The following is a 72,089-nucleotide window of genomic DNA, read 5'->3' as shown; positions in this document are numbered from 1 at the left end:
GAGAACATAGCAGGAGAAATGGGCCTCACAAAAGGAAATTTCAAGGGGAAAAGCATTAGAATGGCTTACATGGGCACCCAAGTAGCGATAGTGGAAGGACCACGGGACATTATAAATCATATCAAAGAAAATAAGATCAAAATAGGATGGGTATACTGTAGAGTGAGACAGTTACCAAATGTCACAAGATGTTACAAATGCCACAATATGGGACATGTGGCGGTTAGGTGTGCACTCGCAGAAGGCATAAGGATATGCAGAAGGTGTGGCGAGAAAGGGCACGTAATGACAGAATGCAGAGCTGAAAAAGCGAGGTGCAGACCTTGCGAAGAAAAAGGCCGTAGTGGAATAGAGCTGAACCATATAGCGGGTTCGCTGAAATGTCCACAGTACAAGGAGGCGATAGCAATTGGAAAGAAAAACAAATAAAATTCGAAATTAAAATATTACAAATTAACTTGAATAAATGCAGGCTGGCGCAGGACCTGCTAGAGGGAACAGTCGAGAGAGTATCTCCGGACGTGATCATGATTGCAGAACAAAACAAAAGCAAAAGCAAAAATTATTGGTTTAAGGATTGTAAAGGGGATGCTGCTATATGGATCACGAGCAAGGGTATAGCCAGAGGTAAAGACATTAATATAGTTAAACAGGGGATAGGAATGGTTGCAATCAGTTACAACAGCTACCTCATAATTAGTAGCTATATATCGCCGAATATTGATGATAATACAGTCGATGGTAGATTAGACGAAATCGCTGATATTATTAAAGCTAAAAAATGGACTGGAGTCATCTTGACCGGAGATTTCAAGAGCAAGTCCCTGCTCTGGGGTAGCAGGATGTGGAACCCTAGAGGCAGAAAATTATTAGAATTTATGGTAAATCTAGATCTGATATACATAATGACTGAAGGGGGAAACACCGGCACCAGAGGAGCAGGTACAAAAATAGATCTTTTAATAACAGATACGAGGCTGAGCCATAAAGTAGTAGCAAGTAACGTCCTTACCGAATTTACTGGATCGGATCATCAATACCTGCTGCACACTATAGTAATCGATGAACCTGAAAAAAGTAATAAATTAGTCTTGAACGATAATATTAGAAAGGTAGATAAAGACAAATTTGTGAAAATGTTTTTAAAGAAATTCGGTGATAGTAAGAACAATAGCTACAGTATTGAGGAAAATAGAGAGGATATTGATGCTGTGATGAGGGAGATCCAGAGTATTAGTAATAAGTGTAAGAAAAAGGAAGGTAGAATGTTCAATAAAACCCCGGTGCATTGGTGATCTGTCGAAATCTTAAACCTCAGAAAGAGAGCTAATACTGCGCGTAGGAAGGTGTCCAGAGAAAATAGGAAAAAGAATAGTGAGGTCGTAACGTTACTTCAAGACGAACTTAAGAGGGCAAAGAGGGAGCTTAATAGGGAAATTAGGACGGCCAAAAAAGGGGCGTGGGAGAAATTGATTGACACAATAGATAGGGATGTATGGGGTAGACCGTACAAAACAGTGATTAAGCAAATCAAAGGGAGTACTCCACCAATTAAATTAAACCCAGAACAGATTAAAATAGTGGTAGATGGTCTCTTTTGTATGAAGCCACCGACAAATAACGTAGACATAGCTGGAAATGAGAACGAGTTGGAAATGAACACTAGTGAGGGCATAGAAATCGTAGAGAAAAATGAGGATAAAATAACGTATATGGAAGTAATCCTAGCATGTAAACAAATAGCGGTTAAAAAAGCACCAGGCCCTGACGGAATCCCTGCTGCGGCTGCAAGGGCTGTAGGACTTGGTGCGACCTGTTTCTGGACTAGATTACTAAACAAATGCATGGATCTGGGTCACTGGCCTGTCGAATGGAAAACCACCAGACTAGTGCTTCTACCAAAAGGTAAGTCAACAACTAAGGAAGGCACAGGGATTAACGCAGTGAAGCCGTCAGACTACAGACCACTATGCATTGCCTCCAATATTGCGAAAATATTGGAGCATATTGTTAAAAATAGATTACATGAGGCAATCAGGAGGGATGATCTGTCGCCGCACCAATATGGGTTCAGAAAGGGTTTGGGAACCGTTCACGCCATGGAGCGGGTGATGGGATATTGGGACAAGGCAAAAAAAGAGCGCAGTCATTGCCTCCTAATCCTACTGGACGTCAAAAATGCATTCAACTCCCTCAGGTGGAAAAGCGTCATCCGTGAGATGAAGAGAAAAAGATTTCCCAGAAAAGTAATAAAAATGACTGAGTCTTATTTGAGTGAACGATGGCTGGTCATAAACACAGATGATGGACATGAATAAATAGAGGTATTTGGAGGGGTTCCACAGGGATCGATAATTGGACCATTTATGTAGAACCTCGTATACGATGGCTTGCTGAAAATACGTCTGAGAAGAAATGTCTACTTGGTGGCATTTGCTGACGATATAGGTATTGCAATAATTGATAAGGATTTGGAAAGAATGAAATACACGGCCAATGCCACAATAAGAGATATGGTAGACTGGTACAAAGGGGAAGGCCTTGACCTGGCGCCGCAAAAATCGGAAACCATATTACTGACAGGAAGGAAAAATCCTGAGGGTATCCCGGTGGATATCGAGGGAAATCAAATACCGGTGTGCAAGGCGGCTTGGGGTAACTTTTGAATGCAACCAAGTATTTAAGCAGCATATTGAGAACGCGACTGAAAAAGCGAGTAAATACGCGATGCATCTAAGCCTCCTGATGAAAAACACAAGAGGAGCAGGTCCAAAAGCCAGGATACTGTATTATAATGTTGTGAAATCAGTGGTGATGTATGGGGCGGCAATTTGGGCCAGGGCACTGACACATAAACTGAACACGAAAAAACTAAGGGACGCGCAGAAGCTACCGCTAAACAGAATTTGCAAAGCATACAGAACAGTGTCTACGGAAGTCTTATGTATAACAACCGGGAACGTGCCTTGGGATTATATAGCAAAGGAAATTGCACGTATATACGTTAAAATAAGGGAGGCACAAGAAAAGGGGAAGTTTGAACAAAACAACGGAAAAGATAAAAACAGGATTATCAAAGAGATTGTCGAAGAATAGACTGAAACAACAAAAAGAGAATGGCAAGAGGAATGGACTAACATGGATAAAGGCAGATGGACTAACATGGATAAAGGCAGATGGACTAACAAGATAATTAGTGACATTGGTGAATGGAATAGTGGGGGAATACCTCTCTTAGGTCACCAGCTAGTACAAGCATTGACTGGCCATGGATACTTTGGGGCTTTCCTAGCAAAGATTCGTAAGGAAAGAACACCAGAGTGTTGGTTCTGTGAGGATTTATTCAACGACGCAGAACATACTCTCTTTATGTGTCCAAGATGGAAAATGGAGAGGATGGCGCTGGAAAAAGAAATACATCCAGTAAAATGGGAAATTCAAAACATCGGACACTTACTGAAAAGGGATAAAACCAACGCATCAATCAGGAAATTCTGCGCTGTGTGTATATCGGAAAAAGAGAAATGGGAGAAAACACACTGGGAAAAAATCAGGAAAAGAAGGAATGAAGAAGACAAACACAAAATGCATGTTCAGGAACAGGAGGATAATACTAAAGAAGAAAACAATAAAGATAAGAATAATAGTAACAAAACGAAAGAAAATCACCGTACCATCCAGATAAAGATAAAGAGTTAAGAGCTGCAATATGCTGGTTCGGCCTCGAAATGGGTAACGGTTCGTAAACGGCGGCAGGAGTTCCCATTGGAAACTCCTGATGACTTGGTTAATTAAATACAATAGATGATTCATATCCCAAAGCAGCAATATTGATGGTGACCGCGACACATCAAGTCCTCACCTGAGAAAGGGTGTGGTGTATACGTGGTGCTGAAATAATTAAGGTACTTAGTATACTGAACCTAATGCATATGAATTCTTAAATCCTTAAAAGAAATGGGTAGTTAAATTAAACTACAAGACAGTGGATACAGTATCTGTGGGAACGAATAGAGCCTATTCATTCAACTTTTCTTATTATATATACTGACTAAAATTTTATCTAAATAGTTGCGTAATTACCATTAATTTGTTAAACTGATTTATTTATTATTTATTATTTAGTATTTATTGGTTTTATCTACTTACTTGACGGATTTTATGTTTTTACCTATTGACTCTATTTTATTATAACTTATTTATTTACGTATTTATTTTACTTAATTACATACTGGATTCTAGTCATTTACTTATTGGATTGTCTTATTTTATTTATTTTATGTTATTTTATTTCTTTTATTTATTTATTCACTATTTATAGCTTACTTTAGTTATACAAGCACTGGATATTACTTAATTCCTAGTTTTTAGCTAACGGATACGACAAAGGTATGGTACTTACGTGTACGTTGATTATTTTACGATAACCATAGATACTGGAGGTAACACACATAAGATAGTAAAGCACATTGACATCATTGTGTATACTACATTATCTTCCCATTGAAGAATAAACGGAGGTGATGAGGAGTGGTGGTAGTCTGAAAGAATTTGAATAATGTAGAGGCTGGCAAAGTGTGATGGATAGAAAGAGTTATCTATATAATGTACAAAGGAAGAATAATAAAAATTAAATGGAGCAAACGGTGATATTAAATAATAAACAACGGTAACAGGAGACGTATCTCTTGGTAGTACGCTGGTGTTGCATTCTCCTTTTGCTGGGATGAGCATAAAAGAACAAGTATAAACCTTAACGGTGGGATGTAGAGTGCAGTGATCCGGTCCATCGATACCTGAGGGGTTAAAAGTAAAATAGTATGAGAAATAGGAGCGTAGAGAACTCGAAAATAGCAAGCTATAGTAGAGCACGGATTCCTACATCGATAGGTAGTAGAAAAAGGTGTATAAAGATAAAGTAGATTTATAATTTGTAAACTGGAAATAGATATGTGTACTCACCAGTGGTACATGGAAATAATATCATCCTTTTCATGGATATATCTTCAGGAATTCAAAAGGTATTTAAACTATAAGGGGAGTAATGGTTATTATACTACAATGGAAAGAAATCAACGAGTAAAAAAAAAAAAAAACATTAGTTTATACTTGCTATGACAAGGTGGAAATATATACAGTATTAAATAATGTTACGGTATTACTTACCTTGTGATTCACGAAGCGGGAAGGGTTGCAGTTGAGCACCGGATAGGACGACAACATAAGAGAGTGAGTGAAATTAGTTATTGTAACAAAGACAGATATTGCGTAGAGGTTATAGTGGTGCGTGATACAACGCCATCACGTTACGATCGGCCATACAGAACTACGCACATAGAGTGCCATGTCTATGACACGGCTGGGCCTAGGGTTAGTCCATGTAATAGGTGCACATAGATGTTTCTACTCGGTAAAAATTATGTAACATAGAATAAATAGGGGCAATTGGTGGAAAGGAGGGTCCGTAAAGACATATAAGAGGGGAAAATAAATGGTGAAGGTAATATAGGTACGCTTCAAGGGTGGGACTGAAGTAATGCCGAAAGGCGGTTCCGGTCCTAGCCTGCCTTGGTACAGGAAAACGGTAAGCAGGAGGGGGTGGTTTTTAGTGGGTATCAGGACTCCCACACTACCGAGCGAATACGGCCCGCCCGGTGTGCATAAAGCATTTTCCCCTCTTGCCAAAAAAAAAAATACAAAAAAGATATACTAATAATGATACTGTTTTTAAATGTACATAGATCAGTAGCAACGAACCAGTATATTACATTAAATCTAATGTCGATATAGTAATAATGATACAGTTCTTAAATGTATATTACATATCTAACGCAGATATAGTAGTAATGATATTGTTACTAAATGTCCATAGATCTGTAGGAAGGTATCAGTATATTACATTATATCTAATGTGGATATAGTAATAATGATATTGTTACTAAATGTACACTGATCTGTAGGAAGGTATCAGCATATTACATTATATCTGATGAAGATATAGTAACAATGATGTTGTTATTTAATGTACATTGATCTGTAGGAGGGAATCAGTATATTACATTATATCTAATATAGATATAGTAATAATGATGTTGTTACTAATTGTACACTGGTCTGTAGGAAGGTATCAGTATATAACATTATATCTAATGTAGATATAGTAATAATGATATTGTTAATGAATGTACGTTGGTCTCTGGTAAGGAATCAGTATATTCCATTATATCTAATGTAGATATACTAATAATGATGTTGGTATTAAATGTATATATCAAATCTAATGCAGATATAATAATAATGATATTGTTACTAAATGTACACTGATCTGTAGGAAGGTATCAGTATATTAAAAGTTCCGAAGCCGCACCAACATTATAAAGACAAATATCTCGGAAATGGTGCGAGCTATGGCAAAATCTCCATACACCCTTTTCATAGGAAATTAAATTTCTTACTATTTATGTTCTATGACATTTTTTGATCAGATGCGAAGTTTTCGTGATATATCGAGATATTTAAAAGTTCCGAAGCCGCACCAACATTATAAGGTTGAAGAAACACTGTGGCCCCTTGCTTTGAGGTAACTCTGCACTATTCTAAGCTGTATTCACTATTCCGAGCTGTAAATGCCACTTCCAGCGAAGCTGTGCAGAAGAAGAACAAGAAGAAGAAGAAATAGCTCGGAATATGTGCGTGACGCCCCTTTCCTTGAGGTAAATCTGCAAATATCTCGGAAACGGTACGAGCTATGGTAAAATGTTAAGAGAACTTTTTTGTTGGCTATTAAACTTCCTATTATTCATGCTCTATGACATTTTTTGATCAAACGCGTAGTTTTCGAGATATATCGAGCTATTTAAAAAAACTTGGCGTCTGCTCAAAACATGTCATAGAAGATAGATAGTAGGAAATTTAATTTCCTACAAAAAAGGTCTCTTACCATTTTGCCATAGCTCGCACCGTTTCCGAGATATTTGCCTTTATACTGTTGGTGCGGCTTCGGAACATTTAAATATCTCGATATATCTCGAAAACTGCGCATCTGATCAAACAATCTCATAGATCATCAATAGTAGGAAATTTATTTTCCTACAAAAAAGGTTTGTCAACATTTTACCATAGCTCGCACCGTTTCCAAAATATTTGCATATTTACCTCAAGGAAAGGGGCGTGACGCACATATTCCGAGATATTTCTGCTTCTTCTTGTTCTTCTTCTGCACAGCTGCGCTGGAAGTGGCAGTTACAGCCTAGAAAATTGCAGAGTGACCTCAAACAAAGGGCCGACGGTGTTTCTTGATCTTTATAATATGTTGGTACGGCGTCGGAACTTTGAAATGATATGTAATATACATTTAACAACAATATCAATATTACTATATCTACATTAGATATAATGTAATATCTTGATACCTTCCTACAGATCAATGTACATTTAATAACAATATCATTATTGCAATATCTGCGTTAGATAAGTAATGTACACTTAATATCAATATCATTATAACTATGTCACCATTAGATATGTAACATACGTTCAATAACAACATCATTATTACTATAACTTCATTAGATATAATGTAATATACTGATTCCCTAATACAGAGCAATGTACATTTAATAACAATATCATTATTACCAGATCTGCATTAGGAACAACGTAATATACTGATTCCTTCGTACAGATCAATGTACATTTAGTAACAATATCATTACTACTATATCTGCATTAGATATAATGTAATATACTGATTCCCTAATACAGATCAATGTAGATTTAATAACAATATCATTATTAGTATATCTGCGTTAGATATGTAATACACGTTTAATAGCAATATCATTATTAGTATATCTACATTAGATATGTAATATACATTATATAACAATATCATTATTACTATATCTACATTGGATATAATATAATATCTTGATGCCTTCCTACAGATCAATGTACATTTAATAACAATACCATTATTATTATATCTTGATTAGATATAATGTATTATACTGATTCCCTCCTACAGGTCAATGTACATGTAATAACAATATCATTATTAGTATATTTGCAATAGATATAATGTAATAGACTGATTTACTCCAACAGATCAATGTATATTTAATAACAATATCATTATTACTATATCTGCGTTAGATATGTAATACACGTTTAATAACAACATCATTATTATTATATCTACATTAGATGTAATGAAATATACTACTTCCTTACTACAGATCAATGTACATTTAATAACAATATCATTATTACTATATCTCTTTTTTTTTTTCCTCACTTCCATGTCGCGTGGCCTACTTCTCACCACTCCGGAATCGCTCAGTGGCATTGCTTCGGAGGGTGCTTTGCCGCCGCTCCTATACCCTATCCTCAAAAGAGGAGATCCTAAATGTCAGGCTTTCATCCAGTTTATTTCCTATTACCGTCCTGCTTTCCTGCATTTTTTTTTTTGTTCTTCTTTTTCCTTCTTCCCCCCGATGTTCTTCCAGCCTCAGCCCTCCTTCTTGCGGTCCTGATATTTTCCCGTTCCCACTTTTCTTTGTCCGTGAGTGCGGTTTCCACATATTCCAGTAAATATGACCTTTTCTCGTTGTCCTTCAAAATCTTGATGACATCTTCGATAGTAAAACTGCCCACAGCGTCCTTCATTTTGGTCCTCAGAGATGTCCATCTGGAACATTCCATCAAGAAATGCTCGGGACCATCGGTCACGCCGGGGCAGAACCAACACTCGTCTGTATCTGCTTTACGGATCTTCTTTAAATACGTCCCAAAACATCCGTGACCTGTTAAAAGCTGTGTCACGTGATAGCTTAAAACAGTGGGGCCCCACTCTACCCACTCTTCTATCCTAGGTATGAGCCTGTGCGTCTATCTTCCTTTGGTGGAATTATCCTACTCCTCTTGCCACTTTTTCATGGTATCTTTCCGTTCCGCGGTCTTAATCCTTGTTTTCTCTTGGGCAGAGAGATCTTCTCCGCCGGGTGTACCAGCACGTCTCTCTATATTGCGGAAAATCTTACCCCTTTCAAGTGCCACTAATTCCAGGGGAGGAATTCCAGTAATAACCCTGACTGCATCGGCTGAGACTGTGTGAAAAGCCCTTGATAGTCTACATAAAGCCGTTCTCTGCGTGCTGCTCAGTATATTTACATTAAGTTTATATCCGAGCGCCCTATCCAATATAGGTGCACCATAAAGGACAACAGACTCGATAACCCGATAATAGAGTTTCCTAGCCATGTAGCCGGGTCTATAAGTGTTTGGTAACACACGGCTAAGCAAGCTTGCATAAACAAGTGCTTTATCACACGCCTGCTGAATCTGGACTTTAAACACCTGATTACACTCAAAGGTTACGCCTAAGTATCTAGCGGATCTCTTGGTCACAATATCTGCATCCCCACATCTGAAAATAATACCTCTGGAAATCTTTTCACCCGTCAATACAATAGCCTCGGTCTTATGCGTGGCTAACTGCAGGCCTTCCTGTTTGTACAATGCGGCTAAATCCAGGAGAGTAAGTGTTGCAAGTTCTTGCAGCTTCTCGATGTTCCTTTCAATGATAACAACACCTACATCGTCAGAATAACCTATTAACCTGGCGTTCCTTCTCAGACTTATACGCAGAAGTTGATCATAGACGATATTCCAGAGAATTGGCCCGATGACAGAACCCTGAGGGACACCCGCAAAAATCTGTACTTTCCTGGTACCCTCAAAAGTCTCGAACTCAATCCACCTGTCTGTAAGGTAATTGTCGAGCAATGTGCACAGTTTAGGTGGAAAACCCTTCTTGCGGATCTGGGACTTAATGTTTGCCCATCCTATCGAATTGAAGGCGTTCTTAACATCTAAAAGGATCAGCAAACAATGCATCCTTTTAGATTTCGCCTTATCCCAGAGTTTCATCACCTCATTCATGGCATATATGGTGCTTCTACCCTTCCTGAAACCAAATTGATTATCAGCGAGGTCATTTCTTTTAAGAGCATCCTGAATCCTTTTCTTCACAATATATTCGAAGAGTTTTCCCATGTTGGATAGCACGCTTAGCGGGCAAACATCCAGAAAATTACTGGATAATCCTGGTTTTGGAGGCTTCGGAATCATAACCAATCTACCAGTCTTCCATTCACGTGGCCAATACCCTTCCTTGAAACAGGTGTTAAAAACACCAGCCAGGTACTTAGCGGTCTTATTCACTATATTCTTCATTACCTTAGAAGGAACCTGGTCGGGGCCTGCAGCCTTCTTAGGTTTAATATTATTGGCAGCAGCAATCACTTCTTCAGGCGTAATTTCAGCTTCCACTACTACATGTTCCGGCACCCGGTTGTCACCTTCCTGTTCCGATGGTGTTGGTAAGTATCTCTGCCTCTCTGTTTCTACCTCCGAGGTCACGAATAGTTTCTTAATAGCGTCTTCTGTTTCCGCTTCATTCATCTTCTTAGGCGGACCCTTTGGCTTGATTACACTAAGGACTGCCTTGTACGGTTTGCCCCAGATGTCAGCATCGACCGTGTCTAAGAGGGTTCTCCACGCAACTCTCTTCGATTTCCTAATTTGCCAGTTGAGCCGGCACTTTGCCTCTTTGTATTCGGCTAGGGCACTACGTACGTTATCGTCGTCATCGATGGATTCTCTCTTCTTCAGCCTGGTAAGTACTCTCTTCTTTTTTAGGGCATCTTTTCTGAGCAGGGCAATTTCCTGGTTCCACCACGGCACTGGCGCTTTTTCCCTCCATCCTGAACGATAAGGTTTATAGCTATTTTCAATAATATTACCTATTTCCTGCACAAATCTATCAACTTCCTCCACCGTCCGCGGAGGTGGAGGAGCTTGTTCATCTTGAAACCTACGAATAAACCTATCCTCAAAGGCCTTGCAGTCCAGTTTACCAGGCCTTATATCGTTTGCAAGGGGCCTACGTTGGGCGTTATTTCCACAGGTGAAAGTGTGCGTCAGATAACGGTGATCCGATGCAGTAAACATATCCAGTACACAACTATCCACAAGATCACCAATAGCAAGGTCATTACACAGGACAATGTCGACCTTACTACCTGCGCCTCTTTCGCAGGTGGCCCCTCCCATGGTAAGTATAGGATGTAACCCTAACTCCTCACAGTACCGGTGGAGGGTCCTTCCACGAGCGCTCCATATACTCGAGCCCCAAATCGGGGATTTAGCATTAAAGTCACCTAGGATAATAATCTTTCGATCCTTTTCTGCCGTCAGTGCCAACGCTAGTTGTGCGAGTCTCATCTCGAACTCCCCCGGTTCTATATTAGGTGAGAAATAGCAACTAAAAATCGAATATTCTTCGACCCTTACCGAGGTAAAACCTGGGCCTGTCTCACCACCAGAGTAACTTCTAAATTTATTAAGGCCAGCCCTAGTAAACCAAAGGCAAGCGTCCGATCTTACGTCGGTAAACCAGCCATCGCTCACCCTGTTTGGTTTAGACACAGGCACTATGTCCGCCTCAAGGTCGTTGGCAGATTTTAGCATAAGATCGTGAGCCGCTCTACACCGGTTTAGGTTTATTTGCATGATTTTCATGGTTGTTTGTACCCGTTACTCCGTAGAGCCTCTTTATATTGCGGGCATTTCACAGATGCCGCCACGTGTTGGAGAATATCGCCGGTGAGGCCCTTGCTTGCACAAATCCTACATCTGGGTGTAACCGTACACTCCCGCATCTGGTGATTTGGATCCCCGCATCTCCTACAGACACTAGCGCCATCTCTAATTTCCACGCAATTTACTGCCAGGTGCCCAATACCATGACATTTAAAACATCTAACAACCCTGGGTATCATCCGAACCGACGCAATTGTCCAGCCAAGCTTAATCTTGGCCCGCCTTATCAAGTGGTTAAGCAGTGACGCAGGACCATCCACAACCGCGATTTTGTTCATTCGGGGATCCGACCGCAGGACACGGCATCGAATGTCTGCTATTTTAGCTCCAGTTTCCTTAGCTACCGCGGAAACAACATCCTCGACCTCAACAGTAGGGTCGATATCCCTAATTTCCACGTCGACCCTTTCTTGTAATCGAGAGATTTTTACGCCCTCACCTAATACACCGTCGTTCTTATTTCGAAAACCCTCGACATCTGCCTTGGGGGCAAATTCAACAAGCAAATTGCCTGCCCTCGTCTGCCTTACAGATTTAATCTCCTCTATATCTGGGCCTGCTTTCTCCTTAACGCGTTTCAGCACTTCTGCAAAGGATTTTTTGTCAGAGAACCTGACGGCAATGGCCTCAGGCTTCGCAGGTGTGGTCCTAACCCTGTTTCCCACCCTTGGGGTGGGTATCCCCGCCGGTCTGCCCATCCCACCTGGAGTTCTCTCCTCTTGCATTCTAGGAGTTGCAGTTCGAAGATCCGCCTTCCTTACTCTACGTTGAACCACTTCCCATTCTGATTCGGACCCTTCTCTGGTCGTTTCGACTGCTCTCCTTACCCTAACTTTCGGGGGCGACGAATGCATCATGTCCGTATCCCCCTTCGCGACGTCAGTTACGCGCGACCTTTTCTCCTGGTTAGGGAGGGGAGGTGTGATATCTTTCCTCTTAGTACTGTTACTAGTCCCTGTTCTCTTCCTATTGGGGGGCCCATCGTTTATCTGTGGCACAACGAAAAACGCTTCCTCTGATTGTGTTCCAACCTCTGCGGTCTTGGTCACTCCTCCGGTGGTTCTTTTAGATGAACGTGCTGTTTCCATTATCTCGTGTTCAGTCTGGGTACCAGCATTAGCCTTATTTACCATCGAATCGCCTGCGCTCTTGCTTCCAAATCCAGGGACATTTACCTCAACAAGCGCTTCTACCATATTTGTTGATTTCACGAGATATCTGTTGACTCTCTCGGCAGTCTTGCGGATATTAGGGTTAGCCTTTCTAGCTCGCTGGAGGTACGCTGTTATCGCGCTATTTTCTGTAACTAAGATACGCAAAATTGAGGCTAAGGCCTCGAGACCTGCCTCATTTCGTTCCTCAGACATCAAACCCGTCGATGGACCCCGAATACTTAGAGCTGATGATGTTCCAGAGGCACATGTTTCATCATCCTCCGTATCATCTCCCGTCAGATCTATATCACTCTGTGGTTCCAATTCCTTCTCATGGTTAGGAGCTAAGGAATCCCTTCTAGGAGGTGTACGTTCCACCTTCGGCTTCCTAAAGAAAGCCTCTTCCTCTTTCTTGGTCCGCAAAGGGTCCTTTCCATCCTGTGATGTACCAGTTCCAATGGACCTGCTCTTTTTAATATTCGAACTTTCAATTTCTCCAGAAGCCTTCAACTGCACAAGGGCCTGGGAATCCACCACTTGCGCTGGGCGGTTACAAGATAACGATCCGGGGGAGCCCGCTCGACCACCCCCCAACGGACCGGTACTGGGGCTTCAAAATTCCCCTACACCGTAACTGTTACTCCTTTTATTATCGTACTCCATATTTAATTTAAATGTAGAATAATCCATTAATCAAGCCCAGTTGTTATAATAGTATCCATCCAGTAATACCTGCTCATAGATATTCGAAATTCCAGGTAAGTTTCAACTTACGTTAATATTCTGAGGTTGAAAAATCACGGATTCGCAGGTATGAATGGCTATAAGCCCATCCCAAGCCAGAGCCCCGTTCGCCACCGGAAATAGATCCGGTGCCCGGACCACACCGCGAGGAGGAGGGGTTGGCACATGGCACGACAGAGGCAAGATGCAAGGCCTCCGCGGAACCGTTGGGGTCCCGGAACTTTTGGGGTCCATTATTACTATGTCTACATTAGATATAATGTAATATACTGATACCTTCCTACAGATCCGTGTACATTTAGTAACAATATCATTATTACTATATCTGCGTTAGATATGTAATGTACCTTTAATAACAAAATCATTATTACTATATCTGCATTAGATATGTAATATACATTTAATAATAATGTCATTAATAGTATATCTACATTATATATAATGCAATATACTGATTCGTTACTACCGATCAATGTACATGTATTAACAATATCGTTATTAGTATATCTGCATTAGATATAATGTAATATACAGATTCGTTCGTACAGATCAATGTACATTTCATAACAATATCATTATTACTATATCTGCATTAGATATAATGTAATATACAGATTCGTTCGTACAGATCAATGTACATTTCATAACAATATCATTATTACTATATCTGCATTAGATCTGTAATATACATTTAATAACAATATCATTGCTACTCTATCTGCATTAGATAAGTAGTATACATTTAATAACAATGTTGTTATTACTATATCAGCATTAGATATGTAATATACGTTTAATAGCAATGCAATTATTACTATACCTTCATTAGATATAATGTAATATACAGATTCCCTAATACAGATGAATGTACATTTAATAAAAATATAGTTATTACTATATCTGCATTAGATATGTAATATAGATTTAATAACAATATCATTATTACTATATCTGCATTAGATATGTAATATACATTTAATAACGATACCATTATTAGTATATCTGCATTAGATATGTAATATACATCTAATAACAATATCATTATAAGTATATCTACATTAGCTATAATGTAATATACTGATTCGTTACTACAGATCATTGCTAATTTTATAACAATATCATTATTACTAATTCTACATTAGATATAATGAAACATACTGATACCTTCCTACAGATCAATGTAAATTTAGTAACAACATCATTATTACTATATCTGCATTAGATTTGTAATATACATTTAATAACAATATCATTATTACTATATCTGCAACCGATATGTAATGTACATTTAATAACAATATCATTATTACTATATCTGCATGAGATATGTAATCTACATTTAATAACAATATCGTTATTAGTATATCTATATTAGATATAATGTAGTATACTGATTCGTTACTACAGATCAATGTACATTTAATAACAATATCATTATTACTATATCCACATTAGAAATAATGTGTTCTCGGCGTGAATTAGAGTTTTCGGAAAAGGCGTGAATTCCGTCTTTTCAAAGACGTGGGCGTCGAGGAGAAGATGAACGACACAGCTTAGCGGTCACTAATTGTGCATAACTTATAATTTTTACACAATGAGTTGTGAATTAAGCACTACAAAAATCACACTTGTGTCTGAATTTGGGATTCCACCATTCACAGACTTCGCCGTGCAAGGCACTGAAATGAATTTAAAAATGCTCTAAACTCGAGTAAAGATAAAGAACTTCCTCGTTGGTGTCGCTTGGTAATCGCTCTCTGAATTGCTTTCGCATTAATGCCGTAACGGTTCGAATTTAGGAGTTTTAATATTGGCGAGCGCTCGGATCGGTGGTTAGACAGCGCAGCAGCGATTACTTTTACTTATTTGGTGAAGACGGGATTATCGACCCGTGTTACCAATCGAGATATTCGTACGAGTTTGATTTGCGAAATTAGTACACGTACACACGTTATAAAGGTGCAGAAACACCGTGGGCCCTTTCTTTGGGGTAACTCTGCACTATTCTAACCTGTAAATGCCACTTCCAGCACAGCTGTGCAGAAGAAGAACAAGAAGAATAAGAAATATCTCGGAATATGTGCGTGACGCCCCTTTCCTTGAGGTAAATCTGCAAATATCTCGGAAACTGTGCGAGATGTGGCAAAATAATAAGAGACCTATTTCGTAGAAAATTGAATTTCCTACTACTCATGTTCTATGACATTTTTTGATCAGATGCGTAGTTTTTTGAAATATCTCGATATATCTCGAAAACTACGCATCTGATCAAAAAATGTCATAACACATAAATAGTAGGAACTTTAATTTACTACAAAAAAGGTCTCTTAACATTTTGCCATTGCTTGCACGGTTTCCGAGATATTTACAGATTTACCTCGAGGAAAGGGGCGTCACGCACATATTCCGAGATATTTCATCTTCTTCTTGTTCTCCTTCTGCACAGCTGCGCTGGAAGTGGCATTTACAGATGGGAACAGTGAATACAGCTTAGAATAGTGCAGAGTTACCGCAACGAAAGGGGCCTCTGTGTTTCTTCATCCTTATAATGTTGGCTCGGCTTCGGAACTTTTAAATATCTCGATATATCTCGAAAACTACGCATCTCATCAAAAAATGTCATAAAACATAAATAGTAGGAACATTAATTTGCTACAAAAAAGGTCTCTTAATATTTTGCAATAGCTCGCACCGTTTCCGAGATATTTGCAGATTTACCTCAAGGAAAGGTGCGTCACGCACATATTCCGGGATATTTCTTCTTCTTCTTTACTTTCTTCTGCACAGCTGCGCTGGAAATGGCATTTACAGCTCGGAATAGTGAATACAGCTTAGAATAGTGCAGAGTTACCTCAAAGGAAGGGGCCACGGTGTTTCTGCATCTTTATAACGTGTGTACGTGTACGAATTTCGCAAATCAAACTCGAACGAATATCTCGGTCGGTAACACGGCTCGATAATCCTGTCTTCACCAAATAAGTAAAAGTAATCGCAGCTGCGTTGTCTAACCACCGATCCGAGCGCTCGCCAATATTAAAACTCCTAAATTCTTAAATATAAAACTAAATATAAAATATAAAACGCCAATATAAAACTCCTAAGATTTTTATCGTTACTCGAGTTTAGAGCATTTTTAAATTCATTTCAGTGGCTTGCACGGCGAAGTCTGTGAATCGTGGAATCCCAAATTCAAACACAAGTGTGATTTTCGTAGTGCTGAATTCACAACTCATTGTGTAAAAATTATAAGTTATGCACAATTAGTGACCGCTAAGCTGTGTCGTTCATCTTCTCCTCGACACCCACGTCTTTGAAAAGATAGAATCCACGCCTTTTCCGAAAACTCTCATTCACGCCGAGAACACATTATTTCTAATGTGGATATAGTAACAATGATATTGTTATTAAATGTACACTGATCTGTAGGAAGGTATCAGTATATTACATTATATATAATGTAGATATACTAATAATCACATTGTTATTAAATGTACACTCAGTCCCATCGAAGTTGTCGCAGTGAAGTTGGCGCGCTAACGCAATCACGCCGCGGCGGCGTTAGCGCGCCAACTTCACTGCGACAACTTCGATGGGACTGAGTGTACATTGATCTGTACGCAGGAATCAGTATATTACATTATTTCTAATGTACATATAGTAATACTGATATTGTTATTAAATGTACATTGATCTGTATTAGGGAATCAGTATATTACATTATATCTCATGAAGATATAGTAATAATGATATGGTTACTAATTGTACACTGATCTGTAGGAAGGTATCAGTATATTACATTACAACTAATGTAGATATAGTAGTAATGATATTGTTATTAAATGCACATTGATCTGTAGTGAGGAATCAGTATATTACATTATATCTAATGAACATATAGTAGTTTTTTTTTTTTTTTTTTTATTAAGCTTTCAAATCATTACATAGATTTATTCGCTTTCAGGAGAGAAAAAAAAAGGAAAGAAAGAAAAAAAAAGAATTATACAAACAATTCGTACAATTCATACTTTCAAATTACAGCTTTTAAGAAAGGAATGAACACATGTGCACGCAGCAATATAGGGTTCCCTGAGTAACAAACTCATTTTTAGAGGGAACTGGAGCTTTAGATCTAAAAGTTGCTTAATTAATTTAATCCTTTGAGAATCGTATAAAGGACATTGCCAGACGATGTGATCAATGTCTTGAGGGCTATTAGAACATGTGCATTTTGGGTCGGATACAATGGAGACTCGGGCGAGAGACGCAGTCAGGTTATAATGATCAGCTCTGCAGCGATTGATTGTGACAATCAGTTCCCGTGAGAGCTCTCTATTGTGGAACCAGGGTTTCGAACTTGCACTGTGAAAGTTCTGAAAGAATTTTACACCCTTCTTTGTTCCTAGCTCGGATATACAATCCCTAGTGTCCAAAACCATGGCCTTTCTGAATGATTCGCGTGCATCTGTAAATGGAATTTTATACGAGTTAACTGTGTTTGGATTGGAGTTGCTCGCTGTCTTGGCTAGAGAATCGGCAAGTTCGTTCCCAAGTATTCCATGATGGGACGGAATCCAGTAGAATTTAATGCAACCTGCCTCTGATTTTTTATGTATAAATTCGAGATATTTCCGTTTGATCTCGAGTATGTGAGTGTTGGTTTTTATATCAGAGACAGGGTATGACAGACTCTCAAGAGCACTAAGGGAGTCGGAGAAAATATAGTTATAAGAGCTGGTGTTGTTAAGAGCAATGTCAACTGCGTCTTTAATCGCAATACATTCGGCGGTGTATATAGAAGTATTTTTGTCTAAGCTTCTTTTGATAGAAACATCTAACTTTGGACAGACGCAAGCTGTACCAACTGACGGAGATTTTACGCTTTTACTTCCATCTGTGTATATCAAATATGTGTTTTCATTGTCTATATTTTTAATTTCAATGTTCGGATTGCTGACATACTTCATTTCCTGACCTAGAGTTTTGTCTATAGGTATCAAAGTTGTGGACACATCGTAATCATGACAGTAAATCGGGTAATGCTGGAAAATTAAGAGGCTATGAACAAAATTCATCAAATCGTTGATGCATGTTTCAAAAAGTCTTTTACGCTTTCTTTTCTTTTTTTTAGTACATTTGTAATATCTGTGAACTGTTTTACAGATGGGTAAGCTTTCATTTGTTAAAATTTTGACCAAGTATGTGTTGCACAGAAATTTACTTCTGTCCTGAATATAAGGCAGTTTCGATTCTGCAAGGAGAATATTAGTAGGAGTAGTTTTTCGATAACCCAATGAGAGTCTAATGGAGGTGTACTGGATTTGCTCTAATTTGTTTTTGTAGACAGATCGCGTTGGAAAGTATATAAAGCAACCGTAATCTATTATCGAGCGCACATAACTTTTGTGAAGCGTGAGCAAAGTACTGGGATCTGCTCCCCACCATATACCCTGTAGAAATTTAATAATATTAAGCGCTCTTTGACATCTGGTCAGCAGCTGATTCATATGGAAGGTGAAAGTCAATTTGTAGTCAAAGATTACACCTAGGAATCGCGTAGATTCACTCGATGAGATGGAGCAATCATTGATTTTAATAGAAGTTTCACCGGGTAGAATATTATCTTTATTGAAATGGATTAGTATGGTTTTGTGTGGAGCGAGATCTAGCCCTATATTAGACAGATTATTCCCTATGTGAGAAATGGCGTTTTGTAATGAGTTTTTGTTAATCGAGTAAAGAGCTATGTCATCAGCAAACTGAGATATCGAAACTCTGCTGGAAATGCCTTTCACGATGTCAGCTACGTAAATTATATATAGAAGAGGGCTCAGTACACCTCCTTGAGGGACTCCTTTATAGGTGTGTCTGCATGCATTTGTTTCATTGGTGAAAATAAATCTTTCATAGGTAATGAATTTGATAAACTTAATTAGTACGGGAGGGCAACCTATTTTGGCCAGTTTGTCAATCAGAATGTCACCATTAACATTATCGAAGGCGCCGCTAACGTCTAAGAACGCTGCATACATGTGTTTTTTCCTTTGAAATGCTTGCTGGACATTTAGCGTTAAATTTAACAGATTGTCTAAACAACATTGGCCTTTGCGAAAACCGCTTTGACTACCGGGTAGTACATTCTGTTTTTCGATCCACCACTGGAATTTGTTTTTCACAATTGTTTCAAATAATTTACAGAGAGCCGATGTTAAAGCAATTGGGCGAAAAGATTTCCCGTCGGGCTTACTTATAAAGTGCACATAAGCTTGTTTCCAGCTATCGGGGAAGTCACTGGTCTTGTACATCTCATTGAAGATATCGACTAAAAGTAGTTTGTATTTAATTGGGAGTATTTTAAGAACTTGATAATCAATTCCATCTAACCCAGGTGATGACTTAGAATTACGAGAATCGAGAGCTATATTGAATTCAGCAAAGTTAAAATCAGATTCGAGGAACCCATTAGGACGACATTCTGGCATGAAATTAGGATCAGACGGTACCCATGGGGGGCAAATTTTGTTTAATGCTAGAGCTTTATTTTCTAACTGAAGGTTTTCAGAAACGTGCGATGGATTTGTTTTAATCCACTTATTTTTTAAGATTTTGCAAGTGTTCCAGACATATCGACTATCAGTTTGTAGGTTTATTGTTTTAGCGAATTCAATAAAGCTACTTTTCTTTTTTGTTTTAAAGGTTTTTTTCGCCAATGCAATCAGCCTTTTATATTCAATGAGATCTTCAAGAGTTTTTGATCGCTCCCATTTTTTGAATGCCTTGTTCCTGAGTTGCTTTATTTCATGGCACTCCTTATCCCACCATGCAACAGGATTTCTATGCGTTCGCGGACCCACAATTTTTTTCTTGGGTGTATTATTAACTATTGCTTCTTTCAAAACCTTTACAAAGGAGTCATATTTTTGACTAGGTGGGAGAAGTTCATATTCGGCGCAAAAAAATTGTGGGAATGCTGAGTCGAGGTGCAACGCGAAATTTGCTCAGTCCGTCCGTTTTGAGCTGAGTTTATGGGATTTTTTACAATAGCGGATTTTTTGTGCGCTTACGCTAATATATATGGGATAGCGATCGGATCCCCAGGTATCATCATTCACGTTAATATTAATTTTATCGGCTACATTGTTACTTGAAAGAACCAGATCAATGTTAGATTTAGAATATTTATCAATATGAGAATACGAATCGTGATTGTGAATAAACAAGTTGTGTTTTTCAACCATTTCTAACAGGTTTTCTCCATTTCTGTCAGTTCTATTGCAATTCCAGTTAACATGATGGGCGTTAAAGTCGCCCATCATAATATTGCATTGATCTGTTTTGAGATTGGAAAAAATTTTATCCCATTGATCAAGAGTGAGAGTAAGACCAGGAGCTCTATAACAGACTATGAGGTTGAAGGCTGGATTAGTATTGGTGATTCTAATACCACAGATTTCAACAGATTCGTGGGGGGACATAATACCTGGTATTTCTTTGTATGCCAAATTTTTCCGAATCAGCAATAAAATCCCGCCACCGGGTGCGTGGGTTCTATCTAACCTGAAACTAATAAATCCGGGGTATTGCAAGTTCAAAATGGACGGACTGAGCCAGGTTTCAACGCAGGCAAAAATGTCTACAGTGTGCAAAATTTGTTGAATTTGTTCTTTACGCTTCAAGATGCTCCTTGCATTCCAGTAGAGAATTTTTGAAACGTCTTCTTTATTAGGACCCATTTTTGGATAGATTTAGTGTAAATGATTATGCCTCCTGGTCATCTGTTGAGCTTGGATCTTCGGAATCGGGACTTGCCAAACGTTTAATCATTTTGGTGATGCGACTTTTTAGATTTCGCTCCGTAATATGGGAACGAGCGTCCATGAGCATAGCAATAAGAGCTGGAGTGTCGGAAGTGAAGTTTCTGGCTATGCCAGGAATATCGGGGTTTCCATAAGTGTCTTTCAAAAACAGGGAAAATTCCTCAAAGTTAAGCGGATACACCTGAGCATTACTGATAAGGTGATTTTTAGCAGGGAGTAGCTGAGCGTCTATTTCGTTTTGTGTGCACTGTTTTTTGTGTGGGTTTCTTTTGATTTTCTCATGAAAGAGTTGTTTTGGCTGTTTCGGAGCGGGGTCGCCCACGTTTGACGAAGAGTTTTTCCCGTCGACTTTATCGGGGTCAGAGCTGCTACTCGTGGTGGTGCTGAGGGGCCTTTTGATCTTTCCGGTAGTAGTGGTAGGCAAAGGTGGTGGCATCTGGAAGTCTGTAGCGCTAGTCTGTTTGGTTCCATTTGTATTAACAGCCGAAATTACTGTGTATTGAGAATGTTCTGATTGTTCCACTATTGACACTTTTTCCTTGTTGATAATTTCTGGCTGTGTGATAGCCGACTCTTCTTCCCTGTCAGGAGTATTATCGTTTGAAGGCACAACGGTTGGGCACAGACGAGCGATGTGTCCTTCTTGTTTGCATACGAAGCACGTTGTTGTGTCTGTAGTAAGATAAACCCAATACGTTGTGTCTTCATACGTGATTTGCAGTGCGTCCGGAAGGTTTCCTTCACATTCAGGTTTAATGTAAAACTGCCTTCGAAAACTAAGAATGTGGGAGTACCCAGGATCAGTCATTCCAGCTCGTAAAAATGTTATATTCGATGTGATGTCGACTCCTCTTTTCCTTAAGGTCTCTTTTATTATGTCATGAGGTATAATGGGGCACACATTGGATATTATAACCCTTTTGTTGCTTCTTATTAGGGGACGTATTTCGAGGTCATACTCCTTTATTTTAAGCCGTTTATTACATACATATTCAACTGCTGACTTATTTGACAAAAAAATACATATTCTTCCATTGGAGATTCTTGAAATGAACCGGATGGAGTTTGAATCGATTAACTTCCCCAGTGCATTTGCATACTCCTTTATAGAAACGCCTTCCTTGGAATCGACAATAATGGCTTGATCCTTTTTTGGAAATACATCATTAGCAATAACTTTGGCATATGTCTTCTGATTACTCGCATTTGTCTTGGTGGCTTCGTTTTCTTCATTACACTGTTGCTGAACACTTTGTTGGGAGTTGTTAGAGTCAATAACCCCCATTTTGGGGTTGTTGCTGCTCATGCAGCTTTCGATTAGAACTTTAATTTAACTATATAGGGCTTTATACAATATTTCACTGTCGAAAATCAGAAATCACACAGAACACCAACACGCGGCCTATGTTTACACCGGTAGAGACAGAAACACGTCTGCTCGCTTCGGGATCTAGAACCGAACTCAACATATAGTAGTCATAACGATATTGTTATTTAATGTATATTACATATCTAATGTACATGTAGTAATAATGATATTGTTATTAAAGGTATATTACATATCTACTGCAGATATAATAATAATGATATTTATATTAAATGTATATTACATATCTAATGCAGCTATAGTAATAATGGTATTGTTTCTAAATGTACATTGACCTGTAGGAAGGTTTCAGTATATTACATTATATCTAATATAGATATAGTAATAATAATATTGTTATTGAATGTACATTGATCTGTAGGTAGGTTTCAATATATTACATTATATCTAATGTGGGTATACAAATAATGATATTGTTATTAAATGTACATTGATCTGTACGAAGGAATCAGTATATTACATTATTTCTAATGTAGATATAGTAAAAATGATATTGTTAGTCAATGTATATTACATATCTAATGCACATATAGTAATAATGATATTGTTATTAAATATATATTACATATCTTATGCAGATACAGTAATAATGATATTTATATTAAATGTACATTGATCTGTATTAGCGAATCAGTATATTACATTATATCTGATGAAGAAAAAGTAATAATGATATTCTTATTAAATGTATATTACATATCTAATGCAGATATATTAATAATGATATTGTTACTAAATGTACATTGATCAGTAGGAAGGTATCTATATATTACATTATATCTAACGTTGATATAGTAATAATGATATTGTTGCTAAATATATATTACATATCCTTTCAAAGTTCTGACGCCGTACCAACATTATAAAGATGAAGAAACACCGTGGCCCCTTTCTTTGAGGTAACTCTGCACTATTCTAAGCTGTATTCAGTATTCCCTGCTGTAACTGCCACTTCCAGCGCAGCTGTGCAGAAGAAGAACAAGAAGAAGAAGAAATATCTCGGAATATGAGCGTGACGCCACTTTCCTTGAGGTAAATCTGCAAATATCTCGGAACCGTGCGAGCTATGGCACAATGTTAAGAGACCTCTTGTGCAGGAAATTAAATGTCCTACCATTTATATTCTACGGCATTTTTTGATCAGATGCGTAGTTTTCGAGATATATCGAGGTATTTAAAAGTACCGAAGCCGCACCAACATTATAAGGATGAAGAAACACTGTGACCCCTTTCTTTGAGGTAACTCCGCACTATTCTTAGCCGTATTCACTATTCCGAGCTGTAAGTGCCAGTTCCACCGCAGCTGTGCAGAAGGAGAACAAGAAGAAGAAATATCACGGAATATGTGCGTGACGCCCCTTTCCTTGAGGTATCTCTACAGATATCTCGGAACCGTGCAAACTATGGCAAAATGTTAAGAGACCTTTTTTGTAGCAAATTAGATTTCCTACTATTTATGTTCTACGGCATTTTTTGATCAGATGCGTAGTTTTTTTAAATAGCTCGATATATCTCGAAAACTACGCATCTGATCAAAAAATGTCATTGAACATAAATAGTAGGAAATTTAATTTTCTACAAAAAAGTTCTGTTAACATTTCTGTTCTGATAACAACGTTTCCGAGATATTTGCAGATTTACCTCAAGGAAAGGGGCGTCACGCACATATTACGAGATATTTCTACTTCTTCTTGTTCTTCTTCGGCACAGCTGCGCAGGAAGTAGCATTTACAGCTCGGAATAGTAAATACAGCTTAGAAAAGTGCAGAGTTACCTCAAAGAAAGGGGCCACAGTGTTTCTTCTTCCTTATAATTTTGGTACGGCTTCGGAACTTTTAAATATCTCGATATATCTCGAAAACTACGCATCTGATCAAAAAATTTCATAGAACGTAGATAGTAGCAAATTTAATTTACTACAAAAAATGTCTCTAAACATTTTGCCATAGCTCGCAGCGTTTCCCAGATATTTGCAGATTTACCGCAAGGAAAGGGGCGTCACGCACATATTCCGAAATATTCCTTCTTCTTCTTGTTCTTCTTCTGCACAGCTGCGCTGGAAGTGCCATTTATAGCTTGGAATTGTGAATACAGCTTAGAATAGTGCAGAGTTACTTCAAAGAAAGGGTCCACGGTGTTTCTTCATCTTTATAGTGTTGGTACGGCGTCGGAACTTTGAAATATCTCGATATATCTCAAGAACTACGCATGTGATCAAAAAATCACATAGAACATAAATAGTATGAAATTTCATTTCCTACAAAAAAGGTCTCTAAACATTTTGCCACAGCTCGCACCGTTTCCGAGATATTTGCAGATTTACCTCAAGGAAAGGGGCGTCACGCACATATTCCGAGATATTTCTTCTTCTTCTTGTTCTTCTTCTGCACAGCTGCGCTGGAAGTGGCATGTGCAGCTTAGAATAGTCCAGAGTTACCTCAAAGAAAGTGGTCACGGTGTTTCTTCATCTTTATAATGTTGGTACGGCGTCGGAACTTTGAAATATCTCAATATATCTCGAAAACTACGCGTCTGATCAACAAATGTCATAGAACATAAATAGTAGGAAATTTAATTTCCTACAGAGAAGGTCTCTCGACATTTTGCCATAGCTCGCACTGTTTCCGAGATATTTGCAGAGTTACCTCAAAGAAAGGCGCTATTTCTTCGTCTTCTTGTTCTTCTTCTGCACAGCTACGCTGGAAGTGGCATTTACAGCTTATAATAGGGAACAGTTACTTCAAAGAAAGGGGCCACGGTGTTTCTCCATCTTTATAATGTTGGTACGGCGTCGGAACTTTGGAATGATATGTAATATACATTTAGCAACAATATCATTATTACTATATCTACATTAGATGTAATGTAATATCTTGATACCTTCCTACAAATCAATGTACATTTAATAACAATATCATTATTGCAATATCTCAGATTGCAGACTGATTGCAGACTGATTCGATAGACCGGCTGCTGCAGCTTCTCCCTCTTGACTACGTTGAACCGCCGGATCCAGGGATCCAGGCACCGGTAACTAGCCACACACTATTTCTCTCCACGCCTCCATGTCCGGGCGGCCTAGTCTTGCCTCCCAAAGAGAATCCTCGCGCGCACCAATAGCCTCTGGTTTCGCTTTAAATCGATGGATGAGATAGCGATCATCCGACCCCGAATAGCGCGTGGACACCGTGGACCTAGATATCCGACCGTGGAGGCTGCGGCTACACGCAAGGGCATCGGTTCGAGAACCCACGCCACCACGCTCGAATGACGGGCCTCCTTGACTTGCCACGGGCATCAGTCCTGCTTGTTCGATCAAATTCATCTTACGATGACCGCGCGAATCCACGCGATCCGATCCCCAGTGCGGAGAGCGGGCACTGAAATCCCCGGCGATTATAATCGGTTTTCTAACATTCGACAGACATGTCGTAAGACCCCGTAATTGACCTTCAAAGCTCTCTATAGTCAGTGATGGTGAGAAGTAACAACTCAGTATCACAAACTCACGAGTCTCCAATGCCACGCACCCGTCTGTCTCGAACACCTTTCTAGACACCCCCATGTCGCAGCTAGGACGATTCGTATACCACACGCAGGCTGAGCTGCTTCTGTCTTGATGCCAATTCAGATGAGGATTAAACGGCTCACTGATGACGACTATATCCGCGCGAAACTCGTTCACGGCCTGCCACAAGAGATCCTGGGCCGTGCGGCATCTGTTTAAATTGATCTGCAGTACGCTGAACGCAGACATGTTTTCCTCTCCTCTTTCTTCTTCGGCTCGGAAATTTAGCAGCTCCGCAACGCAGCTATCGGAACAAAAGGAAACGGATACTCTTAATACAAGGATCTACATACAAGTCGAACTGAACTGACATGGCAGTGATCAACACTTACTTCGACTTGTAACGGCAATGGCAATCCCAGTTATGGCCTTCACGGTACAAGGATCCTAAAACGCAGCAAACAATGAGTTACATGGGTTCAGAAAACGAAGCAAATAACTTATGATTTATAACCCAATCTGAATCAAAAGGGGGGAAAGAAAGGAACGAAAAGAATAAGAGAAAGGAGGGAAAAGGGAAGGTAGGAAATAAATAAATAAATAAAAATTAAATAAAATAAAAGAAAGGAAAAGGGAGAAGGAGGGGAAGAGAAGGGAACAACTGTAGCACGGAAGGGATTGTTTTAACTGACTCGTATCAGTCTGTGTGCATCGCCCTCCCTCTCCACCCTGCCCTATCAACGTAACTCAACTCACGGATAAAGCGGGACAGCGGGCTGGCTTGACCCGACTCAGGAATAAGTCATGGAGTTACTCGACAACGTGAAGTGAAGTCAAGCCAAGCCAAGATTTAACTAAATTCATTTAATTAACTAAGCTAGTCAAGGTCGAAATAATTCAATTAACTTTATCAAGAGCAAGGATAGATCTAAGCAACTAGCATCGGCGGCACCGACAAATCGAACAGCTATTTACAGTCGGCATCCGGCCAATAATCAGCATGGTTGACAATCTAGGACTAGTCAGTTACGTATCAGTTACGTATTAATAGGAGCAACGGTAGTGGAACTAGCACCAATATTAGCAACAATAGTAGTGTTTAAACGGACAGGCTGAACAAACTAGGACGGCGCGATAAACGTTAATCGGCAAATGATCACTTAATGCTTACTTACTCAGCGATACCTGACGTAGAATGACTGATAATGTTTGGTTGCGTCGCTCTTCCACTCTTTTACTCCTTCTTCCTCTTCTTCTTCACGCGCCTCTGCTATAGTCGCGTTGGCGCGTGGGCGTTGTCGGCGACAGCGGACCCTTTTCGCTGCGGGGATGAGCGTTGTGCTGTGGTGTGCCGTGCTGATTTGATGCACTTAGTTATGCACAATAACCCCTCACTGCACCGCGGCACACGTATCGACACACGCGTACTGATCCAAGCTTCGATTCGGAGCACCACGAGCAGCGCGAACTAGCGACTCCCCTAGTTAGAAATGTACTAAATGAAGGCCCCTACGAGGTGCCCCAATTTATATCCAGAGCGGCCGGCGATCGTTGTGGCTGGGGGAACCTGCGAGGGGTAGTCCGTCACCCCTGAGCTCGCTTTCAAGGAGCGCGCTTCGGCACACTCCCCTCGCTTTCTCGCCTCCTCTCGATCGAAGCAGGGGTCTCGTGGTCGTCTTCAACAAAGCCCGGCAACCCAAGCCTTACCAAGCCTCCGATGAAAGGACCTAATCAAGCCAACATTAATAACATGAATAAATTATAAATTACAATAAAATTGATTGCATTCATTGGTCAATAATGGTCAAGGGTGTTGACTTAATGAAGCATACACCAGACTTTCGATTATATTAAATCCTATTTGCTGTGGTAGTATAGAATCAAGTCTCCTCTGGAGGCGGGGGTTACGGAATAAGCCTCCAGCCTCCCTAGCCTGTCATCAAAGGCGACTCAAAAGGCACCACGCGCTTAGCCTCTCTAGATAGGCAGCAACAAGTCGACATGCACGGACGAGGCTCGTTCGCAACCCTTCGGACACCGGCCGATGGGTGACTCGTTGACCCGGTTCCGGCCGCTACCTGCGAGTGGGCGACGTAATTCGCTCATCACCTGCTTGTACGTGCCTCTCACTCGCCTGACGAGGCGCCTTCTAGATCTTGCGTCGTGTCTAATCTTAAACTCCAATCTTGATAACTCAGTTTTAAGATATGCTTCTTTTCGAACACCTACTGCTCTCTTTGGAAACAAATTTTGAAAGCAATCCGTACCAACTTTCTCCCGCGAAGATTGTATCTAATTGCCTCCGAATTTAATGATAAGTTTAAAATTCAAGGTTTGACCTGTATCAACTCCTAATTATAATATTATTGCGGTCCTCAGCTGCGGATCATCAATTCTAGTTCCCTGCTAACTTCAGTTTTGCTGAACTTTGAACTTTGCTACATTTCCAAATTACATCTCAATCAACCTAATCAAATTTAATTTAAATCGCATTTTCTGCGGCATACGATTTTCAATTAGCACCCTCGAATCTGGGACGCATTAGGTTCGCGTCTCGGCTCTCTCCCGGATACCGACTCGCGGTTTCTTCTCTGAGCTCCCCCCGTCGCTCGTTTTTGTGGCATCCCGTGCTTGATTCTTCCCTCTTGTTGTGCCTGCCGGGCAGTGGAGCGAGATCGATTGGCTCGATTCTTCCTCTTGCTGGCCGAATGTCGACAATCCACGACCCTATCTACTCTATTTTTCGGACCCTCCTGCTGTACGCGAATGTGTAGCTCCCTTCACGCAGCATCTCCTACACACCCACTACACCTTGTTAATCAGGCACGGGTACTTTTCCGACATGACCCCTGCGCCCATCAGCGTGCCCCGGCACATTTATTTTTTGTCAACTACGCTTCACGTTAATAATAAAATTCCGACTTCTTATTTTCCTTATTGTTTTCATTCTCCTTTGTCTCCTTCCGGCCGCCCGAGCAGGCCTCCTAGTTTATGTTACTGCCTTACCCCGTTTTACTGCTTCACTGTACCTTCACTCTATTGTCCTAATATTCCCTCCGAATTCGCACCGCTTTTACCCTATGTTGCCTCCTTTAGCGCCTTGCTCCTCTCTCCCGCTATTACTCATCACCTATTTTATCACCTACTTCACCTACTTTACCCGACACCTGGTACAGCTTAACTCCATATTTTCCGTATGCCGCTTTGCAAAACTTTCCGCCTACAGCTGCCTCTAGCTGTTTCTTGTTGTTCTCTACCGACCTTTTCCCTATTCCCCCATTTATTTCTTCATTTATGCTTTTATTTCTCCACTATTTTCAGCTTTTACATTCTGCTCAGGATCCACGCCCATTCTTACTGTACACTTCTGTTTTTTTTCTAAAACTTCCAGTTTCTATGTATTATCTTAATTCAAGATTCCCAGAACCCCCTCAATTTTAAGTTCAATTCTTCTCCCTGTTCACCCATTTTAGCCTCCCCGTAACTTTATGAGCATTTATTCATCTACGTCGTATCCTCACAACTTATACTTAATTACTTTAGACTACGACTCTCACGATCAACTTTACCCTTAATTTAACTTCATTTAAAATCCGAATCCAATATTCCTCCCGAGTCCCAAGTCTAACATCAAATCAATCTTACAACCCCAAGATCACAAAGCTTGATCTGTCGTTAATCTTAAACCTTGGATATTTATAGCTTTAATTCACTTACTGTGAATATGCATCACATCAATTTAATTAAACCACATTCTTTGCACTGTACGTTTTACAGCCGGCGATCTCAGATCTCGGACACATTACACTTGCGCCACGGATTTTTCGGTGGATACTGACTCGCGGCTTCATCTTACGATTCGTGGCTTCCTCTTCTGATCCCCTCCCCTACGACCGCTTTTCGTAGCATCACGAGTTCTACTGCTTCGCTCTTTGGACTTGCCGGGCGGTTGCTAGGTTCCCCTGGAGGCGGGGGTTACAGATTACGCCTCCAGCTTCCCTGGCTTGTCGTAAAAGGCGACTAAAACGGGACCGCGCGTGATGCCCCCTTCAGATAGGCAACACCAAGTTCGCCGTACATGAACGCGGCTCGCTCGCGATTTCTCGGACATCGGCCAATGATTGGTTCATTGACCCAGGCCTGATCGTTGCATGTGAGCGGGTGACGTAATCCGCTCGTCGCCCGCTTGTACGCGCCTCTCTCACGTCCGACGAGGTGCCCAAATACCTCTTTCTCTCACGTCTAATCTTAAATTCAAATCTCGATAACCCAATTTTGTTGGCTTCATTTTCAGAACACCTGCTTCTCTTCCTGATAACGAATTTTGAAAGCAATTCGCACCAACTTTCTCTTGCGGAAAATTGTACCTAATTACCCCCGAATTTAATGATAAGTTTAAAATTCCAAGGTTGACTCGTATCAACTCACAATTATAATATTATTGCGGTCTTCAACTACGGACCACCAATTGTAGTCCCCTGCGATCTTAGATCACATTTTCAAATTCCATCTCAGTCAATTCAATCAAATTGAATTTAAATCGCATTTTCTGCGGCGTACGATTTCCAATCAGTACCCTCGAATCCCGGACGCTTTATGCTCGCGTCTTGGCTCTCTTCCAATCTTCTGATCTTTCTCGCTTGCTGTACCTGCTGGACAGTGGAGCGAGATCAGACGCACCGATACTTCCTCTCGTTGGCTGACTCGCGTCAAATCATGACCCTATCTACTCCTTTCGAACCCTCCTGTTGTACGCAATTTATGCAGCTCCCTTCATGCGGCATCTCCTACACACCCACTATACCTTGGTAGTCAGGCACGGGTACTTTTCCGACATGACTTCCGCGCTCGCTAGCGCGCCCTTGCATATTTATTTTGTCAGCTACGCTTCACGTGAACGGTAAAATTCCGATTTCTTTATTTTTCTCTATTGTTCCCATTCCCCTTTGTCTTCTTCTGGTCGCTCGAGCAGGCCTCCATGTTTATGCTACTGCCGTACTCTGCTTTACTGCTTCACTGTACTTTCACTCTATTACTCTATTATTCCTTGCGAACTCGCACCGCTTTCACCCTACGTCGCCTCCTCCAGCGCCTTGCTCCTCATTGCCCGTTTATTACCCACCACCTACTTTATCACCTACCCTACCCGACACCTGGTACAGCCTAACTCCAAATGTACCGTATACCGCTTTACAAACTTTTCGCTTACAGCTGTTTCTGGCTGCTCCCGTTGTTCTCTACCGTCCTTTTTTCCCTATTCCTCCATTTATTTCTTTATTTATGTTTTTATTTCTCCACTATTTTTCACCTTTTACATTCTGCTCAGGATCCTCACCCATTCTTACTGTACACATCTGCTTTTACTTTTAAACTTTCAGTCTCCATGTGTTATGTTATCCTATTTCAAGATTCTCAGAACCCCCTTAATTTCAAGTACAATTCTTCTTCATGAGCACCCATTTTAGCCTCCTATAACTTTAATTCTAAGATAACAAGCATCTATTCATATATATCGCATCCTCACGAATTATATTTATTACTTTTAGACCACGATTCCCGTGATCAGCTCTATCCTCAATTTAAATTCAATTTAGAATCCTAATCCAGAACTCCTCCCGGGTTTCAAGTCTAACATCAACCCCAAATCATAAAGCTTAATTTGTCACTAATCTTAAATCCTGGAAACATCGAGTTCTAACACATTTACTGTGGGAAATTGCATCCCATCCTCCCCTGGAGGCGGGGAGTTACAGAATACGTCTGCAGCCTCCTTGGCTTGTCGTAAAAGGCGACTTAACAGGAACCGCGCGCGAAGCCCCTTCAGATCAGCAGCATTGGACCCTTCGTACACGAACTCGGTTCGTTTGCACCCCCTTTAGACGCCAACCGACGGCTGACCCAGTTTCGACTGCTGCCTGCGAGCGGATGACGTAATCCGTTCATCACTCGGTTCAACGAGCCTCCCACCCGCTCAACAAGGCGCGTAAAACTGCTAGCTTTCGTGACTAATCTAAAATTCAAATTTCGACAACCCGATTTCAATACATGTTACATTTTCCGAACATCTACCTCTCCTTCCGACAATCAATCTTGAAAGTAATCTGCACCAACTTTCTTTCGCGAAAATTGTATGTAGTTACCTTTAAAATTAATTTCCATGACAAATTTAAATTCAAGGTTTTGGTCCGTATGAATTCTTAATTATAATATTAATGTGGTTCTACAAACACGAAATATCAATTCTAGTTTTCTGTAAATTTTAGATTTTGATAAATTTTAAACTTTATTACACTTTTCAAATTACATTTTATTAATTTAGTTAAATTTTAATTTTTTCGCGCGCGCAATTTCCAATCAGCGACCTGGAATCCCGGATATATTATGCTCGCGTCTCGGCTCTCCTCCGGTTTCTGAATTCGCGGCTTCTTCTTTGATCCCCTGCGCTCCCTCCTCGCAGCATCTCAAGCTCGAACGGTCCCTCTCGCCGTACCCGCTGGCAGTGGATCGAGACCGGCCTGCCTGACTCTTCTTCCCGCCGGCCGACTCTTAGCGAACCACGACCCTACCCGCTCTTCTCCTCAGATTCTCCGATTGCATACGTACTATACGTAGCATCCCGCTTACGGTACCCTTACATACGTGTAGTATAGAATTGAATGAGTCTCGTGCGGACTGCCGAGCTGGTCGGACGTGCCGACCTAGGGTCCTGCGGCCTGCCAGGCATCTGGTGTCGTAGAGTTGTACCGTTCCTTGTTTGTTCGACCTTATTCAACTTCTTCGGTTTTCTCTCTGGTTTTTGCAACGGCAGCGACTGCTGTGATTTCGTGACCCCTGCGGCCCTTGCTGTGCCCCGCGTCGTCTCACGTTCGGGGTGATACTAAGTGCTAGGGTAACTGCTTCGGTGTACGCGTGTGCGCTTCGTTTCTTTCATGTCCCTTCGTAATTTGTGCAGCTCCACAAGTGTTTCGGAATATACCAGTGCTACGAGCTTGCTTATTGATATTTACCTGTGCATACATTCAACGAGGACTACGAGTGTCTTGAGCACCGCTGATGCAGCCTCCTTACCTTGACGGCTGGTCCTCCCTGACCTGCCTCATCGATCCTCAATTACATCTCTCCAACCCGATTCACGAGATGAGAACTGCGACATGAGGCTTCGGGAGAGCTGAGGGAGGATTACGTACTTTGCTGTCTTGCTGATGCAATCTCCTACCTGGATGGCTAACCGAACATGATGTGACATATCAGTCAATTCGAGCACCTCCTTAGCTCGTCCTACGAAAGGACAACTGCAACACATATCATGAGCTGGCCATGGTTGTAACACTGGTACGTCACTCTCCCACGCAAACAACCATAGGAAGGGTAAGTTCGAACTAGGAGGTTTCAATTTTAATTCCAGCCTCATCCCTGGTTACAATTTCTCAATTGCAGCCTCATTAACTATGAACTAATCAAACACAAACACATTGCACAACCCCAATTCAAACACAGTCTGTTTCTTGTCAATCACAAACCGGCGATGGCTTTAACAGCTGAATTCATCAAATCTTAATTCCAATTTTAACTTTAGCCCGCATAAATACTTAAATTAGTTTAGGAAATCTTCAATAATTCTAGTGTGATTCCCATTGTTTGAGCACCGTCTCCAACATTCTGCTAATTCCTTATCCTGAAATGGTGGACGGCGGCCTATTCCGCGAATTTATATTTATGATCACTTACTCTGACTCTCATGCTTAATGCAATATCCAATCTACTTAACTTATAAACTTTAATTTCCAAGTACTAGTACAGATTCATAATTGTGGATTATGTATTACCAACCCTGGTTTTCTGCCGATCTCAATATGAAATGTTGAGCTACAATGTATTCTCTTACATTAACGGCATTCTATCAATGCGAATATTATTGTACTTCTCGCGCTGCATGATTATCGGTTGGCAACTTCAAACTCCAGGCTCACCATGTCTGTGTCCTGGCTCCCTACTGGACAATGATTTCAAACACGAAACTGGAACTTGTTTGCGTTTTGACCCTTTCCCGGTTTCGATCCGCGGTCGTTTTTCCCTATCGTGCTCCTGTGTGAGCCCCCTCAACCGCTATTCGTTAAAGGTGATGGAAATCGCTATCTCGATCTCGGCTTCGGACTGCCTGAACTGCGCGCTGCATCCACTAAACTTTTAAAACAGTTTTTATGGTTTGAAAGGCTGCTTGTGCTGATTGCTTCCCCGTGGCTTCCTTTCTCTCTGCTCTCTCTGACATGGCCTCACGAGTTTGATGTCGCCCCAATATCCCTGACACGTAAGGAATGCAACTTGGCTCCAGCTGTGTCGATAACTGCCAACCCATAAATGAACCTACCTTCGAACTTCTGCATACGTGCCTTACTCAATGACGTGAGCTCAGCACTCCTCTTACTTGACTGGGTATACGAAAACAGAAGCTATGGTCAAGTAATAATGCCTGCAAGGCGTTCATTTATTTAACATCATATTACGTAATTACGTAGCTACATTTCTGCTCTGACAAACGTTCTGCGACATATAAACTTGCAGATATAATAATACATATTCTAAGCTCACATGCGCAACGTACATACTTACAAACATAAGTTAGTTGCCGAGCTGAATTCGTGCGCGTGTCTAGCTCGCCCCCACTGGTTACACTCAAACCTGCCTTCCTGGTCATCGGCGCCCACGACCGCCCCTTGCTCGGGACCCGTGTGCGCCGCGGGAGTGACGGGAGCCTCGTCGGCGGACCCGGCGAGGCACCATTAATCCTGCGCGCTCCCTCACTCTCTCCACACTTTCCTTCTTGGTCATTATCTCAGTTATAAATGCTATAAGAGAGCGTCGCCTCCGCCTATCCAGAAGGCAGTCTGCAAACATCTCCGGAGTCAGCTCCCCTACCTCCAGGTATAGAAAAGTTCTTTGCAGTGCTCAGCGATCACACACAAACATTGTGTGGTACGCATCGTCATCCACTGGAGGGTCACAAAACCAGCAGCTCGGTGATGGACTTCTTCCTATCCGATGAAGGTAGTAAGCAAAACTTCCGTGACCCGTCATCACCTGTGCCAGATGATAGGTTAGATGGCGCGCCCCATTGCTCTCCACCCACGCCTCAATGTTGGGAATTAGTCTGCGCGTCCAGGCGCCGTTCTCCGAGGTTGTCCAGCGAGTCTGCCAGCGATCAAAGGTGTCATATTCCACCACCTGCGGCAGATTCGTGCGCTCCTCCGGGTCCTCCGCCTCTTCGTATCCATACAAAGCAGCCCTCGCTCCACACCGGACACGCGTACAAGACTATAGATTCCAACACACGGTAATATAGTAAACGCGGTTTTGGACCACACTCACGTGGATTTGGTAGTAGCCACGAGACGTGTTGCGCTACCCTCACCGCCTTCTCACATACTCGACTCATCTGGCTATGAAAGAGTCTGCTGTTACCAAACATCACGCCAAGATACCTAATTGAGCGCGATGTCCTGATTACCGCGGCCTCATACGATAGCACAAGTCCTTCGGGTACTCGCCGGCCAGTTAAGAGCACTGCTTCAGTCTTCTCCTTCGCGAGAACCAGTCTCTCCCTATCGTACCACTCTCCCACAACACGTAAGGCATGCTCTGCCAGCTCGCGCACTCTTTCCAATGACCGGGCTACTATAAGTAGTGCCATGTCATCCGCGAAACCCACGGTCGTCACGCCTGGTGGTAATAGCACCTCCAGCAACCCGTCGTATGATAAATTCCACAGTAATGGTCCCAACACTGATCCCTGTGGCACTGCTCCGAATACAGATGCCTCTACCCACTCGCCATCTGGCGTCGGTGTGCCCACTCTTCTCTCGCTTAAATAACTACGCAGCATGTCTATTATTATTGTCGGAAACCCACGGCGCTCGGCTGCAGCCAGGATGCGGTCCCAACGCACTGTATTAAATGCATTCTTCACGACCAACGTGATTAGTAGGCAGTGATTTCGCCCTCTGCGCGCACGATCCCACTCCGACATGACCACCTTCATCGCCTGATGAGTTGACCTGCCTTCCAGGAATCCAAACTGGCGCACTGACAGTCCTCCAGACAGGCGAATCGCCTCCAGCATTAACACGCGCAGAGCATACTCGAAACATTTTCCCAAGTCTGACAGCATGCAAAGCGGTCGAAGATCGGAGAGGGAATTACAGGCTTTCCCGGCCTTCGGTATCAAAGCCAGGCGCCCTATCTTCCAAGCCCTTGGAAAGTATCCCAGTCTCAAACAAGAATTGAAAAGGGCGCAAACCCAACCGCATGCTGTGCTCCTTCCTGACGGGGCCAGATCAACGGAACCTGTGCCGCTTCTTCTCCTCTTGCGTCTTCTCCCTCCTCCTCTTCTGTTGCATTACTTCCTGGGATGGCAGCCTCTTCCTGTCGCTCCTGCTCCACCACGAATAGCGTGGACACCGTCGCGTGAAACTCCTCTCGATTGAGGCGAACCAGGGGTGACTTCCCTTTCAAACGATTCATAACCGCCTTGTAGGGCTTCCCCCACGAATCTTCCTCGATGGTCGAGACCATCTCGCTCCACGATGCCTCCTTAGCTCGACGCAGTGCCAGGGTCAAGGAGCGTCGGCTCTCCAGCATCTCCGTGCGATACGGATGTGCTTGCTGACGCGCTGTCGTCGGATTTCGGCGAGCCACCTTCTGCCAACGATGGCGGGAGCGCTTCGCTTGGAGGCAGAGATTTGCTATCTCCTGGCTCCACCATGGTACATTCTGAATTTTCCTCCTCTTGCGGGTCGGCAACGGTGGAGGGGTTGACCGGAAAAGCGTCTCCAACTCCTCTATCACTTCGTCTACTTCGGCCGCGGTGCACAGCGGCGGTAGCACGGATCGATCCGATGGTCTGGGTGCTGCAGCTCCTTCCCCCTGACTACAGCTAGCTGTCGGAATCAGTGATCCAGGCATCGGCAGCTGGCCGCCCACTATCACCCTCCACGTCTCCATGTCCGGGCGACATAGTCTCGCCTCCCGGAGCGAACCCTGGGACGAACCAATGGTCTCTGGTTTCGCTCTGAATCGGTGAATAAGGTAACGGTGATCCGATCCCGAATAGCGCGTGGACACCGTGGACCGGGATATTCGACTATGGAGGCTGCGGCTGCACGCAAGGGCATCGATTCGAGAACCTACGCCACCACGCTCGAACGACGGGGCCCCCTGACTCTCCACGGGCATCAGCCCTGCTTGCTCAATCCAATTCATCATGCGATGACCGCGCGAATCCACGCGATTTGACCCCCAGTGTGGAGAGCGGGCATTGAAATCGCCGACGACTATTATTGGTTTTCTAACACCTGACAGACATGTCGCAAGACCTCGCAATTGGCCCTCAAAACTTTCTATGGTCAGCGATGGTAAGAAGAAACAACTCACTATCACAAACTCTCGGGTTTCTAAGGCCACGCACCCGTCCGTCTCGAACACATTCCTAGTCACCCCCATGTCGCAGCTAGGCCGATTCGTATACCACACGCAGGCTGAGCTGCTCCTGTCCTGATGCCAATTCGGATGAGGATTAAAGGGCTCGCTTATAACAATTATATCTGCGCGGAACTCGTTCACGGCCTGCCACAAGAGATCCTGTGCTGCGCGGCATCTATTCAAATTGATCTGCAGAACGCTGAATGCAGACATGTTTTTTCTTTTGTTTTCTTTTGTTTTTCCTTTCCTTTTCCATCTTCTTCTTGGCTCGGAAACTCAGCAGCACAGTAACGAAGCTATCAGGGCAAAAGGAGATGAACGCTTTAAGCACAAGGATTTACATGCAAGTCGATTTGAGATAGCATGGCAGTGGTTTACACCCAACACTTACTGCAACTTGTAGCTTGCAACGGCAGCAACAGATTCGGCTATGACCCTCGCGGCGCAAGAATTTTAAGAATCCTAAAACACAACAACCAATGAGCAACACGAATCGTGAAAGCGCAACAAACGGCTTGTATACACTGCCCGAATCCGAATCTGAATTGAAGGAGGAAGAATGGGATAAACACAACTGGGCGCAATTATAGTGAATAAGGAAGAAATCGGCACGACTGTGGTGTGAAAGGGGCTAATTAACTGGCTCGTATCAATTTGTGCGCATCACTCTCCTCCTCACTCTGCCCCACCAACTTAATTCACCTCACCTCACACAACCCAACTCAAGGGTTAAGAGGGGCTTACTTGACTCGACTTAAGAGCAAGACATGAAATGATGCAACAATGAAAAGTCTAGACATGACAAACGTAATCAAGCATCTCAATCAAGCTAACCAGGATTAAACCAATTTAATCAACTTCATCAGGAACAAGGAAACGGCAAACTAACTTGTGCCAGGATACCGGCAAGTTAAACAGCAATCTACAGTCGGCAACTAGCTGGTAATTAGCATGGCAAACGAACAAGGATTAGTCAGCTGCATATTAACAGGAGTAATGGCAGCGGAATTTGCATCAACACCAACAACAATAGCAGCGATGAAACGGGCACGCTGAACAGACAAGGATGGCACGTCATGTATTGACAAAGGACCACTCAATACTTACTTACTCAGCAAAGCTTGGCGTGGATTGACCAGCAGTGATCGGACGTGTCGCTTTCTCTCGGTTTTACTCCTTCTTCTTCTTCTTCTCCGCCCGCCTTTATTATAGCCGCGTTGGCGCGTGGGTTCCACCGGTAACAGCGAATCCTTCCCTGCTACGAGTATGAGTGATGTGTTGCGCTGCTCTGCTGCACTTAGTCACGCACAATAACGACTCACTGCACCACGACGCATTTATGCATCAACACGCGTATTGGTTCTGGCCTGAGCTTCAAATCGGAGCACCACAAATCGATGCGAACTAGTGGCTACCCTTGACAGAAACGTACTAAATGAAGGCCCCCACGAGGTGCCCCAATTTATATTCAGAACGGCCGGCGATCACTGTGGCCGGAGGGGAACCTGCGAGGGATAGCCCCTTGCCCCCGAGCCCTCGGGGATCGGCGTGTTCTCCTCGCTTTCTCGCTTCCCCTCGATCGGGCGGGGGTCCCATGGTCGCCCCCCACAGACCCGGCGACCCAAATCCGTCGGGCCTTGACGCTAGGCTCCTATCAAGCTAACATTAATAATAAGTAATAATAAGTATAGAATCAAGACTCCCCAGGAGGCGGGGGATTGAGAATGCGCCCCCAACCTCACTAGCTCGTTACCATACGTGTTTTAAATGAATGTGCGCAAAGCCCCTCTAGATAAGTAACAACTAGTCCGTCGTATGCGGGCGAGGCTTGCCCGTAATTCTTTGAACATCGGTTGACGGTTAACTCATTTACTTTGCTAAATATAGAATTGAATCTCCCCTGGAGACGGGGGGTTACAGAATACGTCTCCAGCCTCCTCAGCCTCCTTGGCTTGTCATAAAAGGAGACTTAAAAGGAATCGCGCGCGTAGCCCCTCAGACAGGCAACACCAAGCTTGCCGTACACAGATTCGGCTCACTCGCAACCCTTCGGGTACCAGTCGGTGGCTGACTCATTGACCCAGTTCCGGCTGCTGCCTGCGAGCGGGCGACGTAATTCATTCACCACCCGCTTACGCGCGCCTCTCACTCGTCATTGAGGCGCTTAAACTACTAGATCTCACGCCTAGCACAAAATTCAACCTTGAAATTAATTTAACTAATTTAATATATGCTTCATTGTCCGATTACCTACTTCTTTACTCCTCTACTTCCCTTCTCCTTTTCACTGAAATTTTGAAGCAATTGCCTCAACTTTCTTACGTGGAAACTATATTTAACTACCTTTAATATAAATTACTTTAATTTTCATGACACATTTAATATCCAAAGCTCAGGCGCGTATTTATTTCCAATTGTAATATTAATATGGTTCTTCAACTACTAATCATCAATTTCAGTTTCTTGCCAATCCTGATTCCGACAGGCTTCGAACTCTATTACATTCATAAAATTACATTTCATCATTTTGACCTTCCTAAATTGCACTTCGCGGCGCTCGACCTTCAATCAGCAGTCCTTAACTTCGGACGCATTTGCTCGCGCCTCGGCTCTCCTCTGATGCTGGCTCGCGGTTTTCTTCCTTGATCCCCTCCCTTGCGCTCGCTCTACGCAGTATCACAAGCTCGATACTTTTCTCTCTTTGTATTCGCCGGACAGTGGATCGAGACTGGTTGACTTGATCCTTCCACCCGTTGGCCGTCCCTCAACGAATCATAACTCCAATTACTTTATCCCCTGGTTCCTCCTGTGTGCGCTATCTATGTAGCTTTCTGTATGCGAGACCCTTACCCGCCCACCTCACCCTGATAGTCAGGCACGGGTTCTCCTCCTGCATGTCTCCCGCGCCCCCCAGCGCGTCCCTGCATTTTACCTTTTCCAACAGCGCTGCACGGGAACGATAAAATTCTGACCTCTCTATTTCCCTTTTGTTTTCATTCTCGTTTGCTTCCTTCTGGTCGCTTGGGCAGGCCCCTAAGTCTATGCTACTGCCCTACTCTGCTTTACTGCTTCGGTGTACTCTCACCCTATTACTCCCTGCCAATTAGCGCCGTTTTTACCCTACGTTGGCTTCTCCAGCGCTTTTCTCCTCTTCCCCGTTTACTACTGGCCACCTACTTTACCACCTACCTCACTCGACACCTGGTACAGCTTAAATCCAAATTACCGTATGCCGCTTTTCAAACTCTCCGCTTTCAACCGTTCTCGTTGTTCACTGTTTTCACTGTTTACTATTCCCTCATTTATTTCTACATTTATGATTTTATTCCCCTACTATTTCCACATTTTATATTTTGCCCAGGACCCGCACCCATTCTTACGGTTCACATCTGCTCCTACTTTAAAGCTTCCAGTCCCTGTGTATTAACTAGGCCCAAGATTCTGAAATCCATCTTAATTCTAAATATAATTTTCCATGATCGCCCATTTGGCCTACACATGAATCTAACTTTGAAACAAGCATCTAACCATCCCCATCCTACCCTCGTAAAATTATATCTCATTATTTCTAGACTACGATTCTCACGATCAATCACATCTCCAGTCTCTAAACAATTCAAAGCCCTAATTCTGAATTCCCCACGAGTCTTAAGTCCATTATCAACACAATATCATAATTTCAAAGCAGGAGTTCAATTTGCCGCTAAATATAAAATCTCTAAACTTCAAACTCTTATTTCCTGTGGAAAATACATTCCATCAATCTAACGAGAACTGTATTTCTCGCGCTGTACAATTTACAACCGGTGATCTCAGATCTCGGGCACATTTCACCTGCGTATTGGCTCCCTCGGTCTCCTGTTTGTTAAAGTGCAGAATTGAATCTCCCCTGGAGACGGGGGGTTACAGAATACGTCTCCAGCCACCCGGGCTTGTCGTAAAAGGCGACCAAAAAGGAACCGCGCGCGAAGCCCCTCCAGGTAGACAACGACGAGCCCGTTGGACACGAACGCGGCTCGCTTGCAACCCTTTGGATATCGGCTGATGGCTGACTCATTGACCCAGTTCTGGCCACTACCTGCGAGCGGGTGACGCAATCCGTGCATCGCCCGTTTGCACGCGCCTCCCATCCGCCCAACGAGACGCCTAAATCTCACAGATCTCACGCCCGTTCTAAAATCCAAACTTCAAACCAAATTAACATATGCTTTACCGCCCGAACACCTACTTCTCCCTTTGTCAAATTTTGAAACAATCTGTATCAACCCTATTTCGCGAAAATCGTATTTAATTACCTCTAGATTCAATTTCCATCTAATTTTCATGACAATTTTAAAAGTAGTCCCGATACATACCAATTTTCAATTATATTCTCAACGTGGTTTCTAACTACTAATCATCAATTCTAGCCTCCTGATAACTTCCAGATTTTGACAAATTCTGAACTTTATTACACTTTTCAAATTACATTTTATTAATTTACTTAAATTTCAATTTTTCGCGTGCGCAATTATCATTCAGCGACCTCGAATCTCGGACGTATTATGCTCGCGTCTCGGCTCTCCTCCGGTTTCTGATTCGCGGCTTCCTCTTTGATCCCCTACGCTCGCTCCTCACAGCATCCCGAGCTCGATCTGTCCCTCCCGCTGTACCTGTCGAGCAATGAATTGAGTCCAGCCGGCTTGATTCTTCCTCTCGCCGGCCGACCCTCGGCGAATCATGACCCTATCTTCCATATCTCTTGATCCTCCTGCTGTGTGTATCTTCACAGCTCACTTTACTCGACACCCTAACACACCCGCTACATCCTGGTGACCAGGCACGGGTTCCCCCCCTGCATGCTTTCGCTCCCCGGCGCGCCCCTACATATATACTTATTGCTGGCAACGCTCCACGGGAGCGGTAAAACTTCGACCTCTTTATCTCCGCATTGTTTTCATTCTCCTTTGTCTCCTTCTGGCCGCTCGGGCAGGTCTTCATGCTTACGCTACTGTCCTACTCTGCTTTACTGCTTCACTGTACTTACTCTATTATCCCTCTATTATTCTCGGCAAACTCGTACCGATCTTACCCTACGACGCCTCCTTCAGCACCTTCATCCTCATTGCTCGTTTACTGCTCACCACCTACTTTATCACCTACCCTACCCGACACCTGGTACAGCTTAACTCCAAATTCACCGTATGCCGCTTTTCAAAACCTTTCGCTTTCAGCTGTTTCTCTTTGTTCTTTACCGTTCCCTATTTCCTATTCCCTCATTTATTTCGATTTTATGTTTTTATTTCTTTACTATTTCCACATTTATATTTTGCTTAGGATTCGCACCCATTGCGCTGTTCACATCTGCTCTTACTTTTAAAGCTTTCAGTCCCTAGGTATAAGCTAGGCCCAAGATTCTGAAATCCCTTTGATTTTAAATATAATTTTTCCATGATCGCCCATTTAGCCTACACACGAATCTAACTTTGAAAGAAGCATCAATTCACCTTCATCACACCCCCGCAAAATTATACCTCATTACTCTTAGGCTACGATTCTCACGTTCAGCCACATACCCAACCTCAAAACAAATCAAAGTCTTAACTCCGAATTCCCCACGAGCCGTATGTCTATTAACAACGCAATTTCATAAATCATAATTCTAAAGCAAAAGCTCAATTCGCTGCTGATCTTGAAACCCTAGAAATTCCCAACCTTCATGTACTCCTTGTGATAGCACACATTTCGCCAATCTAACGAGAACTGCATTTCTTGCGCTGTACAACCCATAACCGGTGATCTTAGATCTCGGACGCATCTTGTCTGCGTCTCGGCTCCCTTGGCCTCTCGTTCATTAAAGTGTTGAATTGAATCTCCCCTGGAGTCGGGGGGTTACAGAATACGTCTCCAGCCACCCGGGCTTGTCGTAAAAGGCGACCAAAAAGGAACCGCGCGCGAAGCCCCTCCAGGTAGACAACGACGTGCCCGTCGTACACGAACGCGGCCCGCTCGCAACCCTTCGGATATCGGCCGATGGCTGACTCATTCACCCAGTTCTGGCCACTACCTGCGAGCGGGTGACGCAATCCGTGCATCGCCCGTTTGCACACGACTCCCATCCGCCCAACGAGACGCTAAAACCTCACAGTTCTCACGCCGGTTCTAAAATTCAAACTTTGAAAACCAAATTAATATATGCTTTATCGCCCGAATACCTACTTCTCCCTTTGATAAAATTTTGGAAACAATCTGTATCAACTTTACTTCGCGAAAATCGTATTTAATTACCTCTAGATTTAATTTCCATTTATTCTTCATGACAATTTTAAAAGTTAGCATCGATACATATCAATTCTCAATTATAATTTCAACGTGGTTTTCAATTAAAAAAGTATAGAATTGAATTACATACGCGTAGTATAGAATCGAATGAATTGAATTTGAATGAATGGATGAATGCATGCGACAAACGACACGAGCCTACCGAGCGCTACCGCGTGCTCTCGCATGAGCATCCCTTCGTTCGAAAAGTTTTCGCGTCCCCTTCCACGCCCGGAATTCGCTCATCGAGAGATTTAGCTCACTCAAATGTGTGTTGCGGTCGAAGGTGTCCAAGCGACCCGGGCATCCCCCATTCGCGGGCTCTCACGAGCACTCCCTCGTTTACGCGTTACGCCTCACATCCTCTCCTTCATCTGGAATTCGCCCGCCGGGTGGTCCAGCTCACTCTTACGAGTGCTGCTGACACTGGCGTCCAAGCGACCCGGAACCCTCGCGCACCGACATTCCTTCGATCACGCGATACCTTACGTTTCCATTCCTGAAACCGGATTTCGCCCATCAAGAGGACAGCTCACTTAACCCGGTGCTGCTGCCCCTGATCTCCAGGCGATCCGGCCTTACTTGCCGCGAGCTCACACGAGCTTCCCACGGAGACGAATTACCCTACGCGCTTTATCCTTAACCTGGAACTCGCCCATCGACACAAAATTGTGTTTTGGTTGCAGATGTCCAGGCGATCCAGGTCGGTTCGGTACGCGTTTTAAAGGGCATCGTTGCGCGCTGGCAGTGCTCTTTCGCGAGTCCACCTATGCTTGGTATTTGCCCATTAAGAGACTTAGCTCGCCCAAATGTGCGTAGCGGTCGCTGGTGTCCAGGCAACCCAAGCTTTCCTTTCGCTCGCTCTCATGCGTGCATTCCCCAGTGCGCGTAACCAATTCCAGACCTGAACTCCGCTCATCGAGAGACTTAGCCCACCCAAATGCGTGATGCGGTTGCTGGTGTCCAGGCGGCTCAGGTTCTCCTTTTCTCGCGATTTTGCGAGTTCTCCTGCGTTTTCGCGACCTCTCCCGGGTTGAAATTCGCCCATTGAGAGGCTTAGCTCGCCCAAATGTGCGTTGCGGCCTCTGATGACCAAGCGACTCAGCTTATCCCATCCATTTCCTGCGTAGCAAACATACGGATAGGGAAAACAATTCTTCAAGGAAAATTTTACACTGTCGGCGGTGTGTACGCACAGCGGCTGCAGGGTGCCCACCTAATGCATTCTGTACCTTCTGTGGCTAAATGAAATCACCGTCGGCCAAAACGAGCCTGCGTCATGAGCGGAGGTGCGCTGGGGCTTACCCGCGACGATCTTGGGCGACTGAACGCCTTTAGGTCGTCTGAGTCGGTCGATGTGTAAGGAACATCGTGGCTACACAGAATGCTCTCCATTAAAGCCCTCTGGGGTTGCCGGGGGTATGTGTGGCCGATACGGAGCAAGTTTTTAGTGGGTATTGGGGTACTGTAACGATCCAACTCAGGGAAACTTGTTTTGGTATGTACCTTTGAGTCCCACACTGCCTGAGACCCCTCCTAACCCGACGGGTCTCTCGCGTGCGTAAATGTATTTCGTTGCTGTCAAAATATAAAAAAAAAATATATATATATATATACACATTCCGTCGTACAGATCAATGTACATTTAATAACAATATAATTATTACTATATGTGCATTAGGTATGTAATATACATTTAATAACAATATCATTACTACTATATCGGCGTTAGATATGTAATATACATTTAATAACAATATCATTATTACTATATCTGCATTAGATAGGCAATATACATTTAATAACAATATCATTATTACTATATCTGCATTGCATATGCAATATACATTTAATAACGATATCATTATTACTGTATGAGCATTAGATATGTTATATACATTTAATAACAATATCATTATAAGGATATCTACATTAGATATAATGTAATATACTGATACCTCCCTACAGATCAATGTACATTTAGTAACAATATCATTATTACTATATCTGCATTAGATATGTAATATACATTTAATAACAATAACATTATTAGTATATCTACGTTAAAAATATTGTAATAACCTGATTGCTTCGTACAGATCAATGTACATTTAATAACAATATCTTTATTACTATATGTGCATTAGATATGTCACACACAAAGTATAACAATATCACTATTACTATATCTACATTAGAAATAATGTAATACACTGATTCCTTCCTACAGGGCAGCGTACATTTAATAACAATATCATTATTACTATATCTGCATCAGATATGTAATACACATTTAATGGCAATAACATTATTACTATATCCACATTCGATACAATGTAATACACCCATACCTTCCTACAGATCTATGTACATTTAGTAACAATATCATTACTACTATATCTGCATTAGATAGGCAATATACATTTAATAACAATATCATTATTACTATATCAGCATTAGATATGTAATATACATTTAATAAGAATATCATTATTACTATATGTGCATTAGATATGTAATATACATTAAATAACAATATCATTATTACTATACCTGCATTAGATATGTAATATACATTTAATAACAATATCATTATTACTATATGTGCATTAGATATGTAATATACATTAAATAACAATATCATTATTACTATATCAGCATTAGATATGTAATATACATTTAATAAGAATATCATTATTACTATATGTGCATTAGATATGTAATACACAAAGTATAACAATATCATTATTACTATATCTACATCAGATATGTAATACACATTTAATGGCAATAACATTATTACTATATCTACATTCGATATAATGTAATACACTCATACCTTCCTACAGATCTATGTACATTTAGTAACAATATCATTACTACTATATCTGCATTAGATAGGCAATATACATTTAATAACAATATCATTATTACTATATCAGCATTAGATATGTAATATACATTTAATAAGAATCATTATTACTATTTGCGCATTAGATATGTAATATACATTAAATAACAATATCATTATTACTATACCTGCATAGATATGTAATATACATTTAATAACAATATCATTATTACTATATCTGCATTAGATATGTAATATATATTTAAAAAGAATGTCATTAATACTATATCTGCATTAGATATGTAATACATATTTAAAAAGAATGTCATTATTACTATATTTACGTTAGAAATAATGTAATATACTGATTACATCATACAGATCAATGTACATTTAATAAGAATACCATTATTACTATATCTGCATTAGATATGTAATATACATTTAGTAACAGTATCATTATTACTATATCTACCATAGAAATAATGTAATATACCGATTCCTTCGTACAGATCAATGTACATTTAATAACAATATCATTATTACTATATGTGCATTAGATATGTAATACACATTCAATAATAATATCATTATTACTATATGCAGATTAGATATATTGCAATATCTTGATACCTTTCTACAGATCAATGTACATTTAGTAAGAATATTATTATTTCTATATCTGCGTTAGATATGTAATATACATGTAATAACATTATCATTATTACTATATCTTCATTAGATATAATGTAATTTACTGATTCACTAATACAAATCAATGTACATTTAATAACAGGATCATTATTACAATATGTGCATTAGATATGTAATATACATTGTATAACAATATCATTGTTACCATATCTGCATTAGATATGTAATATATATTTAATAATAATATCATTATTACTATAGCTGCGTTAGATATGTAATAAACGTTTAATAACAATATCATTATTACCACATCTGTGTTAGATATGTAATATGCACTTAATAACAATATCATTATTACGATATCTGAATTTGATGTGTCATATACATTTAATAACAATATCATTATTAGTATATTTGCATTAGATATAATGTAATATACTGATTCGTTACTACAGATCAATGTACATTTAATAACAATATCATTATTAGTATATCTGCATTGGATATAATGTAATATACTGATACCTTCCTGCAGATCAATGTACATTTACTAACAATATCATTATTCCCACATCTGCATTAGATATGTAATATACATTTAATAACAATATCATTATTACTATATCTGCATTAGATATGTAATATACATTAAATATCAATATCATTATTACTATACCTGCATTAGATATGTAATATACATTTAATAACAATAACATTATTAGTATATCTACGTTAAAAATATTGTAATACACTGATTGCTTCGTACAGATCAATGTACATTTAATAGCAATATCTTTATTACTATATGTGCATTAGATATGTAATACACAAAGTATAACAATATCATTATTACTATGTCTACATTAGAAACAATGTAATGCACTGATTCCTTCCTACAGATCAGCGTACATTTAATAACAATATCATTATTACTATATCTGCATCAGATATGTAATACACACTTAATGGCAATAACATTATTACTATATCTACATTCGATATAATGTAATACACTCATACCTTCCTACAGATCTATGTACATTTAGTAACAATATCATTACTACTATATCTGCATTAGATAGGCAATATACATTTAATAACAATATCATTATTACTATATCAGCATTAGATATGTAATATACATTTAATAAGAATATCATTATTACTATATGTGCATTAGATATGTAATATACATTAAATAACAATATCATTATTACTATACCTGCATTAGATATGTAATATACATTTAATAACAATATCATTATTACTATATGTGCATTAGATATGTAATATACATTAAATAACAATATCATTATTACTATATCAGCATTAGATATGTAATATACATTTAATAAGAATATCATTATTACTATATGTGCATTAGATATGTAATACACAAAGTATAACAATATCATTATTACTATATCTACATCAGATATGTAATACACATTTAATGGCAATAACATTATTACTATATCTACATTCGATATAATGTAATACACTCATACCTTCCTACAGATCTATGTACATTTAGTAACAATATCATTACTACTATATCTGCATTAGATAGGCAATATACATTTAATAACAATATCATTATTACTATATCAGCATTAGATATGTAATATACATTTAATAAGAATATCATTATTACTATTTGCGCATTAGATATGTAATATACATTAAATAACAATATCATTATTACTATACCTGCATTAGATATGTAATATACATTTAATAACAATATCATTATTACTATATCTGCATTAGATATGTAATATATATTTAAAAAGAATGTCATTAATACTATATCTGCATTAGATATGTAATACATATTTAAAAAGAATGTCATTATTACTATATTTACGTTAGAAATAATGTAATATACTGATTACATCATACAGATCAATGTACATTTAATAAGAATACCATTATTACTATATCTGCATTAGATATGTAATATACATTTAGTAACAGTATCATTATTACTATATCTACCATAGAAATAATGTAATATACCGATTCCTTCGTACAGATCAATGTACATTTAATAACAATATCATTATTACTATATGTGCATTAGATATGTAATACACATTCAATAATAATATCATTATTACTATATGCAGATTAGATATATTGCAATATCTTGATACCTTTCTACAGATCAATGTACATTTAGTAAGAATATTATTATTTCTATATCTGCGTTAGATATGTAATATACATGTAATAACATTATCATTATTACTATATCTTCATTAGATATAATGTAATTTACTGATTCACTAATACAAATCAATGTACATTTAATAACAGGATCATTATTACAATATGTGCATTAGATATGTAATATACATTGTATAACAATATCATTGTTACCATATCTGCATTAGATATGTAATATATATTTAATAATAATATCATTATTACTATAGCTGCGTTAGATATGTAATAAACGTTTAATAACAATATCATTATTACCACATCTGTGTTAGATATGTAATATGCACTTAATAACAATATCATTATTACGATATCTGAATTTGATGTGTCATATACATTTAATAACAATATCATTATTAGTATATTTGCATTAGATATAATGTAATATACTGATTCGTTACTACAGATCAATGTACATTTAATAACAATATCATTATTAGTATATCTGCATTGGATATAATGTAATATACTGATACCTTCCTGCAGATCAATGTACATTTACTAACAATATCATTATTCCCACATCTGCATTAGATATGTAATATACATTTAATAACAATATCATTATTACTATATCTGCATTAGATATGTAATATACATTTAAAAACAATAACATTATTAGTATATCTACGTTAAAAATATTGTAATACACTGATTGCTTCGTACAGATCAATGTACATTTAATAGCAATATCTTTATTACTATATGTGCATTAGATATGTAATACACAAAGTATAACAATATCATTATTACTATATCTACATTAGAAATAATGTAATGCACTGATTCCTTCCTACAGATCAGCGTACATTTAATAACAATATCATTATTACTATATCTGCATCAGATATGTAATACACATTTAATGGCAATAACATTATTACTATATCTACATTCGATATAATGTAATACACTCATACCTTCCTACAGATCTATGTACGTTTAGTAACAATATCATTACTACTATATCTGCATTAGATAGGCAATATACATTTAATAACAATATCATTATTACTATATCAGCATTAGATATGTAATATACATTTAATAAGAATATCATTATTACTATATGTGCATTAGATATGTAATATACATTAAATAACAATATCATTATTACTATACCTGCATTAGATATGTAATATACATTTGGTAACAATACCATTATTACTATATCTGCATTAGATATGTAATATACATTTAATAACAGTATCATTATTACTATATCTACCATAGAAATAATGTAATATACTGATTCCTTCGTACAGATCAATGTACATTTAATAACAATATCATTATTACTATATCTGCATCAGATATGTAATACACATTTAATGGCAATAACATTATTACTATATCTACATTCGATATAATGTAATACACTCATACCTTCCTACAGATCTATGTACGTTTAGTAACAATATCATTACTACTATATCTGCATTAGATAGGCAATATACATTTAATAACAATATCATTATTACTATATCAGCATTAGATATGTAATATACATTTAATAAGAATATCATTATTACTATATGTGCATTAGATATGTAATATACATTAAATAACAATATCATTATTACTATACCTGCATTAGATATGTAATATACATTTAGTAACAATACCATTATTACTATATCTGCATTAGATATGTAATATACATTTAATAACAGTATCATTATTACTATATCTACCATAGAAATAATGTAATATACTGATTCCTTCGTACAGATCAATGTACATTTAATAACAATATCATTATTACTATATGTGCATTAGATATGTAATACACATTCAATAATAATATCATTATTACTATAGCTGCGTTAGATATGTAATAAACGTTTAATAACAATATCATTATTACCACATCTGTGTTAGATATGTAATATGCACTTAATAACAATATCATTATTACGATATCTGAATTTGATGTGTCATATACATTTAATAACAATATCATTATTAGTATATTTGCATTAGATATAATGTAATATACTGATTCGTTACTACAGATCAACGTACATTTAATAACAATATCATTATTAGTATATCTGCATTAGATATAATGTAATATACTGATACCTTCCTGCAGATCAATGTACATTTACTAACAATATCATTATTCCTACATCTGCATTAGATATGTAAAATACATTTAATAAGAATATCATTATTACTATTTGTTCATTAGATATGTAATATACATTAAATATCAATATCATTATTACTATACCTGCATTAGATATGTAATATACATTTAATAACAATAACATTATTAGTATATCTACGTTAAAAATATTGTAATACACTGATTGCTTCGTACAGATCAATGTACATTTAATAGCAATATCTTTATTACTATATGTGCATTAGATATGTAATACACAAAGTATAACAATATCATTATTACTATGTCTACATTAGAAATAATGTAATGCACTGATTCCTTCCTACAGATCAGCGTACATTTAATAACAATATCATTATTACTATATCTGCATCAGATATGTAATACACACTTAATGGCAATAACATTATTACTATATCTACATTCGATACAATGTAATACACTCATACCTTCCTACAGATCTATGTACATTTAGTAACAATATCATTACTACTATATCTGCATTAGATAGGCAATATACATTTAATAACAATATCATTATTACTATATCAGCATTAGATATGTAATATACATTTAATAAGAATATCATTATTACTATATGTGCATTAGATATGTAATATACATTAAATAACAATATCATTATTACTATACCTGCATTAGATATGTAATATACATTTAAGAACAATATCATTATTACTATATCTGCATTAGATATGTAATATATATTTAAAAAGAATGTCATTAATACTATATCTGCATTAGATATGTAATACATATTTAAAAAGAATGTCATTATTACTATATCTACATTAGAAATAATGTAATATACTGATTACATCATACAGATCAATGTACATTTAATAAGAATACCATTATTACTATATCTGCATTAGATATGTAATATACATTTAATAACAGTATCATTATTACTATATCTACCATAGAAATAATGTAATATACTGATTCCTTCGTACAGATCAATGTATATTTAATAACAATATCATTATTACTATATGTGCATTAGATATGTAATACACATTCAATAATAATATCATTATTACTATATGCAGATTAGATATATTGCAATATCTTGATACCTTTCTACAGATCAATGTACATTTAGTAAGAATATTATTATTTCTATATCTGCGTTAGATATGTAATATACATGTAATAACAATATCATTATTACCATATCTTCATTAGATATAATGTAATTTACTGATTCACTAATACAGATTAATGTACATTTAATAACAGGATCATTATTACAATATGTGCATTAGATATGTAATATACATTGTATAACAATATCATTGTTACTATATCTGCATTAGATATGTAATATATATTTAATAATAATATCACTATTACTATAGCTGCGTTAGATATGTAATAAACGTTTAGTAACAATATCATTATTACTATATCTACATTACATGTAACCTAATATCTTGATACCTTCCTACAGATCAATGTACATTTAGTAACAATATCATTATTTCCACATCTGTGTTAGATATGTAATATGCAATTAATAACAATATCATTATTACGATATCTGAATTTGATGTGTCATATACATTTAATAACAATATCATTATTAGTATATTTGCATTAGATATAATGTAATATACTGATTCGTTACTACAGATCAATGTACATTTAATAACAATATCATTATGAGTATATCTGCATTGGATATAATGTAATATACTGATAGCTTCCTGCAGATCAATGTACATTTACTAACAATATCATTATTCCTACATCTGCATTAGATATGTAATATACATTTAATAACAATATCATTATTAGTATATTTGCATTAGATATAATGTAATATACTGATTCGTTACTGCAGATCAACGTACATTTAATAACAATATCATTATTAGTATATCTGCATTAGATATAATGTAATATACTGATACCTTCCTGCAGATCAATGTACATTTACTAACAATATCATTATTCCTACATCTGCATTAGATATGGAATATACATTTAATAACAATATCATTATTACTATATCTGCATTAGATATGTAATATACATTTAATGACAATAACATTATTAGTATATCTACGTTAAAAATATTGTAATACACTGATTGCTTCGTACAGATCAATGTACATTTAATAGCAATATCTTTATTACTATATGTGCATTAGATATGTAATACACAAAGTATAACAATATCATTATTACTATATCTACATTAGAAATAATGTAATGCACTGATTCCTTCCTACAGATCAGCGTACATTTAATACCAATATCATTATTACTATATCTACATTAGATATGTAATAAGCATTTAATAAGCATATCATTATTACTATATCTACATTAGAAATAATGTAATATACTGATTACATCATACACATCAATGTACATTTAGTAACAATATCATTATTCCTATATCTGCATTGGATATGTCATTTACATTTAATAACAATATCATTATTACTATATCCACGTTATATACAATGTAATACACTGATTCCTTCATACATATCAATGTAGATTTAATAACAATATCATTATTACTATATGTTCATTAGATATGTAATCTACACTAAATAACAACATCATTATTACCATATCTTCATTAGATATAATGTAATATATCGATTCCCTAATACAGATCACTGTAAATTTAATAAAAATATCGTTATTAGTATATCTGCATTAAATATGTACTATACATTTAATAACAATACCATTATTACTACATCAGCATTAGATATGTAATATACATTTAATAACAATATCATTATTAATATATCTACATTAGATCTACTGCAATATACTGTTCCCTAATAGAGATCAACGTACATTTAATAAAAATATCATTATTACTATATCTACATTAGATATGTAATAAGCATTTAATAACCATATCATTATTACTATATCTACATTAGATATGTAATAAGCATTTAATAACCATACATTATTAGTATATCAACATTAGATATGAAATATACATTAAATAATGATATCAGTATTACTATATCTGCATTAGATATGTAATATACATTTAATAACAATATCATTATTACTACTATATCTTCATTAGATATAATGTAATATACTGATACCTTCCTACAAATCTATGGACATTTAGTAACAATATCATTAATACTATATCTGCGTCAGATATGTAATATACATTTAATAACAATATCATTATTACTATATCAGCATTAGATATGAAATATACATTTAACAACAATAACGTTATTAGTATATCTACGTTAAAAATATTGTAATACACTGATTGCTTCGTACAGATCAATGTACATTTAATAACAATATCTTTATTACTATATCTCTAGCAGTATATGTAATACACATTAATGCAATAATTATTACTAATCTACATTCGATATATGTAATACACTACTACCTTCCTACAGATCTATGTACATTTAGTACAATGATCATTACCTACTATATCGCATTAGATATGCATATACATTTAATAACAATATCATTATTACTATATCAGCATTAGGTATGTAATATACATTTAATAAGAATATCATTATTACTATATGTGCATTAGATATGAAATATACATTAAATAATGATATCAGTATTACTATATCTGCATTAGATATGTGATATACATTTAATAACAATATCATTATTACTACTATATCTTCATTAGATATAATGTAATATACTGATACCTTCCTACAGATCTATGGACATTTAGTACAATATCATTAATACTATATCCGCATTAGAAATAATGTGTTCTCGGCGTGAACTAGAGTTTTCGGAAAAGGCGTGGATTCCGTCTTTTCAAAGACGTGGGCGTCGAGGAGAAGATGAACGACACTGCTTAGCGGTCACTAATTGTGAATAACTTATAATTTTTACACAATGAGTTGTGAATTAAACACTACAAAAATCACACTTGTGTTTGAATTTGGGATTCCACTATTCACAGACTTCGCCGTGCAAGGCACTGAAATGAATTTAAAAATACTCCAAACTCGAGTAAAGATAAAGATCTTGGTCGTTGTTGTCGCTTGATAATCGCTCTCTGAATTGCTTTCGCATTACTGCCGTAACGGTTCGAATTTAGGAGTTTTAATATTGGCGAGCGCTCGGATCGGTGGTTAGACAGCGCAGCAGTGATTACTTTTACTTATTTGGTGAAGAAAGGATTATCGAGCCGTGTTACCGACCGAGATATTCGTACGAGTTTGATTTGCGAAATTCGTACACGTACACACGTTATAAAGATGCAGAAACACCGTGGCCCCTTTCTTTGAGGTAACTCTGCACTATTCTAAGCTATATTCACTATTCCGAGCTGTAAATGCCACTTCCAGCGCAGCTGTGCAGAAGAAGAACAAGAAGAAGAAGAAATATCTCGGAATATGTGCCTGACGCCCCTTTCCTTGAGGTAAATCTGCAAATATCTCGGAAACGGTGCGAGCTACTGCAAAATATTAAGAGACCTTTTTTGTAGTAAATTAAAGTTCCTACTATTTATGTTTTATGACATTTTTTGATCAGATGCGTAGTATTCGAGATATATCGTGTTTTAAAAATTGCGAGTTCGTAGAGGTCAGAAAGGAAGCACGCTCTTTGTTGCGAAGACAGAAAGACAGTTTATTACACAGAACACAGAATGATATTCGCACTGCAAATTACAAGATGAACAAGCGTGGTCGGCGAACGAATATGTACACTTCTATTTACAGTTTATGCGAGGACAGAAAGTATGTTTAAACAGCGTGGTCGGAACTACGTTTGAGTCGCGTGGCCAAACGGCGTTTTTAACATATAATCGCGTGTACTGAGACGGTCTGAATCGATAATCGAGAACAGCGAAAAACACGTGTATACTCCACGAGAGATCGATCAAGAAGAAGGAAATCAATCATGGCGTCGATCGTGCCGGTTCCGCGTTGAGAGGGGCCCGCCTGGACAAAGTGGGCCCGAGAGGTGCTGCCGCTATCGGTAACGACGCACCAACGAATTATTTTCGTTGCCAACTTCGCCGTTCGGCGCAGAATTGGGGAATTTCGCCAACATTTCCCCCCGGCCATCAGCGACTGGTCGATGATGTGGTCTGCGTGTCCGAGCTGTCCTGCGAGGGCTGATGGAGAAGAGCCAGCTTGGCGATGGGCCGCGTGAGCGTCGTGTTGGCCGTCTTGAGTGTGACGACCCTGGTCAGTCCATCCTGTCCTGGCATCAGACTGAGAACCCTGGCCATGGGCCATTTCCCTGGGGGCAAGCGTTCATCAGTAATGAGAACAAGAGAGCCTACCTTGATCTCGTTGGAAGGATGATGCCATTTAGGGATGGCCTGGAGTCGCTGCAAGTACTGCGTGGACCAGAGTCTCCAAAATTGTTGGAGGCGCTGCTGTATGAATTGCCACCTCGACAATCTGTTGACTGAGACGTCGAGAAGCGTGGGCTCTGACACTGTGTTGAGCGGAGATCCGATCAGGAAATGTCCTGGTGAGAGGGCTGAGACGTCGTCCGGATCATCGCTGAGTGGTTCCAACGGTCTTGAATTGAGGATGGCTTCAATCTGCGCGAGCAGTGTTATTGATTCCTCGAACGTCAGTAAAGCATCTCCAATCGTCCTCTTCGGATGGAATTTGAGAGACTTGACCACTGCCTCCCATTTTCCACCCATGTGTGGAGCGGCAGGAGGGTTGAAGTGCCACTGCGTACCATCCTTGGCGAGTAGAGCTGCGAGGTCTTGATTTTCGCGTGTGCTGTCCTTAAACTGCTTTTTTAACTACGCGTCCGCTGCTTGGAAGTTGGTACCGCAATCTGAGTAGAGAGAGGCTGCAGTTCCTCTCCTTGCTGCGAATCTGCGATAAGCTGCGATAAATGCGTCGGCTGAGTAATCGATGACAACTTCCAAGTGTACAGCTGAGGATGCGAAGCAAACGAAGACGCAAATCCACCCCTCCTGCGTTTTGGCTCCTCTGCCGTTCCAAGTTTTCAGCGTGAGCGGTCCTGCATAGTCCACCCCAGTGTGGGTGAACGGGCGCGATGGAGTGACCCGACAAAGAGGTAGTTGGCCCATCAGTTGATGGGCACGGATCCCCCTCTGCCAAGCACACTTCACACACCGCAGGATGTGCGTCTTCACTGGAGCTCGTCCACCGAGAATCCAGTAGCGTTGTCTGAGAAAAGCGAGGATGGATTGCGTACCTCCATGCATGGTCTGACGATGTGCGTGGTCGATGAGAAGTGCCGAGAATCTTGAATCACGAGGCAAAATGACAGGATGTTTGCCGTCGTGTGAAAGCCTTGAGTGTTGGAGGCGTCCGCCTACTCTGGCGATCCCCTGATGGTCAAGGTAAGCGGTGAGCCTCGTGAAAGGATGCGTAGACGGAAGCGTTGTTCCTTTAGCGAGTGCTGCGAGTTCATCCTTGACGAACGTGGACTGCGTGACCTGAATGCAATAGATTCTGGCCCTCTCCATATCAGCTGCTGAGATGAGATGAGTGGGCGAAGCGTCCACGAATTTGAGGCATAGAGCGGTGATTCTGAGTAATCTGTTAACACAAGAATATTTAAAGATTACTTCCCATGAATATTCCTTTAGAGTGTTTGCCGTGTGGAGTGAGACGACAGCACGAGCTTCAGGGGCACCCAACTCGTCTGCGTCGACACTGGTCAGCTTGGGCCACGTGTTCTGAGATTGCGTGAGCCACGGTGGTCCCGTCCACCAAAGCGAATGCTGTTGAAGCTGTTCTGTCGCCATGCCTCTTGACGCGCAGTCAGCTGGATTTGATGATCCTGGTACGTGCCTCCAGTGATAGTTCTGCGTAATCTCCTGAATCTGGATTACCCTGTTGCGTACGTAATCCTTCCATTTGGAGGGGTGCGTCTTGATCCATGCCAGCGTAACTTCTGAGTCCGTCCACAAAAATGTCTGAGAAACGGTCAAGTTCAAAGTAGCGTGAACATGCCGCATCAGTTCTGAAAGTTCCAGCGCTGCTGTAAGTTCCAACCTCGGGATGGTTAGACGTTTGAGTGGTGTCACTCGCGTTTTAGAGCAGATCAGAGATGTGTGGGTACCCGTGGACGGTGCGTGGACAACGAGATAGACGACGGCTGCCATTGCGAGGACTGATGCATCAGAGAAGCCGTGAAGTTCAACTGTAGACGTGGTCGTTGTGTTGAACCATCGTGGGATGGAAAGTCTGGCCAGACTGGTTAAATCTTCCCTGATGCGAAGCCACTGCTGCGTAATGTGACAAGGCAGAATGTCGTTCCAACCGAGTTCCGGTAACCAAAGCTCTTGAATGAGAATTTTAGCTCGGATAATTACAGATGCAACAAAACCGAGAGGATCAAATAGTTGTGCTACTTCTGAGAGGACGAGGCGTTTAGTAAACTGCGTGCGTTGCGTAGCTGATATGGTCGAGAAGTTAAGCGTGTCCTGATGTGGAATCAATTTAATTCCAAGAATTTTGGTTCCGCAGTCGTCGAATGAGATTGCTGCGTTGTTCTGATCTGGTGCGAGGTCTTCTAGCAGCGATTTGCTCGTGGAATGCCATTTTGCCAATGGGAATCCACCAGCTTGACAGAGTTGCGTCAGTTGAATTGCAACGTCCTGTAGATGCTCTGCTGTATCTGCACCACCAAAAATATCATCGACATACCTGCCGTTTCTGATGGGTTCAACAGCAAGGGGATAGTTCGACCCTTCATCCTCAGCGAGTTGCAAGAGTGTTCGGACAGCCAAGTACGGTGCAGCTTTCGTCCCGTACGTGACCGTGGTCAGCTGGTACTGCGTTTCCTGTTGAGCGTCATCAAGCCAAAGTATCTGCTGCAAACTCCAGTCCTCCGGATGCACCTTGATTTGCCGGTATATCTTCGTGACGTCGGTTGCAAACAGATGTTTGTATCTGCGTATCCAAATGAGCAGATCTGCAATGTTCAGCATCAGATTTGGACCAGTGTGTAGAAGATCGTTCAGCGAGTATCCTGTAGAAGTTGGACTGGAGCCATTGAAAACCACACGCAATGTAGTGGTCGTACTGCCCAACTTCAGAACGCCATGGTGCGGATGAAAGTACTGAAACGGACTAGTTATTGAGTCATTGTTCAGTCTTACCATATGACCAAGTTGCTCGTATTCAAGCATGAACTTGGTATACAGCTGTTAGTACTGAGCGTCCTTGCTGAGTCGTCTGAGAATCCGTTGAAGACAGTTGTGCGCCGTCTGATACGAATTGCCGAGTGCTCTTGGGTGGAGTTTGAGCGGCAATCGCACGATGTATCTTCCTGCGGAGTCTCTTGAATGCGTGGTCTTGAAATGAACTTCGCACTCTTGCTCGTCTGGTGTGAGCAAGGGTGCCGCATCCTGCGGTGGCTCTTCCTGCGTCCAGAAGCGGCTGAGTAACTCACTCAATTGGCGATCAGTATTATTGACTGTCACTTGATGAGAAGTCCTGCGAATTGTCTGAGTGCCCTCGAGGGGCCCGATTATGAGCGAACCGAAGATCGAAAGTTGAGCGATCAACGGTGATGACGTGTGCCGAATAATATTTGACTTGATGACTTGCCCGTATGCGTCTGCTCCGAGAATGATGGCCACTGGTCTGGATGTGAGAAATTGAGGATCTGCAAGGTTCAATTTCTCCAGATGCGATGGCAGCGTTGGACGAGCTGGTGGTTCTGATGGTAAGCAAGTGGTCACCTTCGAGAGCACGTGTGCGTGCACGGTGACTGAGAGCGGTCTGTAATTGGAATGGAGGGTAATATTGACCACTCCATTCGTCTGCGAGGTCCTTGCTCCACCAACTCCGTGGACATCCAATGAGGAGCGTTGTCGCCTGAGTCTAAGCTGATTTACTAAAGACTCTGAAATAAGAGAAACTTCAGAGCCTGAATCGACCAGAATTCTTACTTGCTGCGTTGCGAGGTCAGTGTGCACTCTGGCGAGTGCCGCTGCTAGAAGTGTGGTCTGTGGTCTGCGTGGTCTGATTGCGTGGGCTGCGTGGGCGGAGAGAGAATCGACGACTGCGCCGTCTCTTCAACCTGAAGTTGACGGTGCTGGCGTGTTCTTTGGTAGCGTCGTACTGGTCGAGGGCTGCGCTGTACGTAGTCCGGGCACCATGACCCGGCTCAGATCACTGCCCTGCAGCACAGTATGGTGCTGTTCGTTGCAAAGCTTGCAGTGCTGACTGGTGCGGCAGCTCCTGAGGTTGTGATGTCCCAGGCAGTTGACACAGAGTTGTTTATCCCTAATGACATCGGCCCTGCCGTTTGGAGTCAACTGCCTGAAAGCGGGACACACTGCCAGGAAATGATCATGCGTGCAGAAGGCACACGGATAAAGTGCTGAAGTGCGTGGTCTGTTTGGTTCTGAGCGTCCAGATGCGGGTGCTGACGTGGGCTGAGTTCCTGCAGCGGTGTGCACGGTGGCCTTGGTCGCGCTAGGCCGATGAGGAGCGGTCTGAGAGGTCCGAGGCGATGGGGTTGAGGAGGTCTGAGCACTGCGTCCTTCTGCGAGGCGTTCGAGTTGCTCCAGTGTGCCGGCCCGCTCTAGGAGGAAGTTGGTGATCTACTCCATGGTCGGATACTCCTTCTGAGACGCGAGAGAATGCTCCCAATGCTCTCGGATGTCGGCATCGAAAAATCGAACGAGCGCACTCACCAGATAGCAGTTGTGAGGGTCTGCTAACCCGAACGCCTTCATGGCCTCCGTGGTCTCACTAATGATATTGGTCATTTTGACCAATGATGCCGCCTTCCTGACCCTCATCGGTTTCAGTTGGTAGATCCGGTCCATGTGTGTTTGGACGTTCAACCGCTTGTTCTCGAAGCGTGCGTCGAGGAGTGCCCAAGCCTGGGCGAACGCTTCGCGCGTTGGCGGCAGATGGCAAATCAACTGGGCTGCGCTGCCGGAGACGGCCCCTTTCAGATAGTGGAGCCTGTCGACATCAGTGAGCTCCGAGCGTTCGAGAATCACGGAAGTGAACACCGACTTGAACTCGGGCCAGCGACTATAGTCTCCCTCAAACTTGGGGAGCGGTACCTCTGGTAATCTTGATCGCCGAGGTTCTGGCTGCGTGGAACTGTCGGAACTTTGAAATATCTCGATATATCTCGAAAAGTACGCATGTGATCAAAAAATGTCATAGAACATAAACAGTAGAAAATTTAATTTTCTACAAAAAAGTTTCCTTAACATTTTGCGATAGCTCGCACTCTTTCCGAGATATTTGCAGATTTACCTCAAGGAAATGGGCGTCACGCACATATTCCGAGATATTTCTTCTTCTTCTTGTTCTTTTTCTGCACAGCTGCGCAGGAAGTGGCACTTACAGCTTAGAATAGTGCAGAGTTACATCAAAGAAAGGGGCCACGGTGTTTCTGCATCTTTATAACGTGTGTACGTGTACGAATTTCGCAAATCAAACTCGTACGAATATCTCGGTCGGTAACACGGGTCGATAATCCCGTCTTCACCAAATAAGTAAAAGTAATCGCTGCTGCGCTGTCTAACCACCGATCCGAGCGCTCGCCAATATTAAAACTCCTAAATTCGAACCGTTACGGCAGTAATGCGAAAGCAATTCAGAGAGCGATTATGAAGCGACAACAACGACCAAGATCTTTATCTTTACTCGAGTTTAGAGCATTTCTAAATTCATTTCAGTGCCTTGCACCGCGAAGTCTGTGAATCGTGGAATCCCAAATTCAAACACAAGTGTGATTTTTGTAGTGCTTAATTCACAACTTCTCGTCTTTTACACTCATTGTGTAAAAATTATAAGTTATGCACAGTTAGTGACCGCTAAGCTTTGTCGTTCATCTTCTCCTCGACGCCCACGTCTTTGAAAAGACGGAATCCACGCCTTTTCCGAAAACTCTAATTCTCGCCGAGAACACATTATTTCTAATGTGGATATAGTAATAATGATATTGTTATTAAATGTACATTGATCTGTAGTAACGAATCAGTATATTACATTATATCTAATGTAGATATACTTATAATGATATTGTTTTTAAATGTATATTACATATCTAATGCAGATATACTAATAATGGCATCGTTATTAAATGTATATTACATATCGAATGCAGATATAGTAATGATGATGTTGTTATTAAATGTATATTACATATCTGTAAAGTCGCGAAGTTCTCCCTCTCACTGAGTTCTCCGCGTACCCTTTTGTATGATTGAATCTAAGGTGTTAGTTAGGTATAGGTTCTTACTTACCTTTCGCTGGGCAAGGATACCTGTAGAGATGGGTCGTCCTGGTAATTGGAGACAGTAGGGTAGATGTTCGAGTGAAGATCACACACTTCCGAGCACCACAAATCTTTATTGGTTTTACGTACAATTCTTACCTTGCGCGCGTTTTACAAATGACGATTTGCTCTGTCGGGTCTCTGAGTCCTGTAGCAGAGTCGTATTTTTGCGGATTTCTGTACGCGTGATAGAATTAAATCCGGATTCGCGTTAACGGACTGGCCGATTCTGAACGAATTTTACGGAAGTGATCTGGTCACGATGACTTTGAGTCTGCACTAACTTATACTGGTTCTGCGCGATAATTGATCTGATCTGTGTCTACACTATAATTGATTGTGAACTGTTCTTGAACAAAATTTGATCTCGTCTGGTTATGCACTATAATTGATCTGATCGCGGGCGGCTTGGTCGCGTTATTATATATTGATGAACGAGGTCGACTTTTGATTTTGCAATTCGGGTGAACCACCTCGTCCGGATCGTCAGCGTTCTCGCCGTACTGGATTGCTCACTTAGAATTTTTGCGGAGCGATGAATTTGGATGGTGCAATAGAAGTTCAAAGAATTTGTATAGCGAAATATGAGTTTAAAGAATTTGGGTGGTGAAATAGAAGTTTAAAGAATTTGGGTGGCGAAATAGAAGTTTTAAAGAATGCGTCACAGGACGTGACATATCAAATGCAAATATAGTAATAATTATATTTCTATTAAATGTGCATTGATCTGTATTAGGGATTCAGTATATTACATTATATCTAATGTAGATATACTAATAATGATATTGTTATTAAACGTGTATTACATATCTAACGCAGATATGGTAATAATGATATTGTTATTTAATGTATATTACATATCTAATGCGGATCTGGTAATAATGATACTGTTATTGAATGTATATTACATATGTAACGCAGATACAGTAATAATGATATACTTATTAAATGTTCTTTGATTAGTAGGAAGGTATCAAGATATTACATTACATCTAATGTAGATATAGTAATAATGACGTTGTTATTTAATGTATATTACATATCTAATGCACATATAGTAATAAATAAATTGTTATTAAATGTACATTGATCTGTACGAAGGAATCAGTATATTACATTATTTCTAACTCAGATATGGTAATAATGATATTGTTATTAAATGTATATTACATATCTAACGCAGATATAGTAACAACGATATTGTTATAAAATGTACATTGATCTGTATGAAGGGATCAGTATATTACACTATATCTAATGTAGATATATTAATAATGATATTGTTATTAAATGTATATTACATATCTAACGCAGCTATAGTAATAATGATATTTATATTCAATGTACATTGATCTGTATTAGCGAATCAGTATATTACATCACATCTAATGAAGATATAGTAACAATGATATTGTTAGTAAATGTACATTGATCTGTTATAAGGAATCAGTATATTCCATTACATCTAATGCAGATATACTAATAATGATGTTGTTATTAAATGTATATTACATATCTAATGCAGATATAGAAACAATGAGATTGTTACTAAATGTACATTGATCTGTAGGAAGGTATCTGTATATTACATTATATCCAATGCAGATATACCTTTAATGATATCGTTATTAAATGTACATTGATCTGTAGTAACGATTCAGTACATTACATTATATCCAATGCACATATAGTAATAATGATATTGTTACTAAATGTACATTGATCTGTAGGAGGGAATCAGTATATTACATTATTTCGAATGTGCATTTTATAACAAATTATAGATTATAGATTAATATGCATTTAATAACAAAATCATTATCGCAATATCTGCGTTACATATGTAATATACATTTGATAACAATACAATTATTACTATACCTTCATTAGGTATAATCTAATATAAAGATTCCCTAATACAGAGCAATGTACATTTAATAAAAATATAGTTATTACTATATCTGCATTAGATATGTAATATACATTTAATAACAATATCATTATTAGTATATCTGCATTAAATATGTAATATACATTTAATAACGATATCATTATTACTGTATCTGCATTAGATATGTAATATACATTTAATAACAATATCATTATAAGTATATCTACATTTGATATAATGTAATATACTGCCGGGGGCGGTATTCCACCGCAACCCGGCGCGTTCCCAGGTGGCGGATAGGGTAACGGCCAGTAGATATACTGGTTAGTTGCGAAATAAGCGCCAAACCAAGGTGTCGAATAAGCAACCGCGGACCAAATGGACTAGGGGAAGGAACCCCGAACAATAAACAATAAACATGGAGGAGGTTTTGAATAAAAAGAAGTCTACGGTGCAGGGGAGGGATACCCCAGTACCGGCGCTCAGGGGTGAGCAAGCGGGCCCCGGGGCGTCGTTATCCGACGACCGCAGCACTATGGTGGTGGCTGACCTGGCCACCATGGTGTCCACTGCTACAGGCAGCAAGAACATTGATGTGCCCGTCCCAGATGACATCTGGGGCAAGCTGGGGGAAGTTGACGCAGTCGAATGCGCTCAATTGACGCGGATGCGTCAGGTCCTCGAGGGCATGAAAGCTGCGACGGACAAGCAGCGCAACGTGTCAAACGCCATCAAGGAGGGCATTCCCCGCTTGGGCGAGCTGGTTGACATTCTGACCTTCAGCAGGGTCACACGCTGTAAAGCGGTGAAGGCGTTACAAGCAGCGCCTATGCCCCCGGCCACACCACCTGGCACTCCGGCAGCGAGTTGCCCGCCCCAAAAGAGGGGCAGGGCAGCGCTGTCCAGCCCGGAAGATCAGGAGGAGGAGAAGAGGAGGAAGACGGTGGTCCAGGATGCAGAAACCTGGACCACTGCTACAAAAAAGAAGACGAAGAAGAAGGACTCCTCCGATAGCCTTGAGATACCCCAAAAGGGGAAAAATGTCAACACCCCGCGCAAAGAAGGGCGAAGAAGCCGGATAAAAGTAAGAAGCCTGAGGGGACTCAGGCTTCGAAGACGAAGAAGAAGAAAACGAAGAAGAGGACGAAACCCCGTCAGCGCTCAAACCGGAGCGCTGTGGTAGTCAAGCCCGCGGAGGGCAAGAGCTACGCGGAAGTCCTCGGGGCAATCCGCACGAAAGTGTGCCCCGAGGAATCCGAGACCATAATCCGCACGGTCCGGAAAACGAGGTAGGGAGCAATCCTCCTCGAGCTGGAACGTTGCAGAAATCAGGCCGCCCTCCAAACGGCGATCCAGGAGGCCGTGGGGCAGTCCGGGGAGGCCAGGATCCTCACCAGTCGTGTTCGGCTAGAGGTACTGGACATGGATTGCCTCGACACTTCCGCGGAAGTGGAGGCAGCGGTGCGGCGCGAACTCGGCGACGACATGAGCGGTCAGCTCAAGGTTGCCGTTTTCGCGCCAAACGCGCGTGAGATGCGAATGGCGGTCATCGAGCTCGACGATATGCCGGCCCGAAAGCTCCTGGAAAAGGGGAAGCTGCGCGTCGGCTGGATCCGTTGCCGTCTACGGTAGCGGACGGACTTGTAGCGCTGCTTCCGGTGCCTTGGATTCGGGCACCGGAAGCAGGAGTGCAAGGGGCCGGATCGCAGCGGCCTCTGTTGGAAGTGCGGCCAACAGGGGCACAAGGCGCCCGCCTGCACCACCAAACCGCGCTGCTTCCTCTGTTCCAATGGAGCAGAGGGCGCACAGCACCTGAAGCACATTCCAGGCTCCGGGGCATGCAAGGCCTTCCGGGTTGCCCTGGAGAAGGCGAAAGGTCGGAAAGGACCTTCTTCGTCCTCCAGGGCAACCTAAACAGGAGTAGGGTCGCGGAAGATCTGCTGACGCAGCTCGTTCACGAGCACCGCGCTAGCGTAGCGATCATCAGCGAACCCTACAGAATTAGAGCTAACTGGCACCTAGGCAGCTCCGGCTCCGCGGCGATTTGGGTCATCGACCCCCTTGTAAGGGTCGCGAATCGCGGAGCTGGATGTTGTTACGCGTGGGTGACAACGGAGCAAGCCACATTCGTGAGCTGTTACCTTTCCCCCAACGACAGTAGCCAGAGATTCAGGGATAAGCTCGAGGCCCTTGAGGACGATCTGCACGATATCCCCGGCGGACTTGTTGTCGCCGGGGCTTTAACGCGCGGGCCATAGAGTGGGGCATGCCGCAACCCAACACCAGAGGTAAACTGGTGTTGGAGATGGCTGCCCGACTCGGCCTTGTCGTCCTCAACGTCGGTACAACACCAATGTACCGGCGACCGGGCTTCGGGTATTCGATCCCTGATATCACGCTGGTGTCGGAGGACCTGGTCCGCAAAGCCGTTGGTTGAAGGGTGATGGATGACTTCACCGGTAGTGATCATCAGTACATCACCTTCCAGCTCATCGACGCGACGCGAAAGCAGCCAGCTGCTACCGCGCGTCGACCATCTGGCTGGAACGCAGCCAAGATGGACGGTGAAAAATCCGTCGCAACCTTGCTCGACTGCGCTCGGCACATTCCACCAGTGCCCAAGGACGCCAATGATGTCGGCGCGGTGGACGCTCTAGTGGACGCTACCATGGGGCTCATCCACCGCGCATGCGATGCGTCCATGCCTCGCAAGAGGCCTTGGAAAGGCAGGACGCAGGTGTACTGGTGGAATGACCAGATCGCCGAGCTCCGGAGGCGTTGCCATCGATTGCGCAGGTTGGCGCAACGTGCCGCCAGCCGACCTGAGGCGGCGGAAAAGGCTGCGGCTTACAAAGCCGCCAAAAAGCCTTAGGCAAAGCCATCCGGACGAGCAAGGAACGCAGCTGGAAGCAGCTCTGCGACGAAGTGGACCAAGATCCTTGGGGGAGGGGCTACAAGCTCGTGATGGGCAAGCTCCGCCCACCCACCCAGGTCATGGACGAGAGGAAGGCGCGAAACGTCGTGGATGCCCTTTTTCCGACACATCCGGTCACTGTCGAGCCCCGTCTCACCGATGAGGAGAAGGACATCCCGCCGTTCCGCGCCGAGGAGCTCATGCTTGCAGAACGCAGCATGAAGTCCGGTAAGGCCCCGGGCCCCGACGGCATACCGGCAGAGGTGATTAAGGCAGCTGCACGCAACTGCCCTGGCCTCTTGCTCGGTATGTACAACGGGTGCCTGAGAGCAGGAGTCTTCCCAGCCCGGCGACCCCGATTCTCCATCATTTTATCGCCCCCTGTGTATGTTAGACACAGCGGGGAAGATGATCGAGCGCTTGCTCAAGCCGCGATTGGCGGCCGCTATTGAGCAAGCCGGTGGCCTCTCCCACCGGCAGCACGGCTTCAGAAAAGGGCACTCCACGATTGATGCGATCGCCGAGGTGACCGGGGCAGTACGCCAGGCCGAAACCGCCTGTCATAAGGCTAGGTCCATAGTACTCCGCGTGACCCTCGACGTGAGGAACGCGTTTAACTCGGCTAGGTGGAGCGACATGCTCCACGCGGTCGAGCGGTCCTTCAGGGTACCTCCGTACCTCGCAACGATGATCAGAGATTACCTGAGGGACCGCAGGTTGTCGTATATGACAACACAGGGCATCAGGATGAAGGACGTTACCGCCGGAGCGGCACAGGCGTCAGTGCTGGGACCTGACCTCTGAAATGTTATATACGACAGCCTGCTCCGCCTGGACATGCCCGATAACGCGTTCCTCGTCGCATTCGCCGACGACGTCGCCGCTGTCATTATAGCAGGGAGACCCGAGTTGGCCCAACTTACGCTTAACCAAGTTATGCGCAGGGTCAACGCTTGGATGGAAGATCACGGTCTCCAGTTGGCTGCTGCCAAGACAGAGATCGTGATTCTCACGAAGAGAAGAATCCCCACCTCCATCACGATGATGGTCGGGACTCAGCCTGTACAGACCTGCAGCTCCGCGAAGTACCTGGGGGTGAGGCTGGACAACCGGCTCACCTTCTGGGAGCATATTCGCAGGGTCTGCGACAAGGCCGTGCAGAGTACGGCGGTGCTAAGCCGTCTCATGGCGAACGTGGGAGGCCCGAAGGCGTGCAAGAGAAGACTCCTGTTGACGTCCGTCCAGACAGCCCTGCTTTACGGGGCAGAAATCTGGGCGGACGCTCTTAAGGTAAAAAAGTACCGGGCTCGGATGGCCGCCGTCCAGCGCCGCGGGGCACTACGCGTTGCGTGTGCGTACCGCACAGTGTCCGAGGACGCAGCGCTAGTTGTTGCCAGCACGATCCCGATAGATCTGCTCGCCCAAGAGCGAAAGGAGATATATCTCCAGAGTTCTGAGATCGGGCGAGCAGACGCCGCGGAGCAAGCCCGCGAGCGAACCATCGGGCGCTGGCAACAGCATTGGGATGTTAGTCCCAAATGACGGTGGACCCGGCTTCTGATACAGGTCCCGGGTCAGTGGTCGTCGCGTCGCCACGCCGAGGTGACCTTTTACCTGACGCAATTGCTGACAGGACATGGCTACTTCCGCAAGTACCTGTTCAGAATGCGGAAGGTAGGGTCACCTCGCTGCTTGCTTTGCGGCGAAGCGGAAGACAATGCGCTCCACACCTTCTTTGTCTGCGATTATTTTGCGGACAAGCGAAGAGGTGTGGAGCTCGGCATCGCCGACAGCATCACCCCGGAGAACATCGTCGGGGTGATGCTCCGCAGCCAAAAGCTATGGGACGCTGTGGCACAGTATGTCGAGTACATACTGCGCCGCAAGCGTGAAGAGGGGTGCCTGAGGGCACCCCCCTCGTGACCCGAGACGCGCCGCAAAGACGCAAATAGCACAGCCCCGGAGCCAAAGTAATGCTAACGCGGTTCCGGCTCCGGGGGTTAACTGTAGGTATGGAGGAGGGGTTTTAGTGGGTATACCCGGAAGCGAGTACTTGCTTCCGGGGGAGCCCCACACTACCCGGGTGTGGTCGTACCATTTGGAAGCCCCCCGGGTGTGCAGAAATGCATTTCCCCTACTCCTGGAAAAAAGAAAAAAATGTAATATACTGATTCGTTACTACAGATCAATGAACATTTTATAACAATATCATTATTACTATATCTACATTAGATATAGTGTAATATACTGATACCTTTCGACAGATCTATGTACATTTAATAACAATATCATTATTACTATATGTTCCTCAGATATAATCTAATATGTTGTGCCTTCCTACAGATCAATGTATATTTAGTAACAATATCATTATTACTATATCTGCATTAGATATGTAATATACATTTAATAACAATATCATTATTACTATATCATCATTAGATATAATGTAATATACTGATTCGTTACTACAGATCGATGTACATTTAGTAACAATATCATTATTACTATATCTGCATTAGATATGTAATATACATTTAATAACAATATCATTATTAGTATATTTGCATTAGATATAATGTAATATACCCATACCTTCCTACAGATCAATGTACATTTAGTAACAATATCATTACTACTATATCTGCATTAGATATGTAATACACATTTAATAACAATATCATTATTACTATATCTACATTAGATATAATGTAATATACTGATACCTTCCTACAGATCTATGTACATTTAGTAACAATATCATTACTACTATATCTGCATTAGATATGTACATTTAATAACAATATCATTATTACTATATCAGCATTAAATATGTAACATACATTTAACAACAATATCATTATTGCTATATCTTCATTAGATATAATGTAATATCCTGATTCCCTAATACAGATCAACATACATTTAATAACAATATCATTATTACTATATCCAAAATTGGATATAATGCAATACCTTGATACCTTCCTACAGATCAATGTACAATTAATAACAATATTAGGATTACTATATCTGCGTTAGATGTCTAACATACGTTTAGTAACAATATCATTATTGCTATATCTACGTTAGAAACAATGTAATATACTTATTCCTTCGTACAGATCAATGTAGATCTCTTCATGATATTGTAATGAAGATATAGTAATAATGATATCATTATTAAATGTATATTACATCTAATGTAGATATAGTAATAATGATATTGTTATTAAATGTACATTGATCTGTAGGAAGGAATCAGTATATTCCATTACATCTAATTTAGATATACTAATAATGAGATTGTTATTAAATGTATATTATATGTCTAATGCAGATATAGTAATAATGATACTGTTACTAAATGTACATTGATCTGTAGGAAGGTATCAAGATATTACATTACATCTAATGAAGATATAGTAATACTGATATTGTTACTAATTGTACACTGGTCTGTAGAAAGGTATCAGTGTATTACATTATATCTAATGTAGATATAGTAATAATGATATTGTTAATAAATGTACATTGATCTGTAGTAAGGAATCAGTATATTCCATTACATCTAATTTAGATATACTAATAATGATATTGTTATTAAATGTATATTACAAATCTAATGCAGATATAGTAATAATGATATTGTTGCTAAATGTACCTTGATGTGTAGGAAGGTATCTGTATATTACATTATATCTGATGCAGATATACAAATAATGATATTGTTATTAAATGTACATTGATCTGTAGAAACGAATCTGTATATTACATTATATCTAATGTTGATATACTAACAATGATATTGTTATTAAATGTGTAACCACCCAGAATGAGTACGTCACTGCACCGACTTTTAGGGAGAGCGGTCCCCTTAGAAGGCGACTCGTATTCTGTGTTTTAGGGATTTTAGGTTCGTGTGGTTTGCGGTTAAGGAGTGAAACCCAAACACTAATGTGCCAGAAACTAATGGGAAATTGTTTATTCAAAAATAAAAAGGTAAGTGAATATTGAAATATAATACAAAATCGCTAGTATCACAATAAGTGCGGCTACAAATAGGAATACAATAAGAAATTATAACTCGTTCGCCCTAAATTGGGAATAC

At 40.7% G+C, this 72,089-nt stretch overlaps 2 protein-coding genes across 2 annotated transcripts; both read right to left on the bottom strand.

The window, feature by feature from the left end:
- Positions 1 to 56,982: 56,982 nt before the first annotated feature.
- LOC114881434 lies at positions 56,983 to 57,579 on the bottom strand. Its single transcript, XM_029198237.1, has one exon. It carries the CDS (start codon positions 57,577 to 57,579, stop codon positions 56,983 to 56,985), a length of 597 nt encoding a protein of 198 aa, XP_029054070.1.
- A 105-nt stretch (positions 57,580 to 57,684) lies between these two features.
- LOC114881433 lies at positions 57,685 to 60,051 on the bottom strand. Its single transcript, XM_029198236.2, has one exon. It carries the CDS (start codon positions 60,049 to 60,051, stop codon positions 57,685 to 57,687), a length of 2,367 nt encoding a protein of 788 aa, XP_029054069.2.
- Between the last annotated feature and the right edge of the window lie 12,038 nt (positions 60,052 to 72,089).

This window comes from Osmia bicornis, chromosome 3 (assembly GCF_907164935.1).
Source record: "Osmia bicornis bicornis chromosome 3, iOsmBic2.1, whole genome shotgun sequence".
In the NCBI taxonomy this organism is placed as follows: Eukaryota; Metazoa; Arthropoda; class Insecta; order Hymenoptera; family Megachilidae; genus Osmia; species Osmia bicornis.
The sequence above is the reverse complement of the archived record's forward strand: the minus strand, read 5'-3'. Positions and strand labels throughout refer to the sequence as shown.

Excerpts from the sequence above, each read along its gene's own strand:
- LOC114881434 (XM_029198237.1), bottom strand. The coding sequence starts at position 57,579 with ATGGGTGGAAAATGGGAGGCAGTGGTCAAGTCTCTCAAATTCCATCCG.
- LOC114881433 (XM_029198236.2), bottom strand. The coding sequence starts at position 60,051 with ATGCTTGAATACGAGCAACTTGGTCATATGGTAAGACTGAACAATGAC.